Raw genomic sequence first — 63,237 nt, forward strand, 5'->3', positions numbered from 1 at the left:
CCAACCAACTTGTCTGTGGCTGCAGTGGTATTCTATCCAGAAGCAGCCATCAACACAAGGAAACTGACCATCTCCAAAACTGTTAAGGGACCTGCCCTCACTATGTTGGTCCCTGCACAACAGGAATCAAGTGTGGGGGTGGGTGAACGAGTGTGCACGCAGCAGATGCTCTGGCACAACCACCCTGGCTCGGCGTGGCAACAACAAAACCAACACTCTGCAAACGTTACTTAAAAGTACTTTTTTTTTTTTATTTAACTTTAACTTCTGAGGTAAAATACTTTTTTTTTTCTTTCAACTTCCATAACAAAATACAGAGCTATCAGATACCCCTGGAAAAAATATGTATATTATACATATATTTCTATAACATTACATCATATATATATAATATATATATGCAAAAATTTGAAGACTTTATAGAAAGCAGAACATCTAAAAGGCACTGCACAATGGAGTGAGGATTACTTACATGTTATGTACATATACACACTATTCTGCTTAAGCGGGTAACTAGTGAAGTCACCTTTCATGTGTGAATTTCCAAATATCCCTGCATCACAATTTTATAACTCAAAGAATGCCTAAATATTTCAAAACAAATTAACTGGTAACGCCCCACCCCCACCCTGCCAAGAACAAAAAAATCGAACAGTTCTTGAAAGACTGGATCAGTTTTCCCCCAAATTTAAAAGTATATTTCATTACTGTCTATAAAACAAAGAACACAAACATATTTATGGAATAAATAAAAAACAAGGGACAAACAGCCAACTAACTGACTCTACCCGCTTGGTAAGAAGTGATATACTTCAACTATTTTTTTCTTTTAATGCTTCTGAAAGTTTCTTGGCCCACTGAGGACTAGGGTGCAGTGATTCCCTGTTAGCGAGCTGGGTTTAATGCAGTGCAGCTTGAAAACTGGGGTTGGAGGGACTTACTGTTCATTTTTCACTCCTAGCGGTTCTTAAAAAACAAACACTCAGCAAGTCTGGATGCCCTGAAGATGTCTCTATACTGTGTTCTTCCCTATAGCCAGAAAAGCAAACGGCTTGCAACAACATGCTCTTGATTAATACAAGTTCAGAATGTGTCTTTGCAAATTTTTAAACATTTGGCACAGCAAAAGTTGGAAAAAATGGGGAGGGAAAATAGACCTGGTGTTGTCCCCCTCCTTCCACATGCTGTCAGTGATGAGATGTTCACAGAAGAGAATGACCTGGCTTTGTGCCAGGCTTATGACCGGCGCTGCCAGGAGTGGACTTAGGGGAGAAAAACTATCTCCCACCCCTTTGCCCCAGGATATATCAATGACCTCCACATCCCCTGGTCCACTTCCCAGGCAATCCCAAGTTCAGCTCTGAGTAGTACCCTCCCCCAACCCCAGTGTGCAGTGCAAATCAACCAACAATTTACTGGTGGAATGGCAATCAAAGGAAACAGTTAAACATCAAACAGTTTCTTAAAGCCAAAAACAGTTTTCATGGAGTTGAACATTTTTTGAGTGTTTTTCAAGTGTAAAAGCAGTTACTTTTTATTCAAACAGAAGCAGCATCTAGGAATTAATTCTGGCACTTGGGTTCTAGGGGGTTACAGGTACGCATCATGGATTTTTCTCTCTCTTTTTTAAAGGCCTCATGTCTATTCCTGAGTTCATACTGACACCTGCCGGCGCCTCCGCTCCAGTGGACAGAGGTGGTGGGCAGCCAGCCTCCCTGGTTAGATTGGGCAATGCCAAGCAGAGATGCCTCTTCCACCTGCCTGGGCTTGCTATTCTGATTCGAGGTAAGTCGAGGTACAGAGAAAGGAACCGATAAAAACACAACCAACCAAAGGCAGCCTGAGTTGTTAGGGACCACTCTCCTAATCCTTTTTCCAGGGAAAGACAAGTCACTCATGGAATTTCAAACAAAGGGGAGGACAACTGCCAAAAAAAAAAGGCATGATGGACTCAAGTCATCTTAAACCATCTAATAACTCACTCACCTGCTCTAACCTTTCCCGGGCTCCTCTCTCAAGCATGCACTCCAGTTTAAAAAAAGACCCCCCACCCCCACCATAAAAAGACAACCCTCAAGTGCTTCTTAGGACATAGAGTTCACCTAGGGTAAGATGGAGTCAGGAATTTCTCGAAAGCATCCCTGTGCCCACTTCCTGCCCCTACCAGATATGCAGTTATTCCCCCCTCTGCTGCTTGAGGGTCTGAGCCATGTTAGGTATTTCTGTATCTATGTACTACATGTGCGCACACGTACACACAGCTGGCTGTGGATTCTGTCTGCCCTTAGTCCAGGTTCCTTTTGCTTCACATATGATCAATACCTTCCCATTCCTTTGAAGTTGATGCAACAGAACTTCCCATGAAGAAACAATCCCTGGAGTTTCATGGACAGTCAACTGATCTTAAGAATTAGTACGATCTAGGGGAATGGGTATGGCAAGAATGGCAACACATCAGGACAGACCCCCACGGTTCACTTCTGCCAGCCCCGTGGCATCTGTCTGCCTTCTGTGTTTCCTATCCACCTCTTCCTTCAACCTCATACACATCCACTTGTACCCCCAGCCACCTTCTGCATTTCCAAGTATAATTTGCCCTTAAAGCCCACAATCCTGCCTTTCTGCTACCCATCCCAATAACATCAAGTGGGGATGATTAAATACCAGCTTAAAGTTTAACCATTTCCAACACCTCTGGATTATCTGAAAAGCTGTCCATGCCCTTTTACAGGTTTACGCTGACAGACCCGTATCATGTTGAAGTATGTTCATTGTTAAGGCTTTGACTGAAGAAAACGGTAAGAGCAGCAGACACAACAGAGACATCTTCAACTCGTGTCTCAGTCAACTCGCTCACAGTCACACACTGGTTTGGCTCCCTAAACGCACGGTGGAAAAAAAAATAATAATTTTTGTGTTTTTGTTTTTAAAGGCATCAGGTTACTTCCTTCTGTCCTCTTCTTTCTTCCCTGAACAAGAGTTTACGACTCCTCATGGCTTCTTAATAGAGGAAGTAGGTGAAATGTCCAAGAAATTCACAGCAGGGCTTCCTGTCTCAACCAGGTAGCTGAGGCTTGGTGCCTGTGCCTTCCCAGCCCCGCTCTAACTGGCAGTACATTTCATGTTTCCTGAAAACATTCTATATCAAAAAAAAAAAAAGCCAAACAACAACAAAGGGAAAAAGAAAAAGAGCAACACGTGAACATCCCCCTGCCCCAGTAAGACAGATTATCTTACTCCTCCCCTGAAATAATTATAAAGAAACATTTCAGGCAAAATACTTAGTATTAATGGTCTCTCGCTGCTCAACCTCCCAACCATGCCCCTTTCCCTTTATGTGTCTCTCTCAGAGCAAAATAAATTCATTAATGGCTTTCCATATATAAATACAATAGAAAAGAAATAAGTCTGGAACCTGAACTATTATGGGACCAAACAGTTTCTTGGCCCTCTGGGAGTTTGTCAAAGTGTAAGCCTCAATAGGAAAGAGGCTCTTTCTCTTTTCAGTTCAATACCAATCCCGTCCTACTCACCAGGAAAAAGTGTGTTCACATCCCACCTAATTTACAACAGAAGACACCCCATCCTACCCCCAAAACAAAAATACAAGTCTACACCCCTAGAATGATCAAACCAGTCTAATTCCCTCCCCACCCCCCACCCTGAAATCTTGCTACATAAATACATGTGTGTGTTTTGATTATAGTATAAACAGCTCCCAATCCTCTTCCAGTTCTAAGCATCAGCAGCAGCTGTTGCCAAGCCCCGGGGTCCGGACCCATTCCAGAGAAACTTGCCATTCTTACTCAGGGCTTCAGGGTCATCATTCCAGCGCCGCTTCAACCGAAGCTTGGGGGGCATTAGGGCATCTTCTTTCTTCTCAGGTGCCCCGGGCTCTTTGCCAGGCCTGTCCTCACTGTCTTCAGACACCTCCAGGGGTTCTTCACTTGGGGCGCTAATGGGTACAGAGGGCCACACAGGCGGTGCAGCCGGGCGGGCAAAGATGGTGCTTTTTTCCTCCTCCGTGGTCCTGCCTGGCACAGTGCCCTCTTCTTGAGAGCGCTCCTCCTTCTCCCGTGCCGACTGCCTGAGGCTCTCAGGAGCCTTTTCCAACGCTGGCTCCACCTTAATCCTCGGTGGGACAGGAGTCAGTGTGGGAACAGGGACAGGTGCTGCCTCCTCGCTGCTCTCCACCCTCTCCCGGTTCTTCCGCCCGACGGGTGGGGGCTGCAGCTTGATGGAAAACTGGGATGGCTCCTCGGGGTGCGCCTGGCACTGCAGTGGTGGCACCATGAGCCCTGGGTACCGAGGGAATGTCCGTGGACTCAGATGGTAGTTGAACACGGAACAGGCTTGAGAGTGAAGGTAGTGTTTCATTTCCTCAGGGCTGAAGGAGAAGCGACTGCTGCTGGTGAAGGGGCTCAGGCCTGGCGAGGGGCTGTAGGAGAAGATGGTGGGGGTCAGGGGCAGGGCTGGTGAGACGGGGACGTGAAGGACACCTCCGCGGCCTGGGATCGGAGAGACAGCGAAGGGACTGTGGGGGTCAGGGTACATCCCTGGCCTGGAGAACAAAGGAAGCATGATGTCAGGCTTGCGCTTCTGGTGGCCAATCCCTCCACCCACGGCACTTCGGGAGGACATGAGATCCACGCCCCGGCGCCAGTCAGCGGCTGGGCCATCCTCCAGCTCTGAAAGCTCCACCTTTCTATCAATGCCATTGCTTGACTCCTGGCCAGAAGCAGTTAGAGAGCTAGCAGAGAACCGCCCTGGCTGCACATCACTCGTTGGAGAATGGGTGTCCAGAGGTGGGAAATGGAAGCGGGAAGAGCCTGTTGGCACTGGTGGTGCACTCTGGGGAACCACACCTGTGAGGGTGGGAAAGACAAAAGGCCACTTTAGAGGTCTAGTCATGCATGATCGGCAATTTAACTGACACTAAATAAGTACAAAATGTTGAAGAGCAACAGGAAACAAACATTCCAGCTGGACTGAATCTCTCACCTGCTTGTCTTTTCAGCTTCCTCCATTCAATTTAGTTGCCGCCTTTCTCTAGCCTCTTACTCACTTTGTTTTCCTAGTACTCATTACTATCTAAAATATCATTTGCTTGTTTATCTGTTTTCTAAACCCCATGAAGGCAGGGATTTCTTATTTGCAAGTAGATTTCCAGCAGTTCAGGGCTGAATAATCAGTAGGCTCTTAAGAACTATCAGTTGAATGAATGAGTGTAAGAGTGTGTATATACAGTATATAACACCTGCTTCAATTCTCAGGTTTACAAATGGTCTTTTCTTATTTTCGTTATTTGGGCCACGTCTATAAAGCAAGCAAACAAACCAAAACCAACAGACAAAACTGGGGATGATGTGTATGTAAACAATGCATTAAAAGCTTGAAGACCCTGTACCTCACAAATATGAACATGACCAAGACCGCATTTTAAGATAAAAACACAACAAAGGGCCATGTTTGTTAAGGCAGGTTCTCATGGTGTGTCTTTTATCATTTCTGACATACAACCACTTCTTTAGAGTCTAATATTTTTCAATCTCTCCAAATCTATGTTCTATTATATAAATTCTGTATAACAATCTCCATTCCCATCCTGCTTTCCATGCCTTTCAACCACTGAGGAGGCTGGAACAAAGTCCAGTCCCTACCACCCGTCTCCCAAATTTGTGGACTGAGATCTGAAGCTCTAAGCAGAAACCAACACTGCGCTACACAAGCCAACTTTAGAGGCTCGCAAGTTCTCTAGGGCCCTCAGAAGTCCTTCTGATAATCAGAGCATAAGACGTCTGAGGCCTCAGGGGCCCTATGGGCTCCTGGGAGGTATCAGTGTCTTCTATCACTGATGATGTCAGGAGGGCTATTTTTACCTTGAGGGAAGGATAAAGGAGAAGAAAAAGTAAGAAAAACCCCAAATAAGTGCAAGTGTGGTGACATAGGAGAAGAAACAAAAAGGTGCACAAGATATGATGTGGGGAGGAACTGCCAGCAATCAGCTGTGTTCTGTTCTTGTTACAACAGAGTCATCTTCAGATAGGACCCTGGGGTCAGTTGCTAAGTGCAAGACTGTGTAGCTTTCTCAGCACACTTGTCTGAAGAACACTGTGCCAGAGCAGCATGTCCCAAACTGACGTTCTGCAGAAAACTGTTCCATAGGTTTTTTTTTTTTTTTCTAAAACAACTGATTTTAATTGTGTGATCAGGAAAAACAGATGGATGGACCTGTATATAATTTGAGCAGACTCAGGGGGGTCTCAAAAATATTTCTGCAACCAGCCTATTATAGTGGCTATGATTCTACTTTTTTTTTGATTCTCTTGAATCTTGATTTTGTATTAATAGCACATCTATTTAAAAGCAAAAGAAAAAAACCAAAACACGCCCCCTCCAAAACACTTTTCTGTGTGCTGGTGGACTGAATAAGTATAACATGGAGAGAAACGGAGGTGATAAAGAAGGTCCTGTCTCCTGAACAAGTCAGTTATTTGTTTTGGTTTTTCCAAGTGGAAGATAGATATCTCAGTCTCTCCATGGGCTAAAGATACATTGTCAATTTGCAAAAATGGAGATAGAACACAGAGCATTTCCCAAGTGGGTTTAGAGGGAGTGAAGGAAGGCAATCTGGAGGCAGCATTCTGGATCCCTTTAACTAGCTGCTGGAGAAGCAAACGGCAACCCACTCCAGTACTCTTGCCTGGAGAATCCCATGGACGGAGGAGCCTGGTGGGCTACAGTCCACGGGGTCGCAGAGAGTCAGACACGACTGAGCGACTTCACTTTCACTAGCTGCAGCAGTCCTACTTTAGCAGGGCTGGAAAATGTGGGTTTGAATCTTAGTTCTAGCACCTTCTACTTTGTAGCCTGGTACAAATAACCAGTGGGTCTTTGAACCCCTTTGGCAAAATGGGAATAAGGCCCTTGATAAGGTTCAAACCCTGGCCCTACCACTTAATAGCTATGTTATTCTATGTAACTTACTTACCTTTCCAAGTCTCAGTTTCCTTACCTGTAAAACAGATAATAATAGGACTAATCCTCATGCTATGAAAACTACAAGAATTAATATTTGTAAAGTCCTTAAACTAGTACCAGCATATAGCAAATTCCATGTATTTGTTAAAATACATGATTTATTAGAAAATAATCATGGTTTAAAAAGCTAAAACTTTTAAAAGGCATATGGACCATATATTAGATAACAATATTAGAGCAATGTTAAAATTTCCTGAGTATGGTAATGTTACTGTGATTAGGAGGAGAATGTCCTTGTGCCTGGGAGATACATACTGAAGTACACAGGGATAAAGTGTCACATCTGCAACTTAATCTTGAAAGATTTAAAAGTTATATATATAGATAAAGCAAATGTTATCCATTAGTGATTGTAGGTAGAGGATATATGGGTGTTCGCAGTTTTATTTTCTCCCCCTCAATTTTTTTGGTAGCTTGAAAGTTTTCTAAAATAAGGATAAATATAAAAAAAACTGGGGTGGGATAGAGAGGTCTCAAGTTCATCCTTGAACTGGTTTGCCCTGCCCCCAAACCCTGACAAGTAAGCATTTTTACTACATGTCTTCTGCATCTTTCCAATGTTTCTTATAAGTCCATTAAAAATACATGTTAATGTAAAAAAACTTAAGAATACATTAAAAAACGTATTTCTTCTATGTTCAAAAACACAGTTCAAAATAGCCCAACTGTATCAACCCACCATCTAGACAAGATCACTCTAGCCTCCAGGATCTAAGTCCACACAGCGCTGCTCCTCAGAGCATTTATCACATTCCATACTGATAGCTTATCGCTCTTGCTAAATTTTAAGTTCCTTGAGGGAAGTAACTCCCCCATAATCTTTTTGTTTTTAAGTCTTAACACATTATCTGTTGAACAAATTAATGAATCCCAAATCCAGGGAAGGAACGTATGGTCTATTAAATATGAGCTAGATTTCAATAGCTCAATGGCTCAAGAATTGTTTCCTGAGAAACTGCCCAGCAGGTAACTGTACTCAAGCCACCCTGATCCATCTTTGACTCTGCTGTCATCCTCAACGTTATCATTTTAAAACGGGGACACCAAGACATATACTTCACTAAGCGGGGAGGGTGGCATGAGTTACCTCACAAAAACACTGGGCAAAAGTACCTCCATGAAGCAGATGTTCAATAAATGTTACATTTCTTTGTCATCATTAGAAGTTAACCTGAAATGTTTGGTCTATTTGGGTAAAAGTTCTCTATGAACTACTGACTCTAGTTCTTTGGGGTTATCTGCATCCAGGATGTAAAAAACTAGTTGTATCCTTAAAAGAAATGGACTTTTTGCTTTCCCCATGATTTTCTGATCAGGATCTTGAGCCTGGTTAAGAATCAATGTTGATTCAACTGACTTCTGGCCAAACAGGCAGTTCTTGGCCACTACTGTGTGGTTGCTAGGCCAGAGTCTTCACAGAGTGATGGTCTAGATTTCCTTTTCCTGGAAAAGCATATTGGTCCCCATTTAGGTTATCCAAGTGGCTGGATTTGTGGGTTTTCAATAGAAAAAAAATGCAAATGTGAACTCAAGTGGGCCTTAGGAAGCATCACTATGAACAAAGATAGTGGAGGTGATGGAATTTCAGTTGAGCTATTTCAAATCCTAAAAGATGATGCTGTGAAAGTGCCGCACTCAATATGCCAGCAAATTTGGAAAACACAGTAGTGGCCACAGGATTGGAAAATATCAGTTTTCATTCCAATCCCAAAGAAAGGCAATGCCAAAGAATGTTCAAACTACCACACAATTGCACTCATCTCATATGCTAGTAAAGTTATGCTCAAAATTCTCCACGCCAGGTTTCAACAGTATGTGAACCGTGAACTTCCAGATGTTCAAGCTGGTTTTAGAAAAGGCAGAGGAACCAGAGATCAAACTGCCAACATCCACTGGATCATCAGAAAAGCAAGAGGGTTCCAGGAAAACCCCTACTTCTACTTTATTGACTATGCCAAAGCCTTTGACTGTGTGGATCACAACAAACAGTGAAAATTCTGAAAGAGATGGAAATACCAGACCACCTGACCTGCCTCCTGAGAAATCTGTATGCAGGTCAAGAAGTAACAGTTAGAACTGGACATGGAACAACAGACTGGTTCGAAATTGGGAAAGGAGTACCTCAAGGCTGTATATTGTCACCCTGCTTATTTAACTTATATGAAGAGTACATCATGAGAAATGCTGGGCTGGAAGAAGCACAGGCTGGAATCAAGATTGCTGGGAGAAATATCAATAACTTCAGATATGCAGATGACACCACCCTTATGGCAGAAAGTAAAGAACTAAAGAGCCTCTTGATGAAAGTGAAAGAGAAAGAGTGAAAAAGTTGGTTTAAACTCAACATTCAGAAAACTAAAATCACGGCATCCAGTCCCATCACTTCATGGCAAACAGATGGGGACAAAATGGAAACAGTGAGAGACTTTTTTTCCTGGGCTCCAAAATCACTGCAGATGCTGAGTGCAGCCATGAAATTAAAAAATGCTTGCTCCTTGGAAGAAAAGTTATGACCAACCGAGATAGCATATTAAAAAGCAGAGACAAAAGGTCCATCTAGTCAAAGCTATGATTTTTCCAGTAGTTATGTATGGACTTGAGAGCTGAACTATAAAGAATGCTGAGCCCCTAAGAATTGATGCTTTTGAGCTGTGGTGTTGGAGAAGACTCTTGAGAGTCTCTTGGACTGCAAGGAGATCCAACCAGTCAATCCTAAAGGAAATCAGTCCTGAATATTCATTGGAAGGACTGAAGCTGAAGCTTAAACTTCAATACTTTGGCCACCTGATGCAAAGAACTGACTCCTAGAGTCAAAATTCCTCTAGGTACACAGGGAGGGGGCAAGAGTGAAAAATAGAGGAAACAAGATGCCAGTGGTTAGAACAGGTTTGATTTCCTAACACCTCTCCCTCAGGCACAAGGAAAGAAAACAGGTTGTAATTAGAGAGATGCATTCCAATAGTTTTTTTTTAAATGCATGCCCCAGGGACAGGAGGGAGTGGTTACAGGGGAGATGGAACTGTAATGATAGCAGCATCAAGCTAAAACTGCCCTAACTTGTTGTGTGTAGTAATTACATATCTGCCACAGATCTCAGCATATTCTCTCAGCCACACCCCTGCTCTAAATTTTCAGGTTTCTTTCAACTTTTTCCTGAGAAGTTGTAATACTACAGAGTCACAAGCAGACTTCTTTGCCTTATACAATTCCACAAACACAGAGCACTGATGGACTCCTCAGAAATTAGTAAAATACAATCTGTTTTCTTAGGCAGGGGCCCGATTTGCATCTTGAAACAAACAAACATCCTTATCAGAGACTGCCTTCTCCTTCGCTGAGAGGCAGACCCAAAACCTCTGTGAAAAGCTGTAATGGAAAGCTATCCTGTGGAGAGCCTAGAGGGGAAGCCTTGCAACACTTCAGAGAGAAGGTCAAGTAACCCCAGAGTCTTGTTCTCTGAGGAGTTGTTGGTGCAGATCAAAGGCACTGCTTTTCACTGCAAACATATGAACCTCCCCTCCTGTGATCAAGGATGCTGTGGTTTTGATGAGATTCACTTGATAAGGGTGAGCTTGGTTGTTTCATAGAAAATCGGAAGTGTTTTAGAAACTACTTCTTGTCTGTGAAAGAGCCACTGGGCTGGGAGTTGAAATTCTGAATCCTGAACTTAAGGATCAACACAAACCTATGGAATAATATTCCTAAACAGGACAATGCAATAATATCTAGGAGATGACAGATAATATGCAGAAAACAGACCCAAATCAACCAAATTTATCTCAGTGCTGCAGTCTATCACTTCCTGTGAGAAGAATGAGACTAGTTGGCAGAGGGAATCCAGGGGATCATATTACTGTGGTGTTTCTAAATACCCCTTAAACATGACAAATCTGAAGACCTGGGTTTTTAAAATTCTTTTTTAACTCCCCACCAAGAGAGTTGGCATCTTACCACTTGACCGAATGTTGATGAATGGGTAGTTGGGCATCACCAGCTTGTTGAAGTTAAATTTATAAGTAAATCTTTTCCCTTTTGTTTTATGAAGGATCCTCTTGTTGTAATAGTATCTGTAAAAACAAGAATGCATGTCAAATCGTCTTCTAGCTACTGACTGTTTTTGATACACTTAGGTAACGACGACAATCAACAGCTCTTGCTCAGAGTATTACTTGCGAACATCACTATCATTCTTTTGCAGCTTTGCCCTCAGGTTAGGGCTGGGAGACCTAAGAGCTTACTTTTCAGATTCAATTTTCAACAAGATTCCAGTCCTTTACAAAGACAGTCTCTCTTTGAGATCCTGTACACCTATTAGAGCCCCAACCCTTTTCTTGTCTATCTCTCTACGGTTTCAATTCTTTAGTCCATTTCCTTCCTGTTCTACTATACGTCACTGCTTCGTTTCTCTTTTCTGCCTTCCCCAGGTGGGGGCAGACAAATCTCTTGGGAGACCTAATGTGGTTAGTCTGGAGGCCTAAGCTCAGGGCATAGACAAAGGAATGTAGAACTGTTTTATGGTGGCAGGTCAAATAATGGTACATTCTGAGCTGGAAAACAGCAGTCAGCTTGGCCTACTTCACTTTCAAAAGAAGTGAGAGGCTCCAGCAATGTTGCTGCTCAGATTTTACATTCAGGGTCACACAATGAAGGAAGGCAGGGGAATTTCAATGTACCTAGAACCTTGAATATATTCAGTGGCATAGATTATAAACACCCCTGGAGGGGTAAAGGGTTATGAAATATAAAGACTGGCAAGGGGAAAAGAGAACCTGAGAAAAATTAGAGTGACCAATCTTTATAGACAAGCTGGAGCAAACTACGAACCGACAGCCCATTGAGCTCACTGGCTCCTCAACAGTGAGGGCCCCGCCATGCACTAAGCAGTCCTCTTGTGTGCCTGCTTCACTCTTTTTCTAGTGTCTTTCAGGAGTGCCTAAAGAAGAGACAGTCTAATACATTTCCAACGGGGAAGTCTAAACTAATCTTTGGATTACAAATTAGCTCCAATCCAGGTTTCACCACACATTCTCGCCCACTACAGAGCAGAATCGGCTGTCAGGATCCAGTGCCAGCCACGTTGGAATTCCCTCCTACATACAACCAAAGATATGCCTTTTCTCCTCCTGTGCCTATGCCACCCAGATTTAACAGCTCTTCTACTCCCGCTGTAAAGCTACACGTTATTCACTAGTGTCGTCTCTCATTACCTGATACCTTTTTATCTAACACGTACCAAACTACTTAAGCCTCTTTCCAATCTGTTAACACAATGGATTTGGGAATTCTTTTCCTTACCTCAGAGCTCGGCTCAGCTTGTCGTAATTCATCTGTGGTTTGCACTTCCTGCGGCCCCAGAGGCGGGCCACCTCGTCTGGATCCTTGATGACAAATTCCCCATACTCTCCCTGCTGCCAGGCAATGACATGGCGGAACTCCTCCTTCTGCAGCAGCTCCAGGATGAAGTGCCACAGCTGGATCTGCCGGGAGCCCGGGGATGACTCTGTTTTATAGGCCCAATCAGGAAACTGATACCCTTTAATATGAAAAGGGCAAGATCAAGGTAGTCAGGAGCTAGGAACATACATACCAGTATCCCCAGCTTCACATTCCGATGCTCAGAAACTCTAGAGTGCTGTGCAAACATGCCACGAACACCCTTTGAGTCAACTGGAGCTAATCACAACAGTGCAGAGGAAGGCAGACTGAAGTTACCTTTCCTTGTGGCAATCATTAAATCTGATAAGAGTTGGGTAGCAGCAGCCAGGTGTCCTAATCTTTTCCCCTTTCAGACTTTACTAAATCTCATGCCTACTTCCTGTGAGGACATGAAAGTTTCAAAGGGAACACACAGGAAAGACAATGTTTTAGAAAACAGCACCTTTTCCCCAAGGTTGGAATTGTTTCTCTAAGAGGAAAGAGACTCGAAAGCTTGGAAATGAGGGTGTGGTGACCACATTTGTTAACATTCATCCATAGGAAAAAGCATACAACTGTCCTAGCAGTATCTACCCTGTCAGGAGGCGGTCAGTCACAGTCTGGCATTTGTGAACCAAGCCCAAATGAAGAGAAAAGGGACCACTGAGGGGCATTCCAGGTACATCAGAAAATGACTGATTAGCTTCTGCTCACCTCCACCTCCTTCTGGCTTTTCCACGACGCTACAGCCCGCTTTCATTTTCACCCTCCTGCTGAGAGACACAAGCCATGTCAATTAATTTAAGGTGTTCTGTGTTTTATCCTCCCAAGGTTTTCTGCCACAGCCTTTTCCCAAACTTCCATTTCCTCATCTTTCCCTCCTTATGTAACCCTCTTTCAAACATGTCACTTCCAGAGTGCTAATCCTCAAGTCGTGAAATGATGATCCTCAGGTCATCAACTTCAAAGACCATAATTCATCTCTTACCTGACTTTAAACCACAAATAGTAAACACTGTTTTTAATATTTGCTTTCTCCCTCCTGACCAATCTTTCAAATGTAAAAAAAGGAAGGGTATGGTGAAATGAGTCCAAAAAGGCAGCCAGAACAAGTCAAACAGTTTGTCTTCTATTACTAGACAGGCCTAGATGCCAAGATACACAAGCCTGAGTTCACCCAGATGTACCAGTTTAAAGAGTAAAAAAAAAAAAAAAACAAAAACCAAAACCCAAATCCATCTGATTGCCACTCAAGAATGAACATCTGATTTTGATTTACTTTCCTGAATTATGTGAGATGGGAAAAGGAAAACTTCTCCCAGTCAGAAACTGCCCCTTCCTCCTTGAAAAACACCCTGGGATACAGGAAGTAAACACACCATATGTACAGTTACTCTATACACGAAAACTCACACTCCTCCCATTTTTCTCTGAGAAAAAAATTTATATTTTCTCCCTTTAACAGAAAGGAAAAAAGAAGCAAGCATTTTTGGGAACCTTCTGTTCAACAAGTGGAGGGAGTCTGGCTGTGATTTGCATTCATTCCATCCAGATTTACAGTTCTTAATAAATTTCCTGCTCCTAGCAGCTAGCAGCCTGTATCTGTTACTCCTTTAGCAAAAAGCAGGGATGAGTAAAATGGCCAGAGAGATATGCAAGCAGGAGAAGGCAGATTTACTCTTACTCAGGCAGTTCCCCAGGGTGAATGACAGGCCCTCAGCACCAACATTAGCAGGAGTCTAGAGGGAATGTAGGTGCCTTGGTGACCCTAGGGCGGGGTGGATACAAATTCCTAATCTTGAAATTTCATCTAACCTAGGATTCCTCTAGATCCTTTGAAATTTTTTTTTTTCCCCTCACCATACACATTTAAGAAGACCAACCAACAAGTTTCGGTCTAAGAAATTACCAAGGAATGAAGATGGATAAATGCCCCAAAGGAAGGAGAAAACAAACAGAAACACACAGTTACATACACAAGATACACAATAACAAGGCCCCAGAGCTGAGGCAGTAGTTTCCTCTCCTGGCTGCTTCCATCTCCGTGACAATGAGGGAGGAAAAACACTAATTTCCCCACGACTCCAGGAAGCTGCCTTGAACGTTAACAACGAGGCTGCTCTGTCGGGTTGCGGAATCTTTATCCTGACATGGGAATGCCTTCACTCACGACGACTCTGGGGTTCAAATCCCGCCGCAACAATGACGTGCCCAGGAAGCTCTCTCCTGACATCCCAACTCTCCGATTTCACCTATAAAGGCCTTCCTCCCAGGAGTCCGGAGGCGCCTCTTCATGCCTTTCGCAAATTCACTCCGAGGACACACTGTCGAAGTAGGGTCACTCATCTTAACTCTGCACAGCCCGGCAGGCCCCTTGCCCTCCCTCGGATTGCGACCATTCCCCATAGAGTGAGGCTTGCAGAGCCTGGTACCGCGCGCGTCCCGGCTTCCACAGCCCCCGGAGCCTCCTATTTATCTGCCTGCCGACCGGGCCTTCCTCTCCCCGTGGTCTCGGGGCTCCGCGGAGCCACCGCAAGAACGCTGCCCGGGTCCCCGTCGCCCCTAAGCCACGGGGGCCCCCTCCCTCCCCCGCCCCCGCGCAGGGGGAGGCCCAGCAGGGTTAGTACGTGGCTCTCCCCGCTGTCCCGGCCGCAGGGACGCCGTCACAGCCGAAGCTTGGGGGTCGGCCGGGACGAGTCGGCGGCGAGGCCGGGACTCACCTCTCCCCGGCACGGTCGGTCTTCGGTCCGGTCTCCTCCGCGGCGTCTCCGGCTCCTCCTCATCCACCCCAGCAGGAAGTGACCTCCTCGGCTGCTTTCGTCACTTCCATCCTCAGCGGAGAGGGCGGGGGAGGAGGCGGCGCCCTCCCGCCGGTCTCCCAGCCGCGCCCCGCCGCACCCAGCCGCGTCTCCCTTTCCTTTCTCCTTTCCGCAGACGCTGGCTTCCGCCCGCACCCCGCCCCCGCCGCGCGCTCCTCCCGCCGCGCTGCCAGCGCAGCTTCCCCGGCGCGGCCCGTGCGTCACGCTGCGGGGGCACGTTACGTACGCTCGTGGCTGGTGGCCGGGCGGCGGGCCTGTGGTCGGCGGGACTAGCAGCGGGATGCGGCGGGCTTTCCCGCCGGTCGGGTGTGGACGAGGCTGTGCCCCGGGGGGGTCTCACCTGTCGCCGGAGGGCACCTCGCAGTTCTCCCTGGAAGGGGCCCGGCTCCGACTTGAAGCTTCCCCCAGACCACTGAGAGGGTGGGGTCCTCCGTTTCTCCTTAAAAGGGGCCTGCGACCTCCAAGAGAGGAGAGGCTTCACAATGGGAAGAGACACCCGCGGACCTCAGAGGGCGTTCTTTACCCTCTTAAGAAAGAGTCTTTTCAGATACTTTGAAAAGACTCCGTGAGGCTTTCTGTGAATCGCCTTGCTTCGGCATTTTTACCCCCTCCGCCCAGACTTAAGGGGATTGTGAAGTTTCTTCGCTGATCCCTGCCCCTCTGCATTTAGCTTAATTTGTCCTAAACAACTTGCACGTCTCCCTAAGTCATTCAGATACATCTCTCCTTTCTTTTTTTCTTTTGTTCCTGCTCAAGCAATGACTAGCATCTTGTCCAATACACTTTTTGTTCTTCCTTTAAGGTTCTTTTTAATAGTAAAGGACCTCAAACAGTTCAACATTAGCTCCATCCCAGCCCCGTATGTTTGAGTGATGTCAAGGCCTAGTTTTACTCCAAAAGAAAAAAAAAAAAAAGGGAGGAATGGGGATCAGTAAAGTTGAAGTGAGTTGAAATGATCAGTAAGAATGTGCCAGAAGTGAAGAAGAGAAATGGAATTGAATGACAATTTGGATAAAGGAGTAAACTTTGTTTTGTACCGCTGTTCTAACTATACGTTTATGTCCTGAATGCCAAGAAGAACATGAAACATCACCATTAGTTAGAAAAGTTGGCTTCCAGTTTTGGGTTTGCCACTCGCTGTTCTCTAGTTACTGTAAATTAGCTAATAAGTTGGTCCCTTCTGGGGCTACAATTGCCTTTTCTGTTTAAAAAGAAAAGAGAATGGTGTTGGTGATACAGGGTCTTTTCTAGTGAGAAAATCCTATGCAGGTGAATAAAATGAGAAAAATTTCAGTGCCATATGGAGATTACTGCGATTGCTTTAACCTTTGTATTCTATTGCTTTTCTTCAAGTTAATCACTCAAGAAATGCTGCCTGTAATCTTAAATTGTACATGGCGGACCACCTCTGGGAACTGTGCCTCCCATGTAATGAGTGTTAACCTGAAGCATCTTTCTTTAGCACATAGGAAACCTCCTGACTAGGCCCTCTTGGAAATGGCTGCAGGAAGTTCTGAAAAAGTTAACACATCCTGGAATCAGGACTTTACCCCCATCCCTGTTTAATATAAAAGAAGCTTGAATTCGAACTCAGGGAAGGTTCTTTGGGACACTAGTCCACCATCTTCTCTGTCTCCAGGCTTTCTAAATAAAAGTTGCTCTTCCTTGCCCCAACAGCTCATCTCTTGATATATTGATCTGTCATGCTGTGAGCACTACGAACTTGGGCTTGGTAACATTTTACCAGTATTTTCAGCTATACAGTGAGTCTCTTAAGTTCAGAAACTGTCTATCTATCCTTTGTATCTTCTGCATAGGACCTAGAACAATGCTTTATATGTAGATGTCAGGTATTTGGTTAAACATTCTTTTAAAAGTATTGGAATTTGGGGAGTTCCCTGGTTGCCTGGTGGTTAGGATTCAGGCTTTCACTGCCAGGGTACAGGTTCTCTCCCTGGTCAGCGAACTGAGATCCTGCAAGCTGAGCAGTATGGGGAAAGAAAAAAAGGAATTTAGCTAAATGATGTAAATTGTAGTCAGGTCCTAGTGCTTTCACTGACTAGCTGTGTGACCTTGGTTAAGTTACTCAACTTCTCTATAAACATAATACCTATAGTGTCTACTCACGTGGTTGTATTAAATGTGTTAATACATGTAGAGTGGTTAGAGGACAAAATGGCACATTATAAATATGGCAGAGAAACAAATGTTGGTGAAAATAGTCATAAGAACCATCATAAAAATCCTCAAATTCTCATACCACCCATACACATCTTAGTATTTGTGTCAACTCAGAAACTAGGATGAGCAGCCTCCTTTGAAAGTATGAAATTGCTAACCTTTGACTCATGTCTCAAATTGTCATGGATAAGCCAGCACTTCACCTCCAAAGATCTTGTGTTCTACAAGGAGCCAGCATCAGAGTATAGGACTCTCTGCATATTCGTAGCCCAGTCCCCTGGGCTTCTCTGGTGGCTCAGATGGTAAAGAATCTGCCTGCAGTGTGGGAGACCTAGGTTCGACCCTGGGGTCAGGAAGATCCCACTGGAGAAGGGAATGGCTACCCACTCTACTATTCTTGCCTGGAGGATTCCATGGACAGAGGTGCCTGGTGGGCTGCAGTCCATGAGGTCCCAAAAAGTCAGACACGACTGAACGACTAAGCACAAGCAAACGGTCCAGTCTCCTACAGGTCCCTTGCTGCAGCTTCTCTTGCTAATTAAGGCTCCGAAGGATGACTTGAGTAAACAAAAATTAACAGAGACAAATAGGTATCTCTACCTGGCTGGAGTCTGATTTGATACATTGAGAAATGTTTATATGCCAGCAGAGCTCAAAAGAGTTTTTACCTTAAGAATCTCATCACTGGCCTGAAACTCAACAGGTGAATTTGGGTTTATTTAAAGCAAACTGGAAACTCTCTAACAATTTGTGGATCCAGATAAGTGAGTTTTGCCCTGGGAACCTCTCCTGTGGTGTTAGAATCTGGGGAGATGGAAATTGAGGGCAAGATAGGGACTTCTTGGCTTCATGTTGGAACCTTGCCTTCACGTATCCAAGGTTCTTATCTCCTCCACCATGGCACTGCTGCTTTCTTCACCCACTGCAAACAGGTTTCCCAACTTGGAATTTCTTGTTCCTGAAGTGTGGAGAGCTTGAGTTTTCTGAAAGCATGGGGGTGGAAACACTTAGATACAGTCCGGAAGTCAAGACAGGTAAATATGTCTTGAACTTCCACTTGCTCAAAGGCCCTCTTTGTCCACTTACTGCCTTCCCCCTCTCTTCCCACCCATCTTTATGATTGTTCCATAGGCCTAACGATAAATTTCTGTTTTAAATCTCACACTCTCTACTCTGGCCGCAACACAGCTAATCCATTGCTTCTTAACTTAAAAGAAAGGGAAAAAAGAACTCAAAAAACTTTTTTCCTTCCAAAAAAAAAAATCCTTTCTGAATTGGTGTGTGTGTTTCTTTCTTCCCTGGCTCACTTTTCTGTATTGTTCCCGTTTGTATTTATGGACTCACAGGCTTTCCTCTCTATTCTTGCTGTAGATCACTGTAGTAGCTCTACTGTTAGATACCATCTGTATGTCATGTACATATTTGTTCTTTGTGTGTTTGTCTTAGATTGCAGGCCCTCAGAGGTTAGAGCTGCAGTTGATAGGTCCCCACAGTGCCCAGAGCAATTCTGTGTCATCATTTGAAATGCCTAATGATGATGATTTCCTTTTCTGTGAATGTGCTGCTAAGACTAGCTTCTTCCTATCTCCCTCAGAGTCCACCAAGTCTCCCAGTAAAAACCAGGTAGCCTCTTTTCCTCAAAGTGTGTCTTCAGTAAACTTGGATTCAGAAGACCCGAGTTTCCATCTCATTTCTGCCCCTTCCTAACGAACTGTGTTCTGACTAGCCTCTGAGTTTCAGCCTCCTCATCTTTAAAAGGGGCATGCTATTGATGTCCTTGATGAGGACAGAGTGTAACAGTGTCTGTGGAGTGCTTGTCAACTATGAAACCCTTTACAAAAGTCAAGGATCTGATTACTTTTGTTGCTACCCTAGACCTTACTCTGTTCTTGGTATCAAGAGCTCAGACTTTATAGCACTTATCACCTAATTTCACAAACTTTGAGTGGATTTAATGTTTTAAACTTGAGTAGGAATCTAACGGAAAAAGAATTTTGCCTTGAGAATTAGTGTTCTTGAGTTTCTCATCTAGGCACTATCTTATGAAGACAGTACATTGAGGCAGTATATTTCAATCACTTTGTGCCTCGGTTTCCCCATTTATAAAGTGACCATGACAGGAAATTCCAGAAAGAAAAATACTGTAACATTAGACTATTTACAGTCTTCCTTAGTGGCTCAGATGATGAAGAATCTGCCTGCAGTGCAGGAGACCTGAATTTGATCCCTGGGTCAGGAAGATCCCCTGGAGAAGGGAATGGCAACCCACTCCAGTATTATTGCCTGGAAAATACCATGGACAGAGGATCCTGGTGGCCTACAGTCTGTGGGGTCCCAAAAAGTCTGACATGGCTAACACTTTAGACTGTTTACACTGATGAGGTCAAAGACTGAATGGTATATATGAAATTAACTTATTCCCATTCATTGTGACTCAGTTTCGTCTTCAATAAAGTGAAGAGAAATGATTATAAGAGAATAAAATTTGACTAAATATTATTTGCATTTTACCACACTGGACTCAAGTATCTCATAGGATTTTGTGTTTTGGTTTAGTTTTCCCATCAACTCAAGGTTGTTGTGAGGCTAGAGGAATTAATGTCAGTAATATGAGTGGGGATCCCCAGATTAAAGGTTAAGTGAGTCCAAAGCAGAAGTAACTTTGCCCAAAGTCACAGCTCAGCCAGAAGGAGTAGAGAGCCTGACTGTTTATTTAGCAGTGACTTAGGGACTCAAGGACTCTCCCTGATTCCACGTCCATCACAATCCACAAATACCCCTTCCTCTCATTTCCCTTTTCTAGGTCTTGGTTCCTTCATGTCAAATCAACACTGTGGAGAAGGTAGTGAGAGATCAAGAAGGAACAGATCAGGAGAACAAGATTAACACGAGGAAATGGCCACTTAAGTTATTCTGACTTTCTTGCCCCCTGACAGCCTAGGAGAAAGTTTGCCCTAACCAAATGTTTGATTGCCAGAATCATGCCGCGTGGCTTGTGGGATCCTAGTTCCGGGAACCCATGCCCTCCAACAAGGAAAGTGGGGAGTTCTGACCACTGGACCACCAGGGAATTCCTAGAATCCATCGATTTCTGAAGGTTCACTTCTTTCAGAAAGCCTGCTGAAGTTAACTGGAGCAGAGGGCTAGATTTCTTGGTCTTAACTTATATAGGATGTTTTCTTCTAAGACCCTAGGATATTTGTTTCCCAAGCTGAACCTTGACCTGTTTGCCATATAAACCTTTTGCTGTCTTTTGTATTTATTCACTGTTCATATCCGGCTCTCACTATATTCTCTTTATGACTGTCCACATCGTTTGTCATCTTAAGTGGGCAAAGACTGTGTCTATCTAATTTTCATTATATAACGGCCAATAAAATGATAATCACTGTAATAGACTTGGAGATCATAGTCTAACAAACACTAATAATAGTTGTAGTGAAAATGGAGTGAGGCCTCAGACCTAGTTAATTAACAGGTAATCACTTTAAGAATATTTTTTAAAGTGTTCCTTTAATAATTGTGCACATGTATTTAGATGTGTAGAATCTTAGAGATGGAATGAGTGTCAGAGGTCACCCATCACATCCCTTCTCTCGGTGCTCCCAGCCTCTTCTTGGACCCTCATGATGATAAGGAGGTCACTGCTTTGCTAGACACGTGTATTTTTTCAATATTTTAAAAAATACATTACATCTACAAAAGAGCATATGAAAGTATACATGTATCAGATGCAGAACAATAATAAAACAAAGTACCTACCACCCAGGCAGAGAACAGAAATTACCATACTCTAGAAGTCCTCTTTGTACCTCCTGATTCATCCAAATTCAATGTTTAGATCACCCTCATTATAGAAAGTTCTTCCTTATATGGAGCTGAAATGTGTTCCATTGACATGACTAGCCATGACTCCTAGTTCTGGGCACTGGGGCTATGAAGATTAGTGTTTCTTCTGTGTGACAGTTCATCAGTTATTTGAAGACAGGTATTATGCCTCCATTAGCCATTGCTGAAAAAAAAAAAAAAAACCTCCTTAGTTCCTTTTCTCTGCAAATGTGGCTTCAATAACTAGACACTGTCCTTCACAGACCTGGTCTGAGCAAAGTAGAGAGTAAAACTATTCTGCCTCCTTTATTCAGATGCTCTCCACCCTCCTTTTTTGGTGCGGAGGGATAGGATTGACTTTTTCAGAGGCCACAGTACACTGCTGAGGGGGTGTGTGTGTGCTCACTCAGTCGTGTCTGACCCTTTGTGAGCCCATGGACTGTAGCCCACTAGGCTCCTCTACCCATGGGATTATCCAGGCAAGAATACTGGAGTGGGTTGCCATTTCCTCCTCCAAGGGATCTTCCTGACCCAGGGATTGACCCTGCGTCTACTGCATTGGCAGGTGGATTCTTTACCACTAAGCCACCTGGGAAGCTACATTGCTGAACAGGATAGTCGGAATATTCATGGCGTTCTTTTGGGAACTGTTACCCAGGACTCTTCTGTTAAGTAGTTTTAAAATCTAAATGCCAGACTTCAAGTTACATTAATTCTTGTCAATCTTTATTTGGTTGGTTTTGATCTGTTATTCATTCCAGCCTGTCTACATCATCTTGATTTATTAGAGTATATTATTGGTGTCATTTATTGATAAACTGTATTTGGGGCAGCTGTATTTGCATCTGAAAAAATGCAGAATATGCTGAAAGGCCAATGTTAAACTATTCTAAACATAATCAAGTATTTTCTAAATGGTTCAGAAGTCACTGCAGTGTCTCCTCAATTATTACACCTTTGATCTGTAAGATGCCAGTTAGCAGAGTTACAGGTAATGGGATTTCAAATAGCAGAGTGCTTAGTGCATGAGACTCTGGCAGAGAGTTAAAGCCACTGTGAAAGCAGAGAACATCAAAGTAAAGCTCGTCATTATGTTGGCAGCAGGGAAGGGGGGTGGGAGTTCGTGTACAGTAGCTGGACATCATAAGGAGCCGGGAATCTATCGTATTTTGGCATCAATTCAGAAGGCGGGCTTCTAGATACATGTACTGCCAGGATATTTTTCCTCTCAACAATAGATTATTGTAATGGGCTTGGCTAACGTGCTTGCAATAATGCATTAAGATCAGGTTCATTGGCACAATTAAAAAAATCACAATCATTATAATAACAGGTCTTGATTTTGCAGCAAAAATCTGGGCTGCTAATACTTGAAGGAAAGAAGAAAAAAATCTCGACTTGGAAGGAAAACACCCTAGCACACACCTTCTTCTGGCTGTTAGGAAAGCACCCGGGGCACAGAGAGTAGGCACTGCAGAAGCACAAACACACACACAAGTGTCATCTTGTTCACTGTCTACATTATGCAGTTGCTGTTTGCAGACCAAGTCCTCTCCTGCCCCTACATGTCAATGTGGCCCAGAGCAGTGCGAGTTTCTCTTATATTCCTCGTGGAAAATATTTTGTACTAACATTGCCCCTGAATCCCTGAAACTCTAATTGAACGTGAATGTTTTAATTGAACCTCATTACTTGAACTGCATGAGGGAGATGTGGGTCCCTTGGGTCTGAAATAGCGAGGAGACTGAACTCAAGGTTATACAAGTGAGTCTCCTGGTGCCAAAATCCCCTGCCTCTGGGAACCCAGTTACTTGTGGCAACTTTGAGTTTTCGCCTCCCCTGCTCCTCCTTGACGCCATGTAATTCCACCCTTAACTGCCTTCTTTTTTTTTTTTTTAAGTTACATTTTTTTTTTTTTTTGGCCACACTGCGTGGCATGTAGGATCTTAGTTCCTAGACCAGGGATTGAACCCATGCCCCCTGCTTTGGAAGTGCGGAGTCTTAACCACTGGATCGCCAGGGAAGTCCCTCTTGATGCAGAGAGGGAAGTTGGAATTAGATGGAAATCGTGAGAGCCTTTCTAGCATTGGGGAACTGCCACCAAATAAGTCACTTATCCCCACAACTAATGCCATTCATTGGCTAGGGTGCCTGATTCTTCCTTATTCTGTAGAACATGGATGACCAGATCATGGGGTTTTTGTGGACCAAATGTAACATGCAGCAGTGCTTTCTGTGGATCTGTGACATCCTTCCTACAACTCCACAAATCAAGTATCACATAAAGAGCTCAGCCTTACAGTTGTTAGTCTATCTTTCCTTCTCAGATGAAATTGGTCTAAGCGTTATAGGCTCCCTGGCCAAGCTCATGAGGATCATTCTTTGTTAGAATAGAATAGGATAGACATTATTGTTGCTGTTCAGTCGCTGAGCCATGACCGACTCTTTGTGACCCCATGGACTGTAGCACGCCAGGCTTCCCTGCCCTTCACTGTCTCCTGGAGCTTGCTCAAACTCATGTCCATTGAATCAGTGATGCTATTCAACCATCTCATCCTCTATTGCCCACTTCTAGGAGGTATCAATACCAGGTAATATACCACCTTTACAAGTACCAGTAGGGCAGAAGGGATGCCCATTTCTGGAAGACATTTTTCTAGAAAACATAGTAACTTCTTAAGTTTACATATTTTTCAAAGCATTAAATCTATTTTAATTTTTTTAATCCATCCATCATTCATTCTACAATCCATGCAGCAATTACTATATACCATGTCCTGTGCTGGACTTTGGGGAAGCAAAGTTCACGGAATGTGGTCTCCTCTGACTGAAATAACTGTTTCATTAGCTGCACTCCAAGTGTGTGTATGCTCAGTCGCTTCAGTTGTGTCCTACTCTTTGCGACCCCATGGACCGTAGCCAGCCAGGCTCCTCTGTCCGTGGAATTTTTCTGTCAAGAATATTGGAGTGGATTGCCATGCCCTCCTCCAGGGGATCTTCCTTACCCAGGGGTCGAACTCACATCTCCTGTGTCTCCTGCATTGCAGGCAGATTCTTTACCTCTGAGCCACCGGGGAAGCCCAGCCATACACTGTACAAATAATTAAAGGTGTGAACCACAGATGGAGCAAGCCAAATTTGTGAAGAGAGTTTAATGTAATCAAATATAGCATAAACAGTTTCATTTAATTCATTAAATTCTATGTGTTCATTTGTTCAGTAGATACTGGCTGAGCACTTAACTATGAGACAGGCACTGTGCTAGTCACTGGGGGTACACAGATGATTCAAACACTGGTCTCTGCTTCAAAGAGCTGAGAGTCTAGTGGGAGAGGTAGAAGCCTAAGCAGACAGCCACACAGTGCAGGGGCGCGTGCAGCAGACAGTTTGGTAATCTGCTCAATAATTCCCAACTCTTTCTTTCTGGCTGGCAGAACCCTCTTCCCATTGTAAAATCAAAAATACTTTCCAACCCTCCCCTTGTAACTAGGAACAGGGCATGCTACCAAATCCTACTCTGAAAGTCTACTGGAGGAGTACTGGAAAGGATTCTTGATCTGAAAGAGATATTCCCAGAGGGGATCTCCTATACCTTCATCTTCTGTTCTGGACTGAACTGTGTCCTCCCCCAACCCCACAAATTCACGTGTGGAAGTCCTAACACCCAGTGTCTCAGAATGTGACTGTATTTGGAGATGGGGTCTTTAAAGAGATAGTTATATGGGCTTCCCTGGTGGCTCAGTGGTAAACAATCTGCCTGCCAATACAGGAGATACCGGTTCGATCCCTGATCCAAGAAGATCCCACATGCTACGGAGCAACTAAGCCCGTGTACCACAACTACTGAACCTGGGCTCTAGAGCCTGGGGAGCTGCAGCTCCTGAAGCCCACTCGCCCTACAGTCCATGCTCCGAAACAAGGGAAGACGCTGCAATGAGAAGCCTGTACGCCATAACTGAAGAGTAGCCTCCACTTCCTGCAACTAGAGAAAAGCCCAAGCAGCAAGGAAGGCCCGGCGCAGCCAAAAATAAATAAAAGATATAATTACATTAGAATGAGGCTGTTGGCGTGGATCCTCATCCAAGGTGACCGATGTTCTCATAAAGAAGAAGAAACGTGAACACACACAGAGGAAAGACCATGTGAGGATACAGGGAAAAGGTGGCCATTTAAGACAGAAGAGAGAACTCAGAAGAAATCAGCCCTGCAGAAAATAAAGTCCCATTGTTCAAGCACTCCCTTCTGTAGTACTGTTATGGCAGCCCTAGAAAACGAATGGGTCTTCCCTGAATTTGGGTGTTATCATGAATTTAGATCCGCTGCAGTCATCTTGCAGAAGGTCCGAAGGAATTGGTAAGATGCTAACAGTCCCTGACATCACTGAACCAACTCGGGAACCACCTACTTCCGGACGTCTTGTAAAGAAACAACAAGCCCCTATTGTTTAAGCTGCTTTACGTGTGGGAGTTCTGTTACACAAACCTACAAGCATTGTAGTTGATACATTCATGGATAGAGGCCTTGTGGTGTGGAGATAGGGCACTGTAGGGACAAGGAGAGGAATCTAGATGACAACCGAGCTTGGGTCTTTAAAGATATGCAGAAATTGATCAAGTAAATGGCCGAAGGGCACTTCAGAAAGAGAGGATCATAAAAAGAGCAGAAGCCATCAACTATGAGGGAGAAACTTGGTAGAAAGAAGACTTTGGTGCTGTAGGAACCCAAAAGTGGAGTCAGGAGGGGCAAGACTCGACCTGTGGAGGTTGGCAGGGGTTGGATCATGGAGTAAGTCTTGTTTTTTGTTTTGGCTGCACTGGGTGGCATGTGGGCTCTTAGTTCCCTGACAAGGGATGGAACCCATGTCCTCTGCAGTGGAAGCACAGATTCTTAAACACCGGACCAGCTGGGAAGTCCCATGGAGTGGATCTTTGATTGCTGCTAAGAGCTGTGACTTTCTTCCTGTCAGCTTGGCTAGAATGATTTAAGGGATCATAACTGGAAGTGGGGATCCCAATTGAGAGTTTTATGAAAGTTCAGGAGAGAGAGAGGAGAGAACAGAATTAAGGCGGTAGAATTGAGATGGAGAGGAGGAACTGATGCCGGAAAGCTGAGCAGACAAAGAGTAACGCTGCTCAGTCATGGTGTTGTCTGAACAATGAGGCACAGACTACTGTCTAATGGTCAGAATTATCCTGTAGCTGAGAATGGAAAGCTGATCTTTATCCTAAATGCCAACCTTTGTCTATTTGTATCATTTTTTAATTTAAAAAAAATAAGCATATTACCTACTTCCCTGTTGTCTTCAACAGCGTCTGCTAGTTGCAAACTAACCTCTTGATGACTCACAGTCGTCATTATCAAAAAGGAGACATCCTGGTGTACAGGAAAAGGCCTGTGTTAGACATCATAAAATCTGGGTTTATTCCCAGCTCCAGCACTCGCTAATCAGTGTGACCATGGATAAGTCAATAACCCTCTCTGTGTATTTTTTTTTCCCCTCAGCATCTACTTCATAGGCTTGCTGTGGAGTTGAAATGAGATAATGTGTGTTAAGGGGCTTGATGAGCCATCAGGCACCAGACGAGGCATTATAATCCTTTCTCTAAAGTGAAGTGATATACAGCACAATGCTGTGTCTACTTTTGAGTCCTGTTGTCCTGGGCTGTTAAGCTGTTTGCTATCTCTCTGCTCTCAAAGCACTTCCCTCCTTAGCAGGCCTTTCACCCACACCCACCTGGTCTTCCTGGGACCATGGGCTGGGAAGCCAGAGGTTTCAGGAACCTTGTTCAGCATAACTCAGTAAGGCTCCGTGTGTAGCCCTAAGGATCTGACTTTGGTTCAAAAGCTCTGTGTTAGCTATTCTGTGCGCTTAAAGGCCTTTTTCACTTCTGGATTTGGTACTGTGTTCCACAGAACTGGCGTTTGTCAGAGCCTGATTTCCAGTTAAGCGAGGTGTAACTCTGGTGCTTTTAGACTGCCAGATGAGCTGTTCAGTTTCTTTCTTCTTGCTTAGTTAGTTCTCTTTTGTCTCTCTGTAACGAGTTTTCTATGGTATCACTTACAGATTTATCCTCACCACTGATTCACACAATATGACATAAATTAAGACAGAAACCTTGACTATAACTTTTCAACAGAGAATATCCTTGGCATACCCATTTTTAAAGATTTGGGGTCCCTGAGTTTCCTCCTCCCGTCCTTTGTCATCTAATGGGGTCTTTGTTTTAGCATGTTGGGGAACTTTCAGCCCTCACATCTCATAAAGACATGGATGGGTCATTTAAATGGTGTACAACTGGAGGATTGTTAGCCACTCAGTTGTTCCTACTCTTTGTGACCCTGTGGGTTTCCCTGGTGGCTCAGATGGTAAAGAATCCACCTGCAATGCAGGAGACCTGGATTTGATTCCTGGGTTGGGAAGATTGCCTGGAGAAGGGAATGACTACCCACTCCAGTATTCTTGCCTGGAGAATTCCATGGACAGGAGACCAGTGGGCTACAGTCCACGAGGTGGCAAAGAGTCAGACATGACTGAGCAACTAATACTTTGGAGGAGTAGATGTATAATGTGGTAATTAAAGCCTGCACTTTTGAGTTGAGCACACAAGGTCAGGTGCATTGCATAATCTCTCTGAGTTTCAATTTCCTTATCTGTAAAATGAGAGATGTGCCTTGTTGTGAGGAGTCAGTGTAATAATTCATTTGAAGCACTTAGCATAGACTCTGGTACAAAGGAAGTGCTCATTAAATGCAAGGTGGTGATTACTGATTAGAGAAACTAGTCCTGGGAGATAGTAAGTGCAGGGTCTGACTTCCTTAGGAGAAAAGGAGAAGACAGGAGGTGATAGAAGATGGGGAATAAAGGATCCTAGAAGAGGGTTAGGTGTTTGGGTAGAGAGGGTTTTGACCAATTGGATTTCAAATTAACCAAACTCCTGGGATCTGATCAGGCTAGTCTAGGTTTGAAGTGTAGAGAGAAGAGATATCTGGGAGATTGAGGTATTTATTACCTTTGTCAGGGACCCCAGTCATGTCTGAAACTTCAACTTTTACATCAAGAAACTCTCCATAGCCTTTTTTATCCCAGGTCCTTCATTTCCTCTCCCACACATCTTTCCTTCTGAGTCCCCATCTGGTTACTCTGTGTGGATTAAAGATGACCACAAAGTCTTGGATACTCTTCCCTGGAGAGATGGGATCTATTTCTCCTTCTCCTGAGTGGTGGCTGGCCTCTAACTGCTTTGACCATCAGAGTGTAGCAGAAGTGATACCGTGGGAGTTCTGGGCTTAGCCTTTGAGAAGATTTGCAGCTTCTACCTTTTTCTCTTGGGCCTCTGAGCTACCATTTAGGAAGTCCAGTCCCTCTGCTAGAGAAAACATGTGCAAAGACCCTGAAACTACAAAGAAATGGAAAGCCTCCCAACTAAGATCAGTCTTTCCAGCAGCTCAGGCAAGATACCACACATATGAGAAAATCATTTTGGACCATTGAGCTGAGCTGAGCCCCCAGCTGAATACCATTGGGTAACTCCATTCAATGCTCTGTGGAGCAGAAGAATCACCCAGCTGAGCCCTGTCCAAGTTCCTGATCCATAAAACTGTGAGATATAATAAAAAGGCTCTTGTTTTAGACAGCTAAATTTGGGGGCGGGGTTTGTGTGCTAAGTTGCTTCAGTTGTGTCCGACTCCTTGCAACCCTATGGACTGTAGCCCACCAGGCTCCTCTGTCCATAGGTATTCTCCAGGCAAGAATACTGGAGTGGGTTGCCATGCCCTCCTCCTGGGATGGTTTATTATATATCAATAGATAACAAAATCAAATACAAACAAAATGTTAGTACAGTTTATTTGCAATATTTTGAATGGGCACAAGGAATTTCAGGGATAAAGGGCTCCTTAGGATCTTGCCATCTAAATATTCTTGGAGATCACTATTAGAATATGGAATATAGTCAATCACATACTGTTAGTGATTAAAGGCCTGAAGTTCAACTTACCTGTGAAAGGCAATTGACTGAAACTCACCTCACTCCTGCAAGACTCTACTACTCAAATCATTTCATGTTTAGGTGGAAATAAATGAGGGAAATATATGGGAGAGAGGAAGTCCTCCTCTCTCTACCCGCTGACTACCAGAAGCAGGTGGAAGGGATCTGGGCTGAAAGAACAGGAAGGAGGACTATGAAACATAATCTCAGATCTTGACAGTGTCACTTAGGGCCAGCTCTATTTTCCTGCTTGAAAGTAAACAAATAAAAGCTTCACCAAGCCCAGGGAATCTTGAAAGGGCCAATCATATGCACAGTCTGGGATGGATAGGCACCAGCCTCAAATTCAGAGCCCCAAATCAGGAAAAGTAAGTCATGGAGAAGTTCTTTGCTCAGATCACCCAACATGCCAGGAGTAGATCTGACTCTCTTGGGCTCTTTTCCAGACGGAGTTTTCTATTGCACCATGATGTTCCTTCATCCTTGCTGCTGAGGACAGAAGCACATTTAAATCATGATTATCTTGTGGTTTTCTGGAACCCTGATTCCCAGACAGGCAGCCTTCTTTTCTGAGTTATGGTCAATCCCTCTGAGAAGGCGAGAAGGAGCAGCTGTGTTACACTCTTTGAAAATGGAGCACAGAGGAGTGGGCTTACACAGAGCTCATAGCTCAGAAAGAGGCATTCTAATGAGGCAAGGAGAATGTCAAAGGGGCCAGGTGTCTGTCCTCAGGCATTTATATTCAAGACGAAGATATGGCATCTGCTTCCTTCAGTGAGTGGGGGAGGCAGGAAGCCACGACTAAGTGAGGTCTGAGCAATTGCACGGTAAGGGTGCCCCTGGAATCGTGGAGAGGAGTAGAGAGGCCTGGTGAAGAAGGGCTCCTGGAGGAGGTGATAGGCACGCATGTGGGAAGGCGGAGCGAGGGAGACTATCTAGCAGCAAATGTTTTGTGCAAAGTTTCGGAAGCAGACACAAGCAATGCTTATGTTCAAGACGTGATAAGAAAACTGCTGGAGATAGAGCACGGCCCTTGCTGAGGAGGCAGGAGAGGTATGATTAGAAAAGTGGAAGGAGAGAAAGGGTATTAATAATGGCGGGAGGCCTGGACCCGTAGGACTCTGTCCCTGATCTCTGGACCATGCGTATGAGTCGTCTGGTCCCAAGGCCAACCCTCCAGCTCTTCCCAGCTCCATCTACATTCCCAACTCCCATCGGTATCTCCTGCCTCAGCAATAATCACAATAGCGCCCACAACGGCTGCCAGGTGTTGAGTGCTTACAGTGTGCCAGGCACCGCACTATGTGCATCTCCTGTGACCCCTGCTGGAAACACTAAGGGGACTCGGAACTTCATACACGAGGAAACGGCGAAACTACAAGTAGAGCTAAGAGCCTGTTGAGAGAGGCTGACAAATTTCCCCCTAAATTCCTTGTCTCCCATAAGTGGCTGAGCCAGGAAGGAGCCCAGGCTGTTTTCACCTTCATCTGCGGGGACCTTCGGAGGGTTGGATGCTGTGCCACTGTGTGGGTCACCTGCTCACGAAACCCAGAGATTGTGTGGGTCACTGTGGAGACACAGAGGGTTGCACATCAGGCTGAAGAGCTGGCAGGGACCCTGTGGGCCCTCCCTGCTCCTCCACGACGCCTCTCCTACCCTCAGGACAATCTCTTAGTGCCCTCATCCAGGGAGAAGAGGGAGGGATGAAAGGGCAAGGAGCTGGCACTGCCAGTGGAGAGGGAAGCGTAAAGCTGTGCCTCGGCTGATCTGTCCCCAAAGGCTCCCAGCTCCCAGAATCTGAGGAAGAAGCTGCTTTCAGGTGAGGTTTATGCTTGTCTGCCCGGGGTGACATATTGTATACATATGCATCCATACAATAAGATACAAGGATGATTAATAATCTAGGAATTCCTGCCTCTTCAACGCCTTTCACCTCTCGATTTATTTAAGGAGCACTTGCTGTGTGTCTAGCAATCTGCTGAAGTGACGAGGGGAGGAGACAAAAGAAGTGAAGGGAAATTTTCGTTAAGTTTCTTGCCCTCAAGGAAGTTTTGCACTGGTTGGGGATGTATGATTTCTAAATATTAGATAATTATAAGACAATGCCAAATAAAATATAATTACACTCTCAATTAAATATGTGCATGTGTGCTAAGTTGCTTCATTTGTGTTTGACTCTTCGCAGCCCCATGGACTATAGCCCACCAGGCTCCTCTTTCCATTGAATTCTCCAGACAAGAATATTGAGGTGGGTTGCCATACCCACCTCCAGGGGATCTTCCCAACCCAGGGATTGAACCTGTGTCTCTTATGTCTCCTGCATTGGCAGGCAGATTCTTTACCACTAGCACCATCTGGGAAGCCCCAATTAAATATGGTCAAGTGTCAAAATATATGTCCCAAACATGCTGTATGGGAGAAGCCAGGGTGGGCTTCAATGACTCAGTGTGGACGGCTTATGGAGACGCTGAGCCTGTGATGGCGGGTGGGAATCTGAAAAGTGGAGGGGGTGAATCAGAGGTGATGTGGAGAGTTGGTGGGGAGTGAGCAGAGAAGGCAATGGCACCCCACTCCAGTACTCTTGCCTGGAAAATCCCATGGGTGGAGGAGCCTGGTAGGCTGCAGTCCATGGGGTCGCTAAGAGTCGGACACAACTGAGTGACTTCACTTTCACTTTTCACTTTCATGCATTGGAGAAGGAAATGGCAACCCACTCCAGTGTTCTTGCCTGGAGAATCCCAGGGACGGGAGAGCCTGGTGGGCTGCCGTCTATGGGGTCGCACAGAGTCAGACACGACTGAAGCGACTTAGCAGCAGCAGCAGCAGCAGCAGAGCATTAACAAACATGGTGAACACGTGAGGTGACTGTGTGAGCCTGGGAGGTGAGCAGACAGGCTGAGCCACGGGAGGGTGCTGGGCAGAAGAGAAAACTCTGGTGTTGGACAGATCTGGGTTAAAGCCTGACTATTCAGGGAACTGGCTGTAAGACTGGGACATTACTTAACTTTTCTGAGCCTTGATTTTCTCACAATATGATAATATCTGCTGTTCAAGGTTGTTCTGAGGATTAAATGCAAGTCATCATCATACAGCCTGGAACAGAGTAGAGCTCTCAAAAAAAGTTATATTACAATTAATTATTGTTAACAAAATAATTACATTATTTTGAAGATAAACTTGCACAAGTGAGTATGACCAAATTATGAAACAGTGTCTTGCATCAAATTTTGGCAGCAGTCCTTTTTAGTTGGGCTCACTAATATGCTTAATATCCCTGAGCCTTAGCTCCTTTATCTGAAAATAGGGATGACTTCGTCCTCTGTCTCACAGAGGGCTGTAAGGATAAGATGACCTGTTACCTATAGAACTCTTAGGAGAGGGCTTGGTACCTAATAAGGGTTAGCAAATGTTAGCTATCATTACAGCTAATCCTCCCAAATCCGGCAAGGGTTTACCATTCCCATATTGTTGCTGCGGAAACAAAGGCTCAGAAGTGAAGTAACTTGTCCAAGTCCCCCAGCCAGTCACTGGTGAGCAGAACTTTGTCCTTTCCATGAAGGAAGGACAGACACAGTCCAGGCAGCCTTCCTCATGTCCCCAGTGGAAATGTGGCTCTCCGACTCCAAAGCTCTCAGGGCTTCCAGTACAGAACTTGTTACAGTGCGACTAACAGCGCGGTGACGCCCTTGAGGGCAAGGCTGCTGCCTTACTCATCTTTTGTGTGCCAGCACCTGACATCGGTCAGGCCCTGGCAGGTGATCAAGAATGCTTGCTGACTTGAGATGAGGTGAAGTGACCTGGGTTGGAGCCCTGGAAAAGGCAGGGCTGGATGTGAGCCTGTATCTGGGCTGTTGGAGGAGAAAGTCAAGATGACTCCAGGTTTCCAGCCTCAGTGAGTAGGAGAAGGGTAGACCAGTTGGTCGAGAACTGGAAGTTTGAGAAGAAAGTAGGTGAAAGGGAAGATATAAGGCCAGGTTTGGGCAGGTTGTGATGGAGAAAGAGACACTTTAATTAGGATTTGGAGCTGTAAAAATCCATGGGTGGCTCCCCCACCCCCTCTCCACATGGACTGGCTTGTGACCTGATGTCAAGGTCCCTGCCCTGGACTTGTTACTAATGGGAGACCTGAGGCACACCCAGGAAACCACAGTGTGTAGAACACTTATGCAGCCACCTATCAGAGCCCAGAAAAGGCCATTGTGGTGGGGATGAGGAGCCCTGGAATGCAGGGATGGGGGAGGTCAGTCTAGGAGAGCTTCCTGGAGGAGGAGGAGGAGGCTCAGGTTTGGTCAGGAGGGGCAGTTAGCTGCAAAGGAGGGAGACAGAATGTGGGGGGGGTGCTCACTGCAGGGAAGATTCTGGGCCTGGTCCCAGCAGGGGAGCTGGAGGAGGAACATACCACAGCTGTTGTGAGGGGGCCCGAATGAGATCTCTAGGGAAACAGGACAAGAATAACCACTGTAATGCCCAGCACCACCCTCTGCGTGCTGCGTTGTCTTCAGCGGGGGCTTTGCTTTCTGCCACGTGGAAACCCCTCACTCTTACTACCTCCTTCCTCCCTTCCCCATCTTCCCACAGGACCACCAGTTGGGGAGAGTGGGCCTTGCCAGCTGTCTCCTCCCCACCTCAGCCCATCACGATCAGATCCCCTCCTCCTAGTCCTGACAGGCAAACCCGGCACCCACCTCTCAGTGTCTCCTGGCTGCCCACCTCCACTGTGCCCTCAGCCCTCACCCTCTCCCCTGAGCAGGATAACAGTGATACAGCCTGATACCCAGAAATGAAAGGTGAAGGAGGTCCCCTCTCCCTCCCCCCTGGGCTTCTGGCCCTGCTCCTCGGTCTCCCTAGCTCCTCTCTCACCCTGTCCTCTGTCCTTGGTGGGCCCGAGCCCCAGTTCCCCCTGCCTGGCACTCCCTCTGCTGTGGGAGGGCCCAGCAGCTCCCTGCCCTGGCCTGGCCGCTGGGAGCCCCTGTGGGGCAGGGGAAGCTCGCTTCTGGGATTTCCCCGGCCTCTGGCCAGCAGGAAGTCTGCCCTTGGAGAGGGGAACCTTGCTCCTGGCCTCAGGCCAGCTATTCAGCCAGACCAAAGTTCAGGGGAGGCGCCTGGGGACTCCCGCTGATCTCTACTCTTCAGGCTCGGGGTTCAGGCCTCAGAGGCCCAGAGAGCAACCCCAGGTCAGGGTGGGGACCAGACGGAGGCACTGGAGGGCGGTGGGGGAGACCTGCATCACCCCAAGCTGGATTCGGCCCCCCAGGCTGTGGAGCAGTGGGGAGGGGTCTCTCTGGACGTCTCTCCTCTCCGGGCTGGTTGTGTGTGCCAGGCGGGTGTGGCCTGGGCACAGAGCCTTGATAAGGGGCTGCAGCAGCGCCGCCTCAGCCCTGTGGGCTCCTGGGCGGCCCGGAGCAGAGCGGTGTGTCCACCCCCTGCTTGTCCTGGTACTGACACTTCCAGGAACCAGAGGCAGGAAAGGAGGTGCCTGGAAGCCTTCCTCTGGTGCCTCAGTCTCCCCTCCCGGGGCTGTGGCTGATGAAAGGATAAACCCTGCGAGTGAGGGTAGGGGGAGAGGCAGCCTCCTTTCCCAGGGGCTCTGGCGGGCAGAGGGCCCCCCTCCTCTCTGAATCTCTCTTCGGCCCTTACTCCCAGGTTGCCCTGTTCCCTGGCTCCAAATGAGCCCCCGGGGACCCCTCAGCAGCAAACAACAGGGAAAGAGCAAGAGCCCGCCCCGGCGGGGGCAGGGTAGACAACTCGGGTGATGCGCACACTCCACCCCGCCCCGCCCCCGCCCGCAGCCGCCCCTCCGCATCTCCCACTCTTCCGCCCCTCAAAACCCGGGGGTGGGGGGGTCCCCTTTTCAGAGCTCTTCTTCAGGCCGGGCTGTCTCACCCCACAGCTCGGGCAGAGGTAAGAGGGGCGGGGGAAGGCGGAGAGAGAGAGGAGTGAGCCGGAGGTTAGCTGAGACAAAAGCGGGCAAGCCTGGGTGGGAAGGAACCACCGCGGGGGCCGGAGCTGGGGTCAGGTGGGGGCAGTCCTGAGGAGCCGATCGGGGAGTTTCTAGGGATGAAGGGAGAAGCTGCGCGCTGGCCCGGCGCCCCCTGGTGGCAGTGCTGCAACGGCAGCCACCCAGTCTCTGACCCGCGGTTGTGGCCACCTGGGTGGTCTTTCCTGGACGTCTGGACAGAGTGGAGGGCACAGCCCTGCACAGGACCCAGGCAGGGTCCTCACTGGCAAGAGCTGGGTTTGAGAAACTGCACAGGAACCAGGGTCTATTTCAGTGCCTGTCAACCCTGTCCACCTCATTCTCTCATCTGACCAGCAAGTGGTGATCATCATGCAAATCTTCGAGGCCCCTTCTGGCATGGGCATTGTGAGGTTCCAGGTCTAGATGGACCTGACCTGGCTCCCTGTTTCTGCTCTGATCTCAGACTCTCTTACGGCTCTTGCCTCAGCCACACTGGCCTCGTTCCTGGAACACACCAGGCACAGTCCCCACAAGGGCCATTACAAGAGCTGTCACCTCTGCCAGGAAAACTATTCCTTAAGATATCCACTCCATCATCTCCTCCCAGTCTTTCCTCAGAGGTCTTCTCTTTGACGAAGCCTGTTCTGACCTCCTGATGTAAAATTGAAACCACTCTCCTGAGCCCTTATCCCCTAACACACTATACCATTCCCTTATTTATCATGACTGTTGTGTAGTGTCCTCCTTCTATTGGAATGATGAGGGTAGAGGGTTTGTTGGACTCATTCATGGATGTATCCTGAGTACCTAGAGCAGTGACTGCATGCAGTAGGATCTCCTTAACTGTTTGTTGAATATACCGTTGAGGAGGGCTGAGGCCAGACAGGTTTGGATTGAACTGTGTCCCCCAAATTCATATGTTAGAGCCTCAACCCCAATTTGATGGTATTTGGAGATGGGGCATTTGGGAAGTAATCAAGTTAGATGAGGTCATAAGGGTGGGGTTTTCATGATGGGATTAGTGCCCTCATAAGAGGAGGAACCAGAGAGTTGTCTCTGATTCTGTGTGAGGACAGAGCACAAAGGTGGCCATCAAAAGCCAAGAAGAGAGCTCTCACCAGGAAGTGAATCAGCTGGCACACTGATCTTGGCCATTCTAGCCTCCAGGTCTATGAGAATTGTGTTATTTAAGCCACCCAGTCTCTGGCATCCCCTGCCACCACCCCCCCCCCCAAGTGGCTTGTGGGATTTTAGTTCCCAGACCAGAGATTGAACCTGGACCCTTAGCAGAGTGAGTACAGAATCCTAGCCACTGGACTGTCAGGGAATTCCTCTGGCATTTTGTTATGGCAGCCTAAGTAGACTAAGACAAAGGTTTGCCCTAAGAGCTCCTATTTAGTGAGTAAAAGTGAAACGAAACTAAAATAGAGTTTTATCAAAAGGATTACATTGTTAATGAGCTTTTATAGGAGGTAGATAGGGTGAGAAACCCACTCCAGTACTCTTGCCTGGCAAATTCCATGGACGGAGGAGCCTGGTAGGCTGCAGTCCATGGGGTCGCTAGGAGTTGGACACAACTGAGTGACTTCACTTTCACTTTTCACTTTCATGCATTGGAGAAGGAAATGGCAACCCACTCCAGTGTTCTTGCCTGGAGAATCCCAGGGACGGGGGAGCCTGGTGGGCTGCCATCTTTGGGGTCGCACAGAGTCGGACACGACTGAAGCGACTTAGCAGCAGCAGCAGATAGGGTGAGAAGAAGGCAAGGACTTGTGGAGAGAATACAACACAGCTTGGCTCCTGCACTCACTGTCACTCAGTTTACCTACATCAGAAATTCTCAGTGTGCTCCTTGAAAGAGCACTTCTGAGAAATGCTCCTCAAGGAAGGCAGAGATCAGAGAAATTTAGGAAATGTAGAGACTGACCGCTTCTGAGGTATTCGTGGTTCCTACTCCAGTGGGAACATTAAATTCTTCAGTCTGGTATTTCACAACATGTGTGACCATGGGATTGACATTTCTTCTGTCTTATCAAGCAAAAGCCTTAACTGTTCTCCTGCTAAATTGGCATTCTGACTTCACATATTTTGGAGATACCGACTGACAAGATAAAGCTTAACTCTGAGCATGGCATTTAGGGCCTTTGTAGTTTCTCCAGACTAGTTTCAAACATGCCTGATATTTCGCCCATTCCATACAGTTTTCTATTTGCTCACAGCTCATTTAGTTTCTCCCGCTCCCACTACCCCTGTCCAAACCCCTTCCTGGGCCAGTTCAATGCTCACTTCCCTGCCCTGCCTGTGTGTACTGTCTCCCCTCCTTCACTGTGTGTGTCCTATTCAGCCCGATGTCTCCGTTGCTTTGTTTTCTGTTGCCTGAGTCCCTCTGGGCTTACTCCTCCCAGGCAGGTATGAAGTTGGCTCACTGTGCCTCCCCAGGGCCTGTCCCTTGAGCTGCTTCAGTGGACACAGGATGGATGGAGTCAAACAGAGAGGCTTCTCACAGCTCTGCACCTGCAGCCTGGGGAAGGGACACCAGCTGCTCTCTCTGGTTACCTCCGTTGCCTCCCCCTACCCTCTCCTTTAGGTATCTTCCTCTCCATGGACATTTCTGCTCTCAAAATGCCCAAGATTCAGTATCCCAAATGTGACTGGATTTCCCAGAAGGGTAGTATGCGAAGATATGCACAAATCATTCACAAAATAAAAAATACAGCCAGCAAAAAAAAAAAAAAAAAACATTTGATGCTTTCGAACTGTAGAAGGAGTAGACGCTCCTTGGACCACAGGGAGATCAAACCAGTTAATCCTAAAGGAAATCAACCCTGAATATTCATTAGAGGGGCTGATGTTGAAGCTGAAACTTCAGTACTTTGGCCACTTGATGCGAAAAGCCAACTCATTAGAAGAAACCCTGACACTGGGAAAGATTGAAGGCAGAAGCGGATGACAGAGGATGAAATGGTTGGATGGCATCACTGACTCAATGGACACGAGTTTGAGGAAGTTCCGGGAGATGGTGAAGGACAGGGAAGCCTGGTGTGCTGCAGTCCATGGGGTTGCAAAGAGTCAGACATAGCTGAGCGACTGAACAACAATAAGAAACATTTAAGAACATGCTGTAACTTACTAGTAGTCATAGAAATGCAAATCAAGCAGTGAGATCACATAGGGTCTGTGCATCAAGAACGGTGACATATTCGTACAATCTGCCTCATTACTCACATCTGTGATGAGTCCTATCAACCCTCCCCAAATATTGGGAACATTTAATGCCCAACAGTTATCTACAATATTCTTTTGTTAAAGACCTTTCTTGATTGTAGAAAATAATACACAGAAAGTATACAATAATGAACATACAACATAGTGAATTATTATAAAGAAGTACTCAATGTGAGCCCCTAGGGTAACAAGATGGAATACCCTTGTACTCCAGGAATCTCTGTGTGTCCCTTAAAAATCACAAACTCCCCATCTCCAGAGATAAGGACTTCCTTGCTTTTCTCCAGAGTTTGACCTCCTCAGTAGGCGTCCACAAGCATGGTGGTTACTTTGCCTGTTTAGGGGAGTTCACACAAGAGAAAGCATATCGTTTGTGTCCTCTCTGATTTCTTTCACCCAGCCTCACAGGAGGGCCCCCCCTGCCACCGCCGCCGCTTTTTTCCCCTATTTTACTCTTTTCCTATTTTTTTTTTTTCTAATGAAGTCTACTTGATTGACAATACTGTGTTTGTTTCAGATGTATAGCAAAGTGATTCTGGTTTTTTTTCCCAGATTATATTCCAGTGTAGGTTATTACAAGGTACTGAATACCGTTCTCTGTGCTGCACAGTAAATCCCTGTTACTTATCTATTTTATGTGTAGTCATCTGCATCCCTTTCCCCTTTGGTGACCGTGAGTTTGTTTTCTATGCCTGCAATCTGTTTCTGTCTTGTATGTGGATTCATTGGTATGTTTTTTAGATTCCACATAGACGTGGTATCATATAATATTTGTCTTTCTCTGTCTGACTTGGTTCACTGAGTATGATATTCTCTGGGGTCCAGGGTTTTTTTCTCGGGTTCCCTGGAGCCAGGTGCATGCAGGTAGTTAGGAGCAGAATCACTGAATCATAGGGGTTATGATGGAGAGTGTATATAAGATCCTGGCATGGTGCCCTGCACACAGTAGGCACTTAATACAGTTTCATTCTTAGCCTCCCTCTATGACATGGGCCCTGCTCCATTTCTAAGGAGTCTCCACACTTCAATCGCAAGGCTCATCTACTTCCTGTCCTGCTCCCACCACCTGGAATCCAGATTCTATCTACCTGGTCATCGGGGACAGAGTATTCTCAGCATTTTATCCTCTGCTGTTTACATGGCTCCTCACTCCTGTGATGGGTCTTAGGATTTTCTTCCTGAATAAGGCAGGCAGAGCTCATCCCTTCGTCTCCCACCCTTCATTCTAGAATAAGACCCTTCACTTCCCAGGGTTGCCCGGACATTTCAGGAGGCAGATCTTCACACAAGGATAGGGAAAGGTTTAACTTATATTTCAGAGGAGGATGACTACTGTTCAGACTCTTGGACAGTTTCTCAAAGAAGTTAAGGCAAGAGAATGAAATCTGGAAAGTGGAGTCCAGAAGAGTGTACAGGGGTCGGAGGCTGGGGAGGTGGGGAAGCAGGGAAGCTACCTGACGGGGAGAAGCGCAGTGGTGGGCAGGGCAGGTGTCTGTAGAAAGAGCCTTGGTGCTTTAACCCCCTCTTTCTTTCATTCTCTGTCCTTTAAAAATCACTTTTATGTCCCCACTGCTCAGTGTCTTGTGCCATTTTGCAAGGTTAGTCTTTTGTGATTATCACCATTATATCCTAGTTCTCAGGGAGAATTGCTGAAAATTCGTCTGGGTTAAGGGATGAGTCTTATCAGGCATACTTACCCAGAGAAGTTGGCAGAAGAGGCAGCGACGCTGACTCTCTCATCATCCCGAGGGAAGGAGTGGTGGGGCCTCAGCGACTTGCTGCTTACACGGAGTGGGGCTATGCTCCCGAGGAGGGACTCTGCTCCCTTCTTACAGGGCAAGGGGAGACAGCAGCCTCGATAGTGGGGGGACAGGCCATGAGAGCCTGGGTGAGGTGCCAGTAATTTATAAGAGGTTTCTGGGAGTGCAGGCAGCCCAGTGCCAGCGATTTGGGAGACATGGGACATTTGTAAGCCCTCTGCCCCAGAGACAGAGCTAATGGTCTCATGGAACATTGAGTGTGGGTTGAAACTCTCCCAGGAGGAGGAAGAGGAACCTCAGTATCATTTGGTGTGGTGTCTAGGAAAACTGGAATGAGCTCCAGAATGTTCAGTTCAGTTCCTGACTGAGAGGCCTGGGGAACAATCAACCAACGCTGACTGAGTCCGTGGATGGAGTCCTGTGCTCTGGTGTGAGAGAAAACCAGACTCTTAGCCAGCAGACGCTGTGTCCTGTCCTGAGCCTGCACAGGTCCTGGGTCTTGGCCTTGCTGGGGCAGGCATAAAGCGGGTGCTCACGGGATTAGGTCAGGGGTGGTGGGAGGAGGGAACCTTGGCTGTAAGAACCTCTGGGAACTGGGTGGTTGGCAGGCTGAGGAGCAGAGTTCAAAGCAGGCAGGCACCTCTGAGCATTGACTGGAGTCAGGAATTCCTTCTGGGGAAAGATTAGCTCAGAGGCCAAGGCCTTTATCTTCAGTGATACCTGTTACAGGAATTCTCTTGTTTGTTTCGCGTGGAAGCTGAGTCATCCTCATAGCCAGCAAACATTTATTCAGCACCCAGTCCCTGAAGGGCTGTGGGAAGCCTGAGGTCACAAGTGGAAGGCTGTCCTGGTCCCAGGGCTCCATTTGATCGGGGAAAACCTGGGCGGACAACGAGCTCACTTATTCCCCTTTTGTCCTTTTCCCTTATGCCGTCATGCTTCTGGTAAATTTTTATGCTTGAGAAGCTCTTTTTTTTTTTCCTTTTAAAATTAATCTTAAGGCCACTGCTTTGGCCATTTCTAACATTCCCGGCACACTCCCACGCCGACTCAGGAGCCTGCATTCCACAGCACGTTGGACCAGTCTCTTCAGGTCTCCTCCAGGTTACGCCTGCCTTGACCTCTATCAGGCACAGAAACTCTGGCCACAGACCTGGGAGCTACATTTCTTCCCCTCCCTCTCCTGGTGGTGGCCCGCGCTTCACCTACCCCCTGCAGGTCATCCTGCACACCTCCAAGAGGGCTTCCTGCTTTATTCCAGTTTTCACGTGTTCTGCTTTCCTCTCCTGGATGAAAGAAAATATATTGCAGCACACACAACCTGCGCTAAAATGATTTCTGCTTATACCTCCCTGCTAGACTATGGACTCCTCTGGGACAATGACTTTGCTTTCTGTGTGTTCAGGGTGCTGCCCACAAAGGTCCATCTAGTTAAAGCTATGGTTTTTCTGTGTATGGATATGAAAGTTGGACCATAAAGAAGGCTGAACCCCGAAGAATTGATGCTTTCAAACTGTGGTGCTGGAGAATACTCTTGAGAGTCCTTTGGCCTGCAAGGAGATCAAACCAGTCAATCCTAAAGGAAATCAGTGGCTTCCCTGGTGGCTCAGGTGGTAAAGAGTCTGCCTGCAATGTGGGAGACCTGGGTTCAATCTCCAGGGAAGATGCTCTGGAGAAGGAAATGGCAACCCAGTCCAGTATTCTTGCTTGGAGAATTCCGTGAACAGAGGAGCCTGGTGGGCTAGAGTCCGTGGGATCACAAAGAGTTGGACACAGCTGAGTACTTTCATTTTCACTTTCAAAGGAAATCAATCCTGAATATTCATTGGAAGGACTGATGCTGAAGCTGAAGCTCCAACACTTTGGCGACCTGATGTGAATAGCAGACTCACTGGAAAAGACCCTGATGCTGGGAAAGGTTGAGGGTGGGGGGAGAAGGGGACAACAGAGGATGAGATGGTTGGATGGCATCACTGACTTAATGGACAAGAGTTTGAGCAAACTCCTGGGAGATAGTGAAGGGCAGGGAAACCTAGTGTGCCGCAGACCATGGGCTGCAAAAAGTCAGACACACGGAGTGACCGAACAACAACAGTGTTTTTTGTATAATACAACGTTGACACGTTGGAAAGCCTCCCTTCAGGAAATCACAAGCGGCAGTTTGATCTTGAGCCGCCAGGTGGCATTAGTGCCCAGGCGCTGCCAGTAGGCAGGGCGTAAGGATGCTTTGAGTCAGGCTTTGGTTCCCTGTTGGTTGCAGGTTCAGTTCAGTTCAGTTCAGTCGCTCAGTCGTGTCCGACCCATGAACCGCAGCACGCCAGGCCTCCCTGTCCATCATCAACTCCCGGAGTTTACTCAGACTCATGTCCATCGAGTCAGTGATGCCATCCAGCCATCTCATCCTCTGTCGTCCCCTTCTCCTCCTGCCCCCAATCCCTCCCAGCATCAGAGTCTTTTCCAATGAGTCAACTCTTCGCATGAGGTGGCCAAAGTATTGGGGTTTCAACTTCAGCATCAGTCCTTCCAAAGGACACCCAGGACTGATCTCCTTCAGATGGACTGGTTGGATCTCCTTGCAGTCCAAGGGACTCTCAAGAGTCTTCTCCAACATCACAGTTCAAAAGCATCAATTCTTCGGCACTCAGCCTTCTTCACAGTCCAACTCTCACATCCATACATGACCACTGGAAAAACCATAGCCTTGAATAGACGGACCTTTGTTGGCAAAGTAATGTCTCTGCTTTTGAATATGCTGTCTAGGTTGGTCATAACTTTTCTTCCAAGGAGTAAGGTGGTGCTCTGGAAACCTGGAGTCTCCCCCTTTCACTCTCAGACCGAGCACGGGGGCTTAGAACAGAGAAAGTGGGAGATGTGGTGAGTTGATGGCTGGGGCAGCAACACAAATGTAAAACACTAAGTCCTGGGCAAAATGACCTCATTTTGCGTGAGAGATCCATGATCTGGGTGAGAAATCAGGGGCAAGGTCTGGATGTGGAAGAAGCCTAGGCTAGGGGTTAGGGTAGGGGAACCTGGAGGTGCACATCTCAGATTGGGCTGGCTGAGAATTATTTTGGGCTAAGAGTGGGGCAGGTTACCATTAGGAATGGGGGGCCATTGAAGAGCCTGTGTTTCATATCCGAGCTCTTGATACAAATGAGAACTTTCTGAGGTGAAACAGGATCAAAGTGGGGGAACTTCTGCCCTACCCCTAGAGACAGACTCTGAGAGGTAAAGGCAGATTTCCTGGGCAGGGGCTTTTCTGGGGCTGGGGTTCATCCAGGGAGAAATGCCCTGCTCTGGAGAGAATATTTCGATCCGTGGATATTAAGACTGCTTTGAAGGGCGGAGAGAAGACCACATGTCAACAGCAAATCCAGCTGCCACAAGTATGTATCAGGCACCTTCTCCATCCTCACTTCTTCACCTCTCTGAGCTTTTTTTTTTTTTTTTCTCTGTAGAGTGGGGATCCCCTCCTCTCAGGTCAGTTTGGAGGCAGACTGAGATGAACAATGGGCAGTGCTTTGGAGCCTGTAGGGCATTTCCTAGCTGGTTCTTATCTTGATCACTCACAGCTGGGCACCTGCCTGCTGGGGTTGGAAGTCTGGCTTTTTCCTCTCCCGCTGTGAGTCCTCAGGTGGGTCACCCAACCCCTCTGCACCTCTAATTTTTCATGATCCCAATGATGATGTTCACAGTACAGATCTCATGAAACTGTTGTCAGGATCTTTAAAGTGGCTCCTGAAAATGGCCTTCATAGACTGCTTTCATTTAGAAGTTTCTTGATTTGTTCTTCTGGAATGTTGAAATTATGCAGGTGTGCATAGGTGCGGGTACTGATCCGCATCCTCTCTGTATCTTTGGGAAGTTACATTTGAAAGAAATCTCCTGGAAGGCATGATCATATACTGCACACATGGCCATGGATCACATCTAACCTGTGGAACACACCCAGCCGACGGGTTTGGATTTAGGGTGCTCTGTGGTTGGCTTGATGGAGGCCTCTAGTGTCACACAGATTTCACATTAACCACCAATTCCCACAGGCTACTGATATTTTCCAAGTCATTAAAGCTGAGGCTCCTTTCTTAGGCATGATGCCACCAGACAGTGGCCTGAAGGAGATAGCCAGGAAATTGATTAGCATCATTGAAACTCCCTTGGCAGCAACTTTTCAAGTTCCCTAAAGATACTGTGGAAGAACTGCCTTCCAGAAATTAAAAAGACCAGAGCCACAGTTGGAACCGCCCACCCCCCTACCCACCCCGGGAGATCTTCAGAATGTAAAGGTGGATCTGTCATTGCAGGAGTTGAACTGAAGAACAGGTACAACAGGCCTACTTTTCATTTTTTCTTTGAAGTAAAAAATGCCAAATAGGACTCTTGCCACCTTGGTGTGGTCTGGTCCTTTATGATGACCTTGGGGTCCCAGGAAGACTTGCCACAGTTACTTTTGATTCTGTGGTCTTGGGACCGTGGTTTCCTCCATGACTCTCAGTGAATCTGTCCCAGCCATTGGGACAAGCTACCAGTTCTGTATAAAGACCTGGCTTCTTTCTGCTAGAACTTCTTTCTACGCAGACCATCCGCAGCCCTTAAGGCTGCAGTCTGGAAGGTCTGGGACTGCCCTGGGTGGGTGGTCTGCCTTCAGGGAGAACTTGCTAAGGCCTGAGCTGCACAGTAATCGGAGGCTTCCAGCAGCTGTGTGGCCAGCACTGTGTCTTCCTGGCCGGGTTACCTTCTAAAGAAACACTTCTTCTTGAAGCCCTGGCATGTCCCTCTTCCTACTGGCCAACAGGCCCACTGACTCACCTCCATTGACTTCTGTACCCTACTCACTGCAAAGCGTTGCATTTCACCCCACCCAGGGTTGCCTTCTCAGTATTTTCCACACAACTGAGCATCACAGAGACTAAGGTTCCCCTAGCGTCTGAGGAGCTGGGGGTACTTAAGACTGCGACACTCTTCTACTTGATCAATGTCCTTCCTGAAAACCTTATCCCTGCCGTAAATCGCAGATGGCTTCTAGCCATTCAAATCCTTGATGGCAGGACGAGAGAGGGAATAAACAAAAAGGACACGTTGGAGAAATATATTCCCTATACATAAAGTAGATAGATAACTCATTTCCAGAGAAACTTTTACAAATAAATAGGAAATAAGACTTCCCTGGTGGCTCAGGTGGTAAAGTGTCTGCCTACAATGCAGGAGACCTGGGTTCAATCCCTGGGTTGGGAAGCTTTCCTGGAGAAGGAAATGGCAACCCACTCCAGTATTCTTGCCTGGAAAATCCCATGGATGGAGGAGCCTGGTAGGCTACAGTCCGTGGGGTCACAAAGAGTCGGACAAGACTGAGCAACTTCACTTTCACTTTTTCAGACTAACAATAGATAGAAAAGTGTGGGGAGACTATGGAGAGTCAGAAGAATGAACACAACTGGCCACTTAATGAATACTAGAATTTTAAAACTTGCATGAAAATTTAAGGCATGAAAATTAAAACCATGAGCTATTTTTGCAGAGACTGGTAAAGTTAAAAATTTTTAACCATACCAAGGTTGACGAGGGTTTAGGGAAATTGACACACATGCTGTTGAGTTTTAATTTGATACAAAATTGAGAAAAAGGTGACAATATTTATTAAAATATATAATGTGTATATAGCCTTTGCTCCATCAATTTACCCTTTAGAAAAACAGAGATCACAGTGATAAATACACAGATAAATTCAGTGCAGCACTTTTCAGTAATAAGAAACAATCCAAATGGCCACCAATAGGGAATTGTTTAAAGAAGGAAAGAATGCCACTGTTAGGACAAGTGAGTAAACCCAGATGTATTGCCAAGTGAAGATGTCCAAGATATGCATGTCAATGGAAAAAATTACAAAACTATGCATTCTATGGTCTCATTTTTTGCAGAAACATATAAATAGATACATATGTGTATATAGATGCGTGTACAGAACAATCTATACATACCCAGGTTAACTGTACCACCCACTCAAAGATGAGGAATTGATCAGGGTTTGCTTCTCACTTTCTGCAATGTACACTTTTATATTGTTTGAATCTTTTATAGTGCTCTGTCACTTTTTGGTAAAACAAAATACTTTATTGTTATTTTTTAAAGAGTAGGTTCGTGGCAAACCTAAGTGGAAGGTATGGAGATTTCCCATACACTCTTTGTGCCCCCTCAATGCGCAGTCTCCCACATTTCAACGTCCCCCACCAGACTGGACATTTGTTACAACGAATGAACCTACACAGACACATCATAATCATCCAAATTCCATAGTTTACCTTGGGTTCTCGAGGTGGTGTCCATCTGTGGGTTTAGACAAGCGTGCAATGTCTTGTATGTACCCTTATAGTACCATACTAAATATTTTCACTGTCCTAAAAATCCTCTGTGCTCCACCTATTCAGACCTCAGTCCCCACTAACCCCTGGCAAACGATGATCGTCTTACTGTCTCCACAGATTTTATCATAAATGGTGTTGATACTTTCTTTTGGGCTTAAAGAAAACCGTAAGGGCAAACATTTACTTGATTACTTCATCTACAAAGTAGGAAGAGAAGTCTTATCCCAAAACAACCCTGATGACATCTTTATCTTGAACTTGAGTGAGAAAACAAATGTCTGTTGTTAAAGGCACTCAGTTTGTGGTGATTTGTAGTGGGATCCCGAACTGTCCAATAGGCCCCATATTTTTTCCACTGGTTGTGTGAAACAGTTGCATTTCCTGTTTTGTGATCTGTTTGTTCCTGTCCTCTGGATGCATAATAAAACTTACAAGTTTATCCATTTGCTCAGATTTAATGGTGTTTCTTTCCAGTGAGTGAAGACTACAGCATTTGTGTGGACAGATGCACCATTTAAAAAAAAATGTTTTTATTTATTTTTAAATTTTTTGGCTGTGCTAGGTCTTCGCTGCTTTTGCATGGGCTTTCTCTAGTTATGGTGAGCACAGGCTACTCTTTGTTGCCATGCATAGGCTTCCCATTGAGGTGGCTTCTCTTGTCGTGGAGCATAGGTTCTAGGCATGCAGGCGTCAGTAACTGTGGCACGCAGGCTCGGTAGTTGCGGCTGTGGGCTCTAGAGCGTGGGCTCAGTGCTTGTGGCTCACGGCCTTAGTTGCTCAGTGGCATGTGGAATCTTCCTGGACCAGGGATCAAAGCTGTGTCCCCTGCATTGGCAGATGGATTCTTATCCACTGCGCCACTAGGGAAATGCACTATTTTAAAATAAATTTTTTTTGTTTTTGTTTTTATTTTCATTTGGACAAGTGCACTATTGATACACATTTACATTTTCCTTTTATTGCAAAATAGCTTCAGTGACTGAAACTTAAAATCCAGAAATGAATTGGTGAAGGAATTAGTGAGAATCTTCAGTTTTAAAAAGAAAATTAGGAAAATGTACTGCCACGAGGGGGCGCTCCTGGAAACCTTGTCTAGTATTGCTGCTGCTGCTGCTAAGTCGCTTCAGTCGTGTCTGACTCTGTGCGACCTCATAGATGGCAGCCCACCAGGCCCCGCCGTCCCTGGGATTCTCCAGGCAAGAACACTGGAGTGGGTTGCCATTTCCTTCTCCAATGCATGAAAGTGAAAAGTGAAAGTGAAGTCATTAGAGCCAACCATTTATAAAAGCAGCATCTCCTGGAGAATGGTTTCTGGAAAATAGGCGTTTTTATGAAGGATTTGTGGCCTCACTGGGCACATGCACAGGGCCCCACTTATTAAACCCAGAGACTCCTGAAGTGGGAACACATCCCCAGTGCTGTGACAGCTCACAGGCTCAGATAAGTTCAGATATTTGTCCAGAGCACTCAAAACAAGATGGGATTCAGACCTAATAAGTAAATAAGCTGTGGCACTGAGCCACCAGGGAGGATTTATAGTCTCAAGGACACTGGCCAGCACTGACAATGCGGGTCCCCGTGTGTCCTTGGAATTCAGGGTCATAGCAATCTGCCTGCCAGCGATGTGCTTCCGGTTGGGTCAGGAAGTTTCAGGAAGTTCCTGATGGTGGGAGAAATAGTCCCACCCTGATCATCAAGGGTCTGTGCCCAGCAAGCCCCCTTCTTGGGGAGAGAACTTGTTAATGTGAAGGGGGTGTCTAGAGTCCGTGGCTTGATACCTGTCCCCAGACTGGGGAGTCTTTTATTGCAAATAAATAACGTGGTATTTTACTTTATATAACATCTTCGACATAATTTTGTCGCATGAGTGTGTCACCAAAAGTATCCTTTTTATTGAAATATTGTGATGATTTAGAGCTTTGGGACGTGAAGTACTGGGGATGACTGGACTCTGAGATCCTTCCTCTTGGAGTAAAGGGAACCCTGAAAACAGAGTTGAGAAGATGAAGCCAAGGAGGAACTTCATGGGAACTGTAGAAGCAGGAAGGTGATATTTATTAGGTTCTGGGAAACAGGGCTGGGAAGAGGGCTCAAAAGGAGAATGGCAACAAACACTTATTGAGTGTTTATCTAATGACACAGAAATCATTATACCCATTTTACAGATGAGGATACTGAGGCTCAAGAAGTTAAATAACTTGCTGAAGGTCAGACAGCTAGTATCTGGCATAATTGTTACCTGAACCTGATGCCAGTGCCCCAGGTCGTTCCACGATACCAGACAGCCTCTCAGAAACTGGGTCTTTATTCCCACCAGACACCTTATTTAAAGCGGTTTCCCTCAAATATAGAACAGCTGCGGGCCTTTTGGGCAATTCTGAGCTCAGCCACTGGGTGGCGACATTGTCTGACTATAACACAAGCTGCTTCCCTGGGAGGATGGGAGGAGGGAAGCCTGTTGGGGCTGCCCTGTACTGACTGCTTCTTGCGCCATATTTACTTAGTTCTCCCAGCAAGCCAAGGGAGGAGGACGTAGAGGATCTGCCCATGATTACCCAGGATAGAAGCAGGAATGCCATCAGTCTGTGTCTGTGTGTCTGTCTGCAATGTCCTGCCTCCCCGCACCGGGGGTGTGGTGGGCGGCGCAGGCGAGGAGTGGGTTGGAAAGAGGGGCAGGGGTGGGGCGTGGGGAAGTGGGAGGCTTCCAAAGAGAAAGTCGTTCTGCGCTCTCAGGATACACAGCCTGGGGTGCAGGTAGGTGGGGGACCCACTGAGCCTTCGCCAGGGGTGTCTAGTGAAGAAGGAGAGCGGTGAAGGGTGACAAGCCTTCACTTTGGTTATTGAAAGGGAGAATTAGGTTTTAAAGTGAAATAAAATACAGTTAGGCTTCACAGGTGGCTCTAGTGGTAAAGAATCCTGCCTGCCCATGCAGGAGATGCAAGCGATATGGGTTGGATCCCTGGGTTGAGAAGATCCCCTGGAGTAAGAAATGGCAACCCACTTCAGTATTCCTCCCTGGAGAATCCCATGGACAGAGGAGCCTGGCGGGTTACAGTCCATGGGGCCGCAAAGAGTCGGAGGCTACTGAGCACACAGAATACAGTGAAGACCACTCCCGTGGACCCCTAGGATGCTGCTGTGGTGCAGACCCATGGACCACCCTGGGGAAGTCGTCCTCCTGCCTTGGGAGAGCCTGCCTTTTCCTCCTGGTAAACAGTTGCCTGTGTTTCTGGGCAACGCTACATGAAAATGTGTCTACAAACTGAAATGTCTCCTCAGACAGTGATGTGTTAAAAACACCTGGAGCTGGCTTGTGAGAGAGAGCTGGTTTTACTTGTCTTTTCCCCAAGTCTGTGCTCAGTGTCAGCAGCTGGTGGTTTGAAATGAACCACAGAGTGGGTATCCACACCATGTGGGTGCTGCTGAGTCGCAGGGCACCCGGGAAGCCCAAAGTGTTAGTCGCTCAGTCCTGGCTGACTCTTTGCGACCCCATGGACTCCATAGCCCACCAGGCTCCTCTGTCCGTGGGATTCTCCAGGCAGGAATACTGGGGTGGGTTGCCAAGCCCTCCTCCAGGGGCCTTCCCCACCCTGGGATTGAACCTGGATCTCCTGCATGCAGGCAGATTCTTTACCGTCTGAGCCACCAGGGAAGCACCCACACCATAGGGATTGGCAAATGCTAGAGACCAGGGGCATCTCCTCCTGAAAAAGCCAGCAGTTAAAATAGTTCCTGGCACAGCCCTACCCTCAAGGAAGGCGGGTGGGAGCAGAGAGATGGACCAGGGTCCCAAGGGAACCTGTGGATTTACAGCTTCCATCTAGGGTTCACTCCAGGCCTTCAGTTTGAGAAGAGAGTAGATTCTCCTAGAGTGGAGTTGCTGCACAATTGAAATTGCTATTCTCTTCTCTCTTCCTTATTGTTGCCGAGAGCAAATAACTGAGTATGAAACATGCATAAGCTGTGTCTCCACTGGAAGCAAGATGGTGGACATGGGCTGTGTCTTTGGGCCTAACCGTGATGGACACTGCCTGAGTCCTAAAGAGGTTGGGTGCCCACAGGGGACTGGGTGGCTGTGGGGTGAACTGTGGGGGGACGGAGCATGCGTGACGCTCTCCTTGGGACTCAGTGACTGCAGCAGATGGTGACTGGACAGGAAAGGAGGGCCCTGGCGATGTGCTCCTTACAAGTGTGCTCAGTAAACATTTGCTGAGTGGGAACCCATCACGGCTGCCATATGCTGCTTAGCTGAAAGCTGCTTGTCGTATTTAAGAGCATGTGTGACACCCCAGCATTCTCACAGGAGGGATGGGACAAGGGTGAGTCAACAGGACCCCACTCCCAGGTGCCAACCTTGACTTGCCCCAGCTGGAGAGTGGGATCTCCTTGCCCACTCTGTGCCAGGGGCTGGGGTCTGCATCAGAAGGGGGAGGGCAAGAGTCAGTGACCTGGTCACACCACAAGTGACTGACAACTTGCTGAAGTGCTGTGGGAGCCCAGCACAGAGAGCTCCTAATTCCAGCTGGGTCAGGACGGGGCAGGGTCCCAGGGTGCCATCTGAGCTGCATCTGGGAGTGTCAGTGGGCACTGGGTAGGAGGGAAGGGTCTTACTCCAGGGATGGAGAGCAGGTGTGCAGGCTACAGGCTGATGGGCTTCTTTCTTAGGCCCATAAGGGATGGGGAGTGACCCCTCAAATGAGATTTTCCCCATTTACCTGCTCCTGCTGGGGCTTTCCCTCCCCTCTGTGCCCCCGATGGGAGAGTCTCAGATCTGTCAGCATGATCTCAGGGGCCGTGAGTGGGGATCTGCAGAGCCCCACTTCCTGTTCCTTGTGGGGTTCTTGGTATGTCCCGAGCCCCTGGGCTGGATAGGAGCTGGTGCTGGTTGTTGTGGTCTGTCCTCCCACTGGATGGAAGAGAGATGCTGAGAACCTGTCCAGCCAAGAATCAGGAAGGAAATCTTGTGATAAAGGAAGCCCAGAAGAAAGAGGCCTGACCAATGGCCTGGGGAGAGAGTCACCACAAACTGAGGCTGGACATGAGCTGTGCATGGGGGTTGGGGACATGCTCGGGGTGGGAGTGATCTCTGCACCAGGAGTGATTCTCCAGGTTTAAAAGGTAATGTACTTGGTGTGACTGATAGGATGGATGTTAAGACTAAGATGAGACAAGACGCCAAAGCTGGACCATGAGATTCTCTATGAGGACAGTTCACTGCCCCAGGAAGGAGGGAAGGTCCACCAGCCTGCAGCTCACAGACAAGTGAGGGTCTCTGGGCTCTGCTGGAACCAGCTGAGGCTTCTCAGGCCAGCAGCCCTTGCAGGTCTGGGCTGGGCTGAGGGTGCAGATCTGTTTGTGACTCACTGAATGCACAGGGAGGTGGGTGTGGTTGGACAAGGGCCGCCCTGGGGACTCAGAGGAACCAGAGGCCAAATGATGTGAGGGAGGTGAGAGGCTCTCCTGGGACAGGCCTGGCTTCCCTCCCTGTCATGCGGCTTCTCAAGGTCTGAAATCTCCCATCTGGAGTGTGAGATTCACTGCACCAAGAGGGACCTGGATCTGGAAAGACCGGTGGTCTGAAAGGGTGGGGATCTGGTCTTAGGTCAGGCTCTGCCATGGACTGACTTCCCATACCCTGGGGTTCACCAGTTAACCTCTCTGGAGCCTCAGTTTCCTCATCTGAAAAATGGGAAGGTAATCACAACAGTACTTATCTGCCTCTCACAGGTGAAAGTGCTTTTGCACTGGAAAGTAACTAGATAGGCAGGAGGCATTGATGGTGGTTTAGCTCCTGGGTGCCCCTGATGGGCTGGACACCGGGGGAAATGTCTGTTATGTAGATTCAGCAGGAAGAGGTGAAGTGGTGCCCTGTGTATCCAGGGGTCAGACTTCTCCCATCCTTAATCCTTTAGAATTCAGCCCAGGGCTGGGCTCTCACCTCATGGTCACAGGCACAGGGGTGCGTCTCAGTGACTTGAGCAAGGACCTCCCATTGCCCACTTTTGGTGGCTCCTCACCCACCAGAAAGGTTTCTCTCAAGTTGTTCAGCTTCCCAAAATGGAGATATTTTCCAATTGTCTCACACAGAACCATGCAGCTGTTTATTTTCTTTTTTATTCTACGTACAGCAAATCACATTATAGAGTTAAAAAAAAGTCCTAAACAAGCAAAAGACGTAAAAAATTTAAGTGCTATAAAACGGATTCTTCAGTGACTATCCTGAGACCATGCTTATATTTAGCATTTTATCTCCACTCCATAAGTGTGTGTTGAGTTGAAGAGACAGAAGTCACTGTAAGGAATGTTCCCAGCTTCCCAGCTGCTCTGCATCACCCTGACTCTTTTGGGGGCCTGTGAAGGGGAGCTCTGAGCCCAGACCACAGAGGGAGGTCATATTTCTTTGAGAATAAGATCTGTCCTGGGGCCTTTCTCTGGAAGGGCCAGAGTTGTCCTGGATCTTCAGGTTAGCCTTGGGCTGTGGCCTTGCAAATGTGCCCTTAGCATCAGCGATGGAGCTTGAGAGTGGAGAGGGTGCAGAAAGAGGATGCTTGAATGGCCTTGGTGTGACCCTGACAGCCGGAAACCACATCACATACAGCTGTGGGTATGCTCCTGACACAGGACAATCCTTGGTGTTTGTGAGTGATGGGTGTTCCTACCTTTGGGTCACTTCCTCACTGATTCCTACCTCTGCTAACCCAGGTGGTTGTGTAGGCCCCTTACACTCAGGTCCCTAGGCTGTACTCCCCTTCTTGCCCTGTCTCCAAAGGCCCAGCACCCTCTCCCTGGATACCTGGGTGCTTTCTTGCCATGACCCCTCACATCCAGTCCTTTGCCAATGATTCTACTGGAGTCTTGTCTCTCCATATTGTTGTCCCTGCCCTCCATCACTGCCCTGCCCTAACCCCCTCTCTTGCCTGGATTTTACAATGTCTCCTGTCTGGCCCCATGCCCCCAGGGTCTCGCAATAAGTGATGCTCACCTGATCAGCCCTCCTAAAGCATCCTCTGAGCCTGTCTCATCTCTGTTCAAAGATCTTCCCTGATTTCCAGTTATCCGCAGAATTTATTTCAGTTGACTCAGCCTGGCTTTACATCATCTGCAGCCCTGCTACTCAGAATGTGGTCCTCAGACCAGCAACTTTGGCATTGTCCAGGAGCTTGTAGGAAATGCAGAGTCTCAGGTCTCCCAGAGTTACTGAGTCAGAACCTGCTGTTGTGTGCACGCTCAAGTTGGACAAGTTCTGCTTTATGATTTCTTGAGAAAAACATATACAGGGGCTTCCTGGGTGGCTCAGTGGTAAAGAATACGCCAGCCAGCAGGTGGTGCAAGAGACACAGATTCAATTCCTGGGTTGGGAAGATCCCCAGGCTAAGAAGTGGCAACCCACTCTGGTATTCTTGCCTGGAAGGTCCCATGGACAGAGGAGCCTGGTGGGCTACAGTGCATAAGGTTTTAAAAACTGTACTGAAACATCTCAGTCCCTTGCTGGCCCCGATTCTTCTCCCCAAAGGCAATCACTTCTATTATTTCTGGTTTTGGTTTCAGTGCTCAGCCTTTCTTATGGTCTGAGTAAGTCCTCATAACTCTTACATCCGCCCATAACTACTGGAAAAACCATAGCTTTGACTGTACAGACGTTTGTCAGGCAAAGTGACATCTCTGCTTTTTAACATGCTGTCTAGGTTTTTCATAGCTTTCCATCCAAGGAGCAAGTGTCTTTCCATTTCATGGCTGCAGTTACTGTCGGAAGTGATTTTGGAGCCCAAGAAAAGAAAATCTGCTGCTGCTTCCACTTTTTCCCCTTGTATTTGCATGAAATAATGAGGTCGGATGCCATGATCTTAGTTTTTTGAATGTTGAGTTTTAAGCCAGCTTTCTCACTCTCCTCTTTCACCCCCATCAAAAGACTCTTTAGTTCTTCTTTACTTTCTGCCATTAGAGTGGCCTCATATGTCTATCTGAGGTTTTTGATATTTCTTCTGGCAATCTTGATTCAAGCTTGTGATTTATCCAACCTGGCATTTTGGAGGATGTACTCTGCATAAAAGTTAAATAAGCAGGGTAACAATATACAGCCCTGTCATACCTTTCCCAATTTGGAACCAGTCTGTTGTTTCATGTCTGGGTGTAACTCTTGCCTCTTGACCTGCATACAGGTTTCTCAGGTGGCAGGTCAGGTGATCTGATATCTCCATCTCTTGAGGAATTTCCCACAGTTTATTGTGATCCACACAGTCAAAGCCTTTAGCATAGTCAATGCAGCAGGCATTTTTCTGGAATTCCCTTGCTTTCTCCATGATCCAACAAATGTTGGCATTTAGATCTCTGGTCCCTAAATCCAGTTTGTATATATGGAAGTTTTCAGTTCACATACTGCTGAAGTCTAGCTTGAAGGATTTTGAGCATAAACCTTACTAGCATGTGAAATGAGCACAGTCATATGGTAGTTTGAACATTCTTTGACACTGGCCTTCTTTGGGGTTGAAGTGAAAACTCAGCAGTCCAGTGCTGAGTTTTCTAAATTTGCTGACATAGTGAGCAGCACTTTCACAGCATCATCACTTAGGATTTGAAATAGCTCAGCTGAAATTCTATCACCTCTACAAACTTTGTTCCTTATAGTGCTTCCTGAGGCCTTCTGCACTTCACACTGCAGGATGTCTGGCTCTAGGTGAGTGACCACACCTTTGTGGTTATCTGTGTCATTAAGACTTTTTTTTTGTATAGTTTTTCACTAATCACTATAGTTTTTCACTAATTCTTAATCTCTTCTGCCTCTGTTAGGTCCTTACTATTTCTTTATCATATATTTATGGGTATACTATTTTATTAATCCCTTAGAAATCCCTAAGAAATGGAGTAGCCATCATGGTCAACAAGAGTGTGAAATGCAGAACTTGGATGCAGTTTCAAAAATGACAGAGTGATCTCTCTTCATTTCCAAGGCAAACCATTCAATATCATGGTGATCCAAGTCTATGCCCCAACCAGTAACACTGAAGAAGCTGAAGTTGAATGGTTCTATGAAGACCTACAAGACCTTTTAGAACTAACACCCCAAAAAGATGTCCTTTTCATTATAGGGGACTGGAATGCAAAAGTAGGAAGTCAAGAAACACCTGGAGTAACAGGCAAATTTGGCCTTGGAATAAGGAATGAAGCAGGGCAAAGGCTAAGAGAGTTTTGCCAAGAAAATGCACTGGTCATAGCAAACACCCTCTTCCAACAACACAAGAGAAGACTCTACACATGGACATCACCAGATGGTCAACACCGAAATCAGATTGATTATATTCTTTGCAGCCAAAGATGGAGAAGCTCTATACAGTCAGCAAAAACAAGACCAGGAGCTGACTGTGGCTCAGATCATGAACTCCTTATTGCCAAATTCAGACTTATATTGAAAAAAAATAGGGAAAACCACTTGATCATTAAGGTATGACCTAAATCAAATCCCTTATGATTATACAGTGGAAGTGAGAAATAGATTTAGGGACTAGATCTGATAGACAGAGTACCTGATGAACTGTGGACAGAGGTTCATGACATTGTACAGCAGACAGGGATCAAGACTATCCCCATGGAAAAGAAATGCAAAAAAGCAAAATGACTGTCTGCGGAGGCCTTACAAATAGCTGTGAAAAGAAGAGAAGCCAAAGGCAATGGAGAAAAGGAAAGATATAAGCATCTGAATGCAGAGTTCCAAAGAATAGCAAGGAGAGATAAGAAAGTCTTCCTCAGTGATCAATGCAAAGAAATAGAGGAAAACAATAGAATGGGAAAGACTAGAGATCTCTTCAAGAAAATTAGAGATACCAAGGGAACATTTCATGCAAACATGGGCTCGATAAAGGACAGAAGTGGTATGGACCTAACAGAAGCAGAAGATATTAAGAAGACGTGGCAAGAATACACAGAAGAACTGTACAAAAAAGATCTTCACGACCCAGATAATCACGATGGTGTGATCACTGACCTAGAGCCAAACATCCTGGAATGTGAAGTCAAGTGGGCCTTAGAAAGCATCACTATGAACAAAGCTAGTGGAGGTGATGGAATTCCAGTTGAGCTCTTTCAAATCCTGAAAGATGATGCTGTGAAAGTGCTGCACTCAATATGCCAGCAAATTTGGAAAACTCAGCAGTGGCCATAGGACTGGAAAAGGTCAGTTTTCATTCCAATCCCAAAGAAAGGCAATGCCAAAGAATGCTCAAAGTACCGCACAATTGTACTCATCTCACACACTAGTAAAATAATGCTCAAAATTCTCCAAGCCAGGCTTCAGCAATAAGTGACCGTGAACTTCCTGATGTTCAAGCTGGTTGTAGGAAAGGCAGAGGAACCAGAGATCAAATTGCCAACATCTGCTGGATCATGGAAAAAGCAAGAGAGTTCCAGAAAAACATCTATTTCTGCGTTATTGACTATGCCAAAGCCTTTGACTGTGTGGATCACAATAAACTGTGGAAAATTCTGAAAGAGATGGGAATACCAGACCACCTGACTTGCCTCTTGAGAAACCTATATGCAGGTCAGGAAGCAACCGTTAGAACTGGACATGGAACAACAGACTGGTTCCAAATAGGAAAAGGAGTACGTCAAGGCTGTATATTGTCACCCTGCTTATTTAACTTCTATGCAGAGTACATCATGAGAAACGCTGGGCTGGAGGAAGCACAAGCTGGAATCAAGATTGCTGGGAGAAATATCTATAACCTCAGATATGCAGATGACACCACCCTTATGGCTGAAAGTGAAGAGGAACTAAAAAGCCTCTTGATGAAAGTGAAAGAGGAGAGTGAAAAAGTTGGCTTAAAGCTCAACATTCAGAAAACGAAGATCATGGCATCTGGTCCTATCACTTCATGGGAAACAGATGGGGAAGCAGTGGAAACAGTGGCAGACTTTATTTTTTTGGGCTCCAAAATCACTGCAGATGGTGATTGTAGCCATGAAATTAAAAGACGCTTCCTCCTGGAAGGAAAGTTATGACCAACCTAGATAGCATATTAAAAAGCAGAGATATTACTTTGCCAACAAAGGTCTGTCTAGTCAAGGCTATGGTTTTTCCTGTGGTCATGTATGGATGTGAGAGTTGGACTGTGAAGAAAGCTGAGCACCGAAGAATTGATGCTTTTGAACTGTGGTGTTGGAGAAGACTCTTGAGAGTCCCTTGGACTGCAAGGAGATCCAACCAGTCCATTCTGAAGGAGATCAGCCATGGGTGTTCTTTGGAAGGAATGATGCTAAAGCTGAAACTCCAGTACTTTGGCCACCTCATGCGAAGACTTGACTCACTGGAAAAGACCCTGATGCTGGGACGGATTGGGGGCAGGAGGAGAAAGGGACAACAGAGGATGAGATGGCTGGATGACATCACCAACTCGATGGATGTGAGTTTGAGTGAACTCCGGGAGTTGGTGATGGACAGGGAGGCCTGGCGTGCTGCAATTCATGGGGTCGCAAAGAGTCGGACATGACTGAGTGACTGAACTGAACTGAACTGATTTTATTAACATTTACAATTTTTCAATAATGAGCTCAAGTATATTCTAGCCACATGTTCAGAGTTTTGAAATAAAGATAGAGTAGAAAGCAGACAGTTTTAATGGTGCAACATATTTAACACTGTACAATATATTCAGCAGTGAGACAATCTAGGGAGTGGTAGAAGTGTACACTTAGGAGCACAATCATCGAGACAACCCCTGAGCTGGAGGAAAAGCCCATTACTCAGGACTGAACAGAGGTCCTTGGTTGCTGACAGAATCTCTCCTTGACTTGGGACTTGAGACGAACCGAGGGAGTCTGTCAGTACACAAAAAAACAGTTGTCAAGATAGATTGGCTAGAGCCAATTTGGATTGCAAGGGCCCATTTGAAAAGAGAGAGTTTGGCTGGAGGCTGGAAATGTTGCAACTGGAGTTCAGGATCTATAAACTAGTGCAGCCATCTTATAAAAATCACTGGCTGACTTCCAAACAAGCTCCTTGAATGCTTTTCCTAAGCAGGGCCATGCTGCTTTAATAACTGTAGTTTCATGATATATTTTAATGCCTGTTAGGGCTAGTGCCCTAATCATGCTTATTTAAAAAAATATTTATTTTTATTTATTTGGCTGTGCCAGGCCTTAGTCGTGCCACTCGGGATCTCTACGTGCAGCGTGTGAATGCTTAGTCGAGGCATGTGGGATCTAGTTTTCTGACCAGGGATCAAACGTGGGCCCCCTGCATTGGGAGTGCAGAGTTTTGGTCACTGGTTCACCAGGAAAGTCCCTAATTACGCTAATTTTTCAGAATATCTTTAAATGTTCTTGTCTCCCATATTTCCATATAAAGAACCTGCTTGTCTGGATTTTTTTTAAAGTCCTAATGGTATTTTTTATTAAGGTCATATTAAATTTATAGGTTAACTTTAAGAGTTAGTATTTAATTTTCCTATTGGAGAACATGCTATGTTTTTCTCTTTGTCCAGGCATTATTTTGTGATCTTCTGTTGAATTTAAATTTTTGTATATAGTTGTTTATTTTCTGTTATGATTATACATAAACATTTTATTTTTGTGATGCCATAACATCATTCTGGTTGTTAGTATCATGTAATAATGTATTTATTTTGCTATCTTAATTTTATGTCTTTCTTTCCTGAGGGTTTTTTTGTTTTGGTAATCTTCTGCAATAATTTTCCTTTGAGTTCAAGTGAAAAATTAGATAGTCTATAAATAATAAAATAACTCTCTTTTGAAATTTTTGTACCTCATCTTTCTCTGGTCTAACTATGTTAACTAGTGCGTGTGTGTGCATGCTCAGTCATGTCTGACTCTTTGCAACCCCATGGACTGTAGCCTGCCAGGCTCCTCTGTACATGGGATTCCCCAGGCAAGAATACTGCAGTGGGTTGTCGTTTCCTTCTCCCAGGGGATCTTCCCAACCCAGGGATCGAACCTGTGTCTCTCATGTCTTCTGCATTGGCAGGTGGGTTCTTTACCACTAGTGCCACCTGGGAAGTCCGTATTAACTAGTATGTTCACAAAAAGGAGTGAAGGAATTTCACAGAGACCAACAATTTTATCAGGAGAGCTACAAGATGTTCACACAGTAGTGAAGCTACATCTGTGTATCTGTGTGGTCTGCAAGCTGTCTGATTCCTATTCTCTCTCTCTCATATGTAAATAAATATATTCAGCTGTTTCTCATAAATTATTAAAAATATTCTTTATCAAGAACAGAGAGATGGATCCTTAAAAAATCCAGGTCCCTGTTTCAATTCTTCCCCAACTGCACATCTGGAATCCACAAAGCATACAGGAAATGGGCCAAATCCAATGACTACTGAAAGGCTGGGGAGGAGCAGTCTATTAGTACCGACGTTTTCATCTCATCTTCACAGACGTGTCCTGTGTCTTGAGGAGGAATGCAGACGTATGTCCATAAAATTTCTCCACTGCAAACTTTTAAGGATAAGGTGAAATACGATCACTCAATGCCATATGCTTTAAATGTTTTTAAAAGATATTCTTTTAAATAAAGGACAATAGCTCACTCGTTTGGTCAATTTTGGCTTTTAATGCAAATAGGCTAATCAATAACCCAGCCCTGGCTGAATCTGCTCTAATCCAAGATGCATTTAGAGGAAAGAGTTTTCATTTCATCTCTGTTCAAGGAATGGAAAAGACCTCATGGTTAGAGCCACTGGGACCCACCCAGCTCCCTGCCTTCACCTCTCAAGTGGGACTTACATACACACAGCCTTGTTATTGTTGCTCTCAATCTGCTTATAATTCGGCTGATGCCTGTTTGGGCAAGGCAGGAACAGCTGCACTTTCATTGGGGGTAATTCCAGCTCTCAGTGGTTGTTTTGCAACTAAAAGTGCACAGACAGAGAGCAGATGGGCAGGTGGCTTCTGTGTACCCCTTACCCTCTCACCTACACAGCTCCCTGAGAACTTTGAAAAGTGCTGTAATGGCAGAACTGTAGAAGCGCTCTGGAAGCACAGAGGGGCCAGCCTAGATGTAACTACATCTCAAAAAACAAAAAACACATCAGGACAGCCTGCCTAAACTACTCACTAGCCCCACAAACTCCATGACCCCAGTGAGGTAATATAGCATTTGCTGACTAGAAAAAAGAAAGAGAATTCGGATGGTGGAAGCCACTGAGGGAGCAGCTGTTTCCTTGCTGAAAAATGTAAATGCGATCATTTTCCTAGAGGCTGGGGAGGGAAGAAAGGGTCAGAAGTAGTGAGAGGAGAGCAGTTTCTTTTAAACTGCAGAGGTTCCCAGATCCCTGAATTAAGAGGTCAGGGTTCTCCGTTTGGGGGGAGCAAGCGGGGGTTAGGACCGTGAGGGCAGTGCAGCCTGCGTCCGCCTCTCTGCAGTCTGAGACAGAGCACGCTCCAGGAGCTGCTAGATGCCTAGTGGTGCTTCTTAGTTCTGAGACCTCAGGCAAGGTAATTAGCCTCTCTGAGCCTTTGTTTCCACAAATGCACAATGAGGGTAGTGTCATCTATTTAATGGGTTCATGAGTAAAGCCAGATCCTGGACCTATGTCACAGTGCCTGGCGCTTGGCAGGGGTCTTCCACTGTATGACCCTTCGTGCCTCATTAGGAACCCCACAGGAAGCATGTAGGGTGTGAGGCTGAAATGAGATAACCTATGTAATGCTCCTAATGTAGACCTTGCATATGGTAGATGTACAAAACACATTTGTTCTTTTTTTTTTCCTTCTAAACCAAGTCCTTTTTATCTTCTCACTCACTCAGCCGACATTGTTTGTCTTCAGTGGTCATTGTCACCACCATCATGCTGTAACTTTTGGTCTTAACTAATTTACCCTCTTATTGGGCTCCAAAGTTTTCGTTATTATGGGTGGTGGTAGTGATGGTTTAGTTGCTAAGTTGTCTCTGACTCTTGCAACCCCATGGACTATAGCCTCCCAGGCTCCTCTGTCCTTGAGATTTCCCAGGCAAGAATACCGGAGTGGGTTGCCATTTCCTTCTCCAGGGGATCTTCCTGACCCAGGGATTGAATCTGGTCTCCATAGCTGCATGCAGATTCTTTATCGCTGAATCACCAGGGATGCCTTTCATTATTATAAGTAAACCAAAAGGAATGCCTTTGTGCTTACCTTCTGCAGGACAGGGTCTTCTTTGGGGTTAAATCCCAGAAGTGGAGTTACCAAGGAAAAAGTATGAACATTTATTTGTTTAAATGTTTCTGACACATCAAATGAACTACTGAGAACTTTTTTCCTCATTTAGACACTGAATGTGATATCTGAGAGCACCTGTCACCCTGTCCCATCGCCCCTGGCATGTTCTCAGTAAAGAAAAACACCCGTTACTTTCTTTGATGGGCAAAAATATGATATCCAGTTTTCTTACTCTGCTGTTGTTTGTTTTCATGTGCTGATAACTCTCTTTTATGCATTTTATATCTATTTTTTCTTTGTGTTTTATCTGTTTATATCCTTTGTTTACTTATCAACAATAATGGCAGTATTTCTCTTCCTGATTTGTAAGAGGGAATTTTTTAAAGGTTTCTTCAAGGATGTTCGCCATGTGTAAGAGGTGGGGGGAAGAGGGGAGCATAGGAAAGTGTGTAGTCTCTCTGTGACCACAACTACCTCGGATCCCAGGAAAACGTTTTCTTTTTAAACTGTTGGATCATGATAAAACTGTCAGGTATGAATCAAGGAAACAATACCGTCTTGTATCTTTTCCAGTGTCTATTTGCAAATTTTTCATCAAGAGAGAAAAGTATAATATACATGAGAAACCTGTGGTCTGTGTCAGACACTGGTCAGAACGTGTTCTACTTCATTTAATCTCCCACATTAACACCTCAAGGTCAGGTCTTTCCCATTTTACAGGGGAGGATGTTGAAGCTCAGACAGGTAAAGCCACTTGTCCCGGGATATAAGTCTTTTACCCAAGACTTTATGGCCATTATGTGCAGAACCAGAATTTGGGACCTGGTGGGTCTGACTATAGAGCGCAGCCTCTCTTTCCATCACAAGGAGGTTTTGGGGTCAAGGGCAGAGGCCAAGTCATTAAATTGGAGCCTGGATCACTCAAGGTTATGCAGCCTCTGTACCATAACCACCACTGCCTTCTTATACCCCACCCTGAAGAGCTTGGAGACAGCTTGTGACCACAGTAAGGGTCACCAGGAGAAGAGAAGCCAGGGTTCTACTTCCCCCACACCTCCCCCACCTCTGAAGGTGATGCCACAGCTCAGCTGTCTCTGAATGATGGGGCAATGGGAGGCTGTCCTGGCCTCTCGCTCACCCTACATGCCCTCCTCAGCCCCGAGGAGAGGAAGGAAACAGGCTGATGTTTGGGTAGTGGATGGAGAGAGGGCTTGAGAGTTTGAACATTCTTCTCTCCAGACACAGGAACACAGGACGCTGGAAGATAAGACATTGCCCTTAGTGTGGCAGAGGCAGCAGCCAAACAGAGCAAGGGAAACAATGCCTTTTGAAGTGGAGGTTTCATGGTGATTTTGCCGGGGCCCGTGTTCTCAGAAAGAAACACACCAGCCACACAGCAGAGGCTGTGGGGATTGTCATGCTCAGGAAAGTCCTCTTTGGGAAGCTTCAGGAGAAGGGTCAGGAGCTGAGTCAATGATGGAAGAAGAGCTCTCATCCTGCAGGGTG

At 46.1% G+C, this 63,237-nt stretch overlaps 1 protein-coding gene across 4 annotated transcripts; it reads right to left on the reverse strand.

The window, feature by feature from the left end:
• Window positions 1-230: 230 nt before the first annotated feature.
• LOC102266187 (ETS translocation variant 3) lies at window positions 231-15,356 on the reverse strand. 4 transcript variants are annotated; one of them, XM_070367380.1, is made up of 6 exons: window positions 15,177-15,256; window positions 14,433-14,780; window positions 13,171-13,226; window positions 12,337-12,574; window positions 10,993-11,108; window positions 231-4,865 (listed from the first exon to the last, which is right to left on the reverse strand). In XM_070367380.1, exons 3-6 carry the CDS (start codon window positions 13,214-13,216, stop codon window positions 3,736-3,738), a joined length of 1,530 nt encoding a protein of 509 aa, XP_070223481.1. In that variant the 5' UTR covers window positions 13,217-13,226; window positions 14,433-14,780; window positions 15,177-15,256; the 3' UTR covers window positions 231-3,735. The 4 variants fall into 4 exon arrangements, with proteins under 4 accessions (XP_070223481.1, XP_070223479.1, XP_070223478.1 ...); XM_070367378.1 differs by having other exon boundaries at window positions 13,171-13,229; XM_070367377.1 differs by lacking the exon at window positions 14,433-14,780 and having other exon boundaries at window positions 15,177-15,356.
• Window positions 15,357-63,237: the final 47,881 nt, after the last annotated feature.

The sequence above is a fragment of the Bos mutus genome, chromosome 3 (assembly GCF_027580195.1).
Source record: "Bos mutus isolate GX-2022 chromosome 3, NWIPB_WYAK_1.1, whole genome shotgun sequence".
Taxonomy (NCBI): Eukaryota; Metazoa; Chordata; class Mammalia; order Artiodactyla; family Bovidae; genus Bos; species Bos mutus.

Coding starts and splice junctions, on each gene's coding strand:
- LOC102266187 (XM_070367377.1), bottom strand. CDS start 13,216: ATGAAAGCGGGCTGTAGCGTCGTGGAAAAGCCAGAAGGAGGTGGAG. Junction 12,575..13,170: donor AAAGCCAGAAGGAGGTGGAG/GTGAGCAGAAGC, acceptor TTCATATTAAAG/GGTATCAGTTTCCTGATTGG. Junction 11,109..12,336: donor AAGCTGAGCCGAGCTCTGAG/GTAAGGAAAAGA, acceptor TTGTTTTTACAG/ATACTATTACAACAAGAGGA.